We start from the raw sequence: 72,089 nt of genomic DNA, 5'->3' as shown, positions 1-72,089 counted from the left end.
ACCCATCCCTGACCATACAAAACCCAAAGTACCCATTACTACTACCTTTTCCTGAATTGCTAACTATCTTCATGCTACCCTTCACTGAACCTAAAAATCCATTACTTCTTCTTTGGGATTCAAATCCCTGAACCTCCCCAACCTCATACTACCATTTAGCACTGTACCTGAATCCTTAATGCTACCTTTCCATGAACCTAAAAAACCCTTACTTCCCAGTATTGTCACTCTTCCCTGACCCCTTAAAAACCTTTAACCTTAAAAGCCCCTAACTAACCCTTAATGCTACCAGTTCTTGAACCCTGGCAGCCCTTAATACCCCTTAACTCTACACCTCACTCACTCCTAAAAACCCCGTATTTGACACCTACCCATTCCCCATTCCCCACCTCACTGCAAATGCTCCTCATTACGTTAGAAGGGGGCGCCCCACAACCTTGCTCCCAGTGCACATCCTTTTTCACCTATAAGCATTCCATTTTTAATGTTTTTGTGGCCACAACTTTACTCATTCTACTTTTTCAGTAGCAAGCATTTTTTTAACTTTATTTTGCAGTCTATTTTTCCCCACAATATTTTCACTGCAAACCTTGCTATAATGTATTCCTTCCAAACATTTACATACCCTCTTTTATAGTTCCCCTCTATGTCTGCCATTCTGTTTCTACCTAATACAAGCCCGTCCCCTCTAGGACTCTTCCATACATATCCTTTCCCTTCCATTCTTTTTCCCTTCACCCTTCACCTATATTCCCTGATTTTCCTAACTTCCCCTTTCTACCCTTCCTTTCCTATCTTGATCCTCTCCCTTGTCTTATCTACACTACAGCACTTTTCCCTTCTGTACCTTTTAGTTACTTCTTTTTTAATTCCAGTCACTATTCACTAGTGCTATTACCAATTTAATGATACCTCCTCTCCCTTACTCTTTTTTTCTTTTTCCTTTCCCTAGGTATCTTTCTTTCCAAATCTTCCATTGCCTCATGTTTCCCTATCCCTAATTCCCAGCCCGCTAACATATTATTTTCTCCTCCATTGCCCCCTCCCAATTCATCTCTTCTACCTCTATCCAACTCACCTTTCCTCCCTTATATTCCCCTCCCTTACCATTCATTCAACTTCACTACTCATCACCCATCTTCCACCTCATTGCATCCCATTTTCACTTCTCTACTTGTCATGCCATTCACCTTCCTAGACATTCCCTATCTACCTTTGCCATTTCCCAGTAGATCATACCCTCTAGTTCCTTACCCTCCTGCGCTTCCACTCCATGTTTTTTTCCTATCTGCCCCTACCTTCCTTTCTGTTCTCTCTTCCACTACATTCCCTTCTTTCTCTACCTTCCCATAGCTGCCATATCTTTCCTAACATGACATTTCCCTTGATAACCTACTATACCATATCCTTCCCTATCCTACCATATCCAGTCACTTTTATTCTGAATATTATTCCAAGATCACATTCTTTACATTCCCCCTTCCTTCCTTTCCTAACCCAACTTAATATTTTCCCTTGTGTTACCTATACTAACACTCCTTTCCAGTCCACACCATACCATTGTTTTCTCTCTTTCATTCCAGTCACTTATATTCTATTTCCCACCATCAGTTTCCTTGTCACATACATTTTCTTCCTTTACCACTCTATTCCATTCCCACCACATTTACTTTTGGTTCCCTCCCTTCCTATATCATTCTTCCCTTCACTCTATTTACCTTTAATTCATGCTGCTTATCTATACTCCCCTAATTCTTTCCCTTTGTTTTATTTCTGTTTTCTCTTTCCATTTCATCTCCTTCCCTTTTATTATTTCGTCCATTCCCTTTCTTGCTCATCCTTCCCTTTCCATTCCTCCCTTTCCTTTCCTTTCCTTTCCTTTCCTTTCCTTTACTTTCCTTTCCTTTCCTTTCCTTCCCATTCCCTTCTGTCCTCTTTACATAACATCACTGTTTTTTCTTTACTTTTCCTTGACTAGCTTTATTTCCCAACCTGTTCCAATCTTTTATTTCCCTCCCCATTTGCCTCCTCCTTCTTTTAACTCCATTCTCCTCTGCCCCACTCCCACTCTCTCCCTTGCCCTTTGTCCCTTTACAATTAATTCCATTTAAATTACCTAGCCCTTCTTCCATATACGTCCTCCCCATGTGTACTTTCTGTATCTTTCCCCGTTCTTAACTATTCTTGATTTCTGCCTTTTCCATCTCCCACATTCCTATTTGCCCCCTTGCATCCCCTCTACTTTCCTTCCAAAACTTGATTTCACAACTCTTCCCTCCCTTCCTTAATTACTCCACTCCCCTATCCTTCCCCTTCCCTCTCCCCTTACTTGCCTTGAAACATTTCATTTTCCTATCCTTTTCAAACTTCAACTTTGCAACATTCACCTTTTTATTTCTTTCACTTGTTTATCTTATGGTACTTTCAGCTCACTTTCACTAATCTCCCATATTCCCTTCCCTACATTCCTTCTCCCATTCAGATTACTCCCTGCCCTTTACATTCCCTACTATTCCCTTTCCAGGCCTTCATTAATATTCTTTTTCTGCCCTCCCAATTTTCTTCCCTACCCCTTGTCCCCTGCCTCCCACTTCTCACCCATCCACTCTGCCACTCCTTCTCATCTTCTCTTCCTTCCCTTGATTCCACTTCTTTTCACTTCCTGACTCTTCCTGTCTTAAAACATTTGCTTCCTTTTTACTCACCTCCTTTTCAATTCCATTCTATCCCCTATCTCCTGCCTAACCATTCCATAGCCTACCTTTCTGATTTCCCTCTGTCTTTCCCTCTGGTTCCCTTCCTTCTGTGAACCTCCTCTCAATTCACTTCCCTTAATTGCAGCACCACACCCTTCCCTTCTTTACATTTTAGGTCCTGCCCTTTTATTGTGGTACTACTCATCTGTTTCCTATCCCATACTACCATAATTTTCCTTACACTTTCTTCCCCTACCCTTCTTTTTTCTTTCCTATTCCTTCCCCTAACTTCTCATTACATTTCAATCACTTTTGGCCCCCTCACTTCGCATCTCTCTCTTCTCTTCCTTCCTCCTACCAATCATTACTCTTCCTTTTGCATTCACTATGCCTTCCTATCCTCTCTCCCATCCACTTCCTATTTTTCTCCCTTCCATTTTCATGTCTCCCATTTCTTCTCCTTCCATCTCCTTTCCTCCCTTCCTATCTTCCTTTCAAAACATCCAAACCATTTGACTATGCTACATTTCTCACCTTGCCCTAGTGTTCTCCAGCCTTTTATACCATATAATTTCATGATGTTTTCTTTTCGTTCTTTACCTTATTTCCCCTACTTGTTTTATCTTACACCTCTACACCAATTCTCTACCATTCCTTTACCTTACCTTTTCCCATACTTCTATCCCCTACCATTACCTTCCATCCTACCTGCCTCTTTTATGACAGTTCCAGTTTTTTTATTTCATTCACTTTCTTTGTTTTTACCTATAATCCCATGCTACCCTACATTTTCCCTCATTCCCCTTAACTTCCCACTAGTTTTCTAACTTTCCCCTAAATTTCACTGACATTTACAATACCTTCTCAATTCTACTCCAGATTTCTTTCCTTCTCATCTCTTCACTTCCATGTGCTTTACTCATATTTCATTCTAGCCCTTCCCTTCCATTGCTTTCTTAGCCTTTGGTTTGTTCTTCTACCCCTTCTCTCCTATACCTATCCGATACCCCTTCACTCTCATGTCTTTTCCTTCACATCATCTCTTTTCCAATCCTTCGACATCCCGTTCCTTCCTTTCTGCACCCTTTTTCTTGTTTCTGTACTTTTCTTCCACTCCCCATCCCTGCACATCTCCTCTCTTTACCCTCCCCCTGCTTTCCTCCCCTTTCATTCAGTCCCCTTTGTTTTCCTTCCTTTTCACTTATTTGTCCATTTTCTTCTCTTACATACCATTCCCTTTAATCCCCTTCTACAGACTTAACCTCCGTACCCTTCTCCCAGCCTCCTGTTTGTCCCCTTTCCTTGCATTAGCTTTCTCTTTACTCCTCTACCATACCTTTCATGGCTCTCTCTTGCCCATCTGTTTCATTTACCACTTCCTATTTTTCAATGTCCTACATTGCATCTTCTATTTATGTTTACCCCTCTACTTCCCTATCCTTCCTTTGGTATCTTTCTATACTTTACTCTAGCCTACATTTCTGTTTCTTCCGATCAGTTCTATTTTGTTATATTCTCCTCCATTTTCATGTCCCTTCTTTATTTTCAATTACCTACTTTATGCTATTGTTGCAGCACATATGCTAATATGAGAATATGCTAATGATTTGCGTATACATACTAATAAGAGGAACAATATTACTAAGTGAAAATAACGTGTACTGTGCAAAATATGCCCACAGGGAGTGGTCACCATCTATGCATATAGTACTGAATAACGTGAAATGTTTAAAAGTTTTGTATTAATATATCATAATTAACAATATAATCTATGTTTTGTAATGCCATACGTTCTTAGTTTAGCCCAAAGGCCTAGTCAGGTCTGGGCCTTGCCTGCTTAAACATGGAGACGTGATGAGCTGCCGCAGACTGGAACTGGAGATAAGAACCTTGAACTGTACAGAGTTCAACAATGAGCTCTGCTAAGAGAAAACTGCAAACTCACCAGCGGACAGGAGACGATCAGAACAAATTGATACAATTATGTGTAGAGTAGGCTAAATGTACTTTCCCAGGACTTGAACAATGGAGCTACAGACTAAGAGCTGGGAGCAACAATGTCATTACCTGAAGAACCGGATGATGTTCTCATCGACCGAAGAACCAATCATGTTAATGGAACTTGACTCTCAATATAACGTAGACAAGTGGTAAAACAAAACTTATAGGTTAGAGTCATAACCCCTGATAAGGTTGACCAATGGGCAAATTGTGGGACGGACTGAGAGACCCTAATAAAAAGTCATGACATGAAGGGAAAAATCAGAACGGAGGGGCGAAAGTTGATGACGTCAGGAGACGCTGTCTGAAGTGCTGAAACTTGGGCTTGCTTCTGTGAGCCTGAGCCTTGCCGATGACTAATGACCTGGAGACAAAGTCTGACTCATTGCTGATCTATCTTGGATAGGTAGCTATAACTGACTGATTAATGAATGCTTTTCTTTCTAGGTACCAACTGCGCTGTTTTAAAACTTTTTCCTTTTCTAGATAGATTTTCCAAATTAACAATTTTTGACTAAATTGTTTTAGCATGAAGACCTACATGCTGATGCTAATCTGGAGATAGGTATGCTCACAAGGGTGACAAGGGTGACTTAGACTGACTGCCTTATATTGCTGAATCATTTGATATCTCATGAATTGCTATCGCTTTGTTTAACGTTGATTGCATATTAATAAAGTGATAAGAATTCATTGCTTATGTTGCTAATAAAGAAATTGGTAATCATGATATGGTTGAATAAGGTTTATGATTAGAGTTGTAACTAATAGGGAATAAACACAGAACTAAGGGCCATATGTGTGAAAACAGTGGCTTGCGAATCGCAAATATCAATTTTTAAGAAATCGCTATTTCCGAGTCGCAATTGGCCATGTAACAATATTGCGAATCAGAAATAGCGATTTCTTAAAAATCGCTATTTGTGATTTGCGAGGCCCATTTACTGAGTCGCAATTTTCATTTTCGCAAATTGCAATTTTTTGCGATTCGGTAAAAAATCACAAATTGCGAGAAAGTTTGAGAAAGCACACCTGGAGGAGCCTGATGTCATCACCAGCAGGAAATGAGTCATCGCAGGCAGTTTCAGGTGCCACACCCGAACCAGCATCCTGAGAGAGAGCAGCCCAGCCACACAGAGCAGCACTCAAAAGGAGCCAGCACACCTGAGCAAGGATGGATACCCCAGGCCAAGCACAGGAGAAGGGTGAAAGAAAGCACAAGCTGAAATTCAGCGAGCAGGAGCTTGAGGTGCTGACTGAGGACGTGGTCAGGAGCCATGTACGCCTTTTTGGAAAAAGCTCACTCCAGGTGCCTGAGAGTGAGAAGAGGAGACTATGGGCGGACATACAGTCAAAAATCTGCACAATTGGAGTGGCACAGCGCTCCATTGAAGAGATTAAGAAGAGGTGGTATGACCTGCGGTCCTGTGCGAAGGAGAGGGTGGCCAGGAGACTTGCGGAGGCCAGGGGCACAGGAGGCGGTCCACCCACAGAGGCACCATCCACACCATTGGAGGACCTAGTCGAGTCCACACTCCTCCCTGAAGCTGTGACTGGGGTCACAGAGTTCGACACCTTTGGCACACCAAGTACCAGCCAAGGTAACTGCAATATTGATTTGTAACCCCATATGTGTATGCACAAAAGCCCCTTAGGAATTAGCAAGTAATGTTATACAGTGTAAGACGTAGTCCAGTCCACATCTTAGAAGCAGCCCAACAATGCATTATGGGAGTGGCAGTCCACAACCCTGAACTGAAAGTAGCACACACAATGTATTTAAGTCGAGTGACACCCAGAGGAACACAACACACACAACACAGTGTAGAGAAGTACCTGTACATTTATTACCATTGTCTGACCGTAAATGTAACATACATAACTGACATGCTGCATATTGTTGCAGGTGGGACAGGCCCAGCAGCCACAGCATCAGCACAGGTAGGCGAGACAGACACCCATCTGGCTTCCGATTCAAACACCAGTGGGTCCATCAACATTGCGACTGTCCGATGCAGGCCTAGGGTACTGCCACTGCCAGAGCTCAGCATCGACTCTGATGATCAGCAGGAAGGGCCAAGTACCCCATCAGTAACAGGCAGGCGAAGCCAGATGCAGGAGGTCAGGTGTCATCAGACCACAGCACCACGCAGGATGGCGACAGATTCCTGGGCACAACAGCATGAGGCAGGTGAGGGTCCCTCCTTATTTGGTGGCCTGGAAGCTGCTATGTTGCAGCAGCAGCATCTGCAAAATAAGCGGATACTCGGATTAGATAAGAACTTGCGCAGACATACCGCAACATGGTGGGCCTGCATCGGCAACTTGACTCCCTCAATAATAACATTGTACAGCTGCGTGAGGGACAGGTGCAGGCATCACAGGACACCAGGGACCTCACAAGTGCTGTCCGTGAACTCTGCCAGGAGCTGCGCCATGAGAGGGTGAGCCAGCGCAGACAGGAGCGCAGATTTCGTAACATGTTTGGCAGCTTCTGTTGTTCGTCTAACAGGGTGGCAAATTCGACAGCACTGATTGCCTGTCGTGCAGTGGCTGCGCAAGTGGAGGCAGCACACAGCAGCAGGGACGTTGTGAATGGACTTGTGCAGATCACCAATGTGATCTAACACATTTTGGGACCAAGGTCAGCTACTCCGAGTGAGTTAGCACTGGGGGACACTGAGGACAGTTCCAGCCTCAGCAGTGTTGCTGTACCAGCAGCGGACACCAGACGGCGCAGTTCCAGGCACAGCACTGCCACTGAGGGTGGCAATAGAGGTGCCAGTGATGTAACTGGGCACCCGAGTGGTGTGCGTGGGCGCAAAAAATTACTCTAGCTGACAGTGGACTTCTGTTGACACTATGAAGTAATAGTGCATTACTCTGGTCCTTCATTTTTTTGAGTTTCTCACATAACCTGTTTTTTGTTATTACTCACATGTACATTACCTGACTTAAGGTAATAAATATTTCACTATAGGTACAGTTGTCAGAGGATTTGTGTCATTTATACTCACGTCTGAAATGGTCGTGTGTGATGTCGGCACGCCTTTGCCTTCCCTCTGCTACACTGGTCCTGTCTGCTGGATGTAGGGGTGGTATGAGATCATCATCCTCACCAGATTCAGTATCACATATTTCTACAGGTATGCCCCTGGTGGTAGCTATATTGTGCAAGATTGTACAAGTAGCCACTATTCTACATATCGTCTCTGGACTGTACTGTAGTGTCCCTCCACTTTTGTGGAGGCACCAACAGCGACTCTTCAGCAGTCCAAATGTGCGCTCCACCACATTGCGGGTTGCCCTGTGTGCTGCATTGTATCTCCGTTCAGCAGGTGTTGCAGGATTGAGGTAGGGCGTCATCATGTAGGTGCGCACTGCATAGGCACTGTCTCCTGGAAGAGACAGAGGGTATGATGAGTAACTGAGCCAGCTGACATCGGCACGCCATCAATGCGCCAGTGTACAGAGGGACAATATCTAGTAGATATCCTTCTCCAAACTCCCCAGCTAGCAGTCTTGTGTGAATCCCGCTGTGGCGAAAGATGTATGAATCATGTGTGCTCCCTGGGCACCTGGCCACAAGATCAGTAATGATGTAGGAGGCATTGCATTTGACCTGTATATTCATTGAATGTTGGTATTTCCTGTTGCGGTGCACATACTCTGTAGCTGATGGTGGACAGATTGCCACATGTGTCCCATCTATGGCAACTAGGACGTGGGGGAACTGTGCTATCTGGTAAAAATCTATTTTGGTCTGCTGTAATTCCTGTGGGGTGTGGGGCAATCTGATGTACTGTTGTAGTTTGCTCAGCATGGCGTTGATGAATGCATTGAAAAATCTGGAGAGGGTACTCTGAGACCCCTCCAGCTGCTGCTATGACCCCTTGATAGCTCCCTGAGGCGAGTAGGTGGAGGGAGCATAATACCTGCAAATCGGTGGGTATGCTGTGGGTCCTTAGTGTTCTGCACTGCAGTATGGGTTGTAGCTCAGCTATCAGATCAAGTATCATGGCTGAGTTCAACCTATACCTCTCATATATTTCCTCCTCTGTCAGGTTAAAAAGTTTAATGCGCACTGTGAAAATGCGCTCCTGTCTCCTCGTCCCTCTCCTCAAACCTGCTAAGATCCTCATCCTCCTCGCCATGACGTAGAGTGCAGCCATTGTGGAAAAGAGTCTGAGGCATTCTGGGCCTCTTTATATAGGTTGCACCTGGTTACCACCTGGTTTCAGTTCATGGTATTTTGCATGTGCAAAATGCCATTCTGCGAAAAATCGCAATTTGTGATTTTTTGATGCATCGATTTGCGACTTAGGTTTTGCGACTCACAATTTGCGCCTCTTAATTTCCTACTGGAAATACCGAATCGCAAATTGCGAGTCACAAAACCAGGTCGCAACGCAAAAAATCGCAAATGTTGCGATTTCTTATTTTTGGTCTGTGAATGCCTTTCATGCATCGCAGACCACTTTTTTGCACTCGCAAACGGCCGATTTTTGCGATTTGCACCGTTTGCGAGTGCAAAAAAGTTTCATACATCTGGCCCTCTCTTTCATATGAGTCATGGTGGTTTTTCCTGATTAGATATGTTCATGGTATTTTAAGTTGATTAGATTGAATTGTTGAAGTCTTCTTTTACTCGCTACACTTGACTAGGATACCCTATGCGATCCAAAAGATTCATCGACCTATACGCGTCCCCTTGTAAGTTTACTTACTAAGGACAAGGCGCGATAACAGTTTTTGGTAGCAGCTTGATGGTTAGTTTCCTTAGGTAATTAGTTAAGTAGCGAGTAAAGGTTATGGTGGTAATTTAAATTTGAGTATAGTTGTTTTGATTTCATGAGGTTTGAATTTTGTTTTTCTTAACTGACAATGGTAGCAAAGGTGATGTTCCCTTAAGCCCAGAAATGACTTCCCCAGATCCTGGATCCAGTGAGTAAGGTTGGGTATGTTCCTGGCATATTTGAGATAGTATGAGTGATAGAATTGCACTTGCCTAAGCTTAAGCAGATCGCAGGTGAATTGTGATGTATGTGAGATAAACAATAGGGAGTTTGCGTACTCCAGTTTAGAGTAGCAGGAGTGTGCGTACTCCTAAATGGTGTGCGAGTAGGGAAGTCGTCGAACTTCATATGTGTGTGTTGCGCTTTGTGCTAAAAAATTGTCCACGTGGTTGTTGGTGATGTACAGACCCTGCGTGGTCTAAGACTCCGGAGTATATTGACAAGTGTAGGAGACACTTGGGTATATGTTGTAATCTGCCTGGTTTAGTAGGTTGATTGGGTGTGGGCAACAAGTTTGAATGAATATAAGTTGAATAAAAGAAGCTTCAACTGAAATTTGGCGAATCCTATGTGCACCAGGACAGACGCAAAGGCCAGTTCATAGTAAGATTTGCGGGTCAAATTTTACTTGCGGACGTGAGGGACTGAGAAAGAGGCTAAGGTCCCAGAGTGCACCTTCTAGTGAAAATCTGTAAGGTCCCTGAAGCGATTGTGTCCCTTCCTGTAGTAAACCAGCAGATTCGTTTTAGTTATTAGTTGATGAAGACGCTTGTAATATTATTGCACTAGTCGAATGAATTTGAGTTGAGGAGGGTGAAGCCGCAAGACTTTGTCAACCGCTGTGTGTTAGTGTGACCTCAGTGTGTGCCACGCTGGGATAGGTTGGTTACTGAAAAGAGCCGCGACCGGATTGGCAGCCATCCGCGAGAGGCAATTGGTGGAGCAAATGGGTGAAGGGAATCTTGGGAGTAAAAGTCATTTCACTTATTGAATTGTAATACATAAAACAGGCAAAATGACATTTTTCAAGGCTTTTAGGAGTGCGATGAAGGGTGAATCTTACATTAAGGCTTCAGTGGGGGAACCAGTCCCCCCGGAGGATAGTCCAGCACATCTCGTGATGACAGAGAAAGGCATAGCCTCTTGTCTTTGGTAAAAGCAATGGAGCGCATTGACAAAGAATCAAGGAACCTTAGTATTTCCAGAGCATGGAATGTTTAATCTAAGGGTTCTAGACCAGTTGCGATTATCATTGTATGGCATGAGAGCATTACCGAGACCAGCACAGTTTGAGGCTTTAGCAGTTTGGGAGCTAGTGGCCAGACAGCAGCATGAGCTAAAGACCAATAGAAGAATAAAGAAGATAGAGAAATCACTAGCCGAAGCTAGGTGGGATTGGGAGCAAAAAAGATGGAGAATGGCAAACATGAAGGAGATTAAGATGTTCCCTGCAATCACGAAAGGAGATGATTCAGACAAGGGAGACGATAACAAGGAAAAGGAGAATGAGGAGAAAAGAAAAGGGAAAAAGTCTTATGTAGAAGATGTCAATTCTGATGTTGAAGATTACATTACGCATTTGCTGAGAGATCGACCTCCACCTATGACGACTTATGCAGGGGGTCCAGGGAATATTGCTACAGCCCCTCCTGCTACTCCTGGGACATCCCAGGGGGCTGTACAAACAGAAGGAGGACAGATACCAGGGGTAGTACAGAGTACACCAGTTACAGGAATGAGAGCGGAAGCTCAAGTGCAGGTGCCTACACCTTCTGCACCAGGAATTTACCCGAATGTACCCACTCTTGAGACTGTTTCAAATATTTTGGTGCAGAGGGACCAGGTGCATCCGCAACCAACGCTAGTTCAGACCGACTCGACTCCAATGTTACTACAGTCAGCACAGATACAGAATAAGCCGATACCTAATCAGTTAACAGGGACATCAGTGGATCTCGCACCAGTTATGAATTAGGCAATGGGAGTACCACTTACACAAAGTGCAGGTTCCAGAATAGCTCCAGATGCAATATCGCTACCGATTACTGTTGGACTGGCGGAACCCTTATATGCCCAGAAGAAATGAGAAGCAGGGGGACAAACAGAGATATCACAGAGTCTGGTAAGACGAGGAACGGGAGACTTAGTACATTCGACATCATCATCAAGTACTTGTCCGGGTGAGATTAAATCTCCTGTGGGATTTAGTCCTCTTGTGGCATTACCAGATGCAAATCAGAGTATGAGACTTTTGACACCACAAGCCATAGGGACAGGGATGCAACAGCTGTCAGCGACTAATGAGAGTAACATTTCATTACAAGGGTTAACAGCACAGCAGTTAACTAGTTGGCTGGATAGTTTAAGTTCTTCGCAAGGTGTCTCAAGGGGGGAAGAGCAACTGAATCGGGTAGGACTAAATATTGAGGCAAATGAATTGGTCGAAGGAACAATGGGATTGAATAGGTTAGAATCATATACTGAAGAAGAGCTGAGATATTTGTGTCCATGGATTACAAAGTAAGGGGGAAAAATACACCAGAAATTAGCAGAAGTAGCAGAAAAAACATGACATTGCTCTTAACCCAACAAAACATTTGAGACAAAGCTACAGATTAGGTTTTGAGGCAAAAGATTTCAAACACATGAGATCGGCAGGAATGAAAGCACATCTAAGAGACTTACTACAGAGTGCACAAATTTGGGGAGCATTAGATAATTGGGAAGGCAGATGGGCGAAAAGGAAAGATAAACTGTAACGAGACTCAGAAGAGGAAACAGAAGGAGTAGAGAAAGGAGAAGCGGTTAAAATGCTACCAATGAGGGAAATTCCAGGAGGGCAATTTGTTCATGTTCCATGGCATCGAAGTGATATATTGTCCTTCACCAATGATTATCCTAAATTGAGAGAAAAGCCAGTTGAATGGTACCAACAGACAGAGAGGTTTGTAAAACGTTCCAAATGTTTGTGAGAAGACTTGAATACCTTGTTTGAGATAGTGGTGCCAGCCGACTTATGGGTCGAATGTAAAAGAGCAGTAGACTGGCCAACAAGTGAACCTGAGAGGCATAAGATTACAGGCGCACCGTCACCTGAGGCAATGAAAAATTATTATAAGGTGATTGAGTTTCTCAAAACTAGGATTTCCCCGAAAAACATTGATTGGCAGAGAATTGACAGGACGGTTCAGGAAACCAAAGAGTCAATACATACCTATTATGAAAGATTACTAAATGCTTTCAAGGAGTACAGTGGTAAAGATGCAGTCGAACCAAAAGACATGTTGCATTTCGTGTTCAGATTTGTTGAAGGGTTCAGACCTGAAGTAGGACAGATGATTAAGAATCATTTGATTTGTTGGCAGGCAAAGCCGATTGATGAGGTGTTGCAGTATGCCAAATACTGTAGTGATGAGATTGAACTAAAGCAAAAGAAGTTGAAGGAAAAGGCAATGGTGATGCAGATTAAGGCAGCATAATCAGGAGTGCAAGGAGCTTTACTGCCACCGATGCCGCCGCAACAGAGAGCTATTGTGTTTCAGCCTTAAGCAAGTGGTAGAGGACGTGGTTTGGATGTGATGCGTGGTCCGGATCTGAGTTCAGTGGTTGTTCGGAATGACATGCAGGGGATGCAAAGGATGTTGCCATGTCACCTGTGCAGAAACGTGGGACACTGGAAGTGGGAGTGCCCGTTAATGATGCAGGAAGGAATGATTCAGCAAGGTGATGTTAGTACAGTACAAACAGTGAGAGTCCCCAGAGTGAGGGGCCAAGTCCCGAGTGTTGATGCAGGTGCCACAAGCACAATATACTCCTTTAGCACTAGTACAGCAGCAGATTTCTATGGTGCCTAGACAGCAAATGCATATACCCCAAGCCCCCATGGAGCAGCAACAGATTATGCTTACTCAACAGGTCAATGGTCAGAGATCAGACAATAGTAACAATACAGTACACTAATTCCTGTTTCACAGTTCGGATGAAATAAACAATGAATGGATGAGTGACAGTTCGGATGAAGGAGCTTGCATACTTGCTGCATCTCTAGAGGTAGATCAGAGAGGGCCATTTGTGAAGGGAAAGGTAATGGGATATAAAGGGGGTCATTACAACCCTGGCGGACGGTGTTAAAGCGGTGGTAAGTCCACAAACAGGCCGGCGAAAAAAAAAGGGAATTATGACCGTGGCGGAAACCGCCAACAAGGACAGCCACTTTAACACTCCGCCCGCCACGGCGGTACAGACAAGCAGCGCGGCGGTCACTGCCAACAGACAGGCGGAAGACAAAGTACCGCTCACAGTATTACAACAGGCCAATCCGCCACTTTTTCCGGGGCAGATTCACCGTGGATAAAAACACGGCGGAAACAGCCATTTCAATGGGAAAACGCTCACCTTAACACACTCCACGAGGAAGGAGGGCACCATGGAGCCGGAACTCCAAATACTCCCTGCGATAGTCTTCCTGCTCCTCTACGAACATCAGCAACGCCGCCGCCGAAGACAACGGTGAGTACTGCACCTACGACATAGGGGAGGGGGGAGGCAAAAGTCAGACACACACACACTCAACACCCCCACCCCCACCCTCACCCACTACAACACACAGACCAATGCATTTCCAAACATCACAGTAACAACCCCCAACCCCCCCGGAATAATGCAAAGACAAAAGGAAATTAGTTCAACCATTGTAATGTATCAAAATACAGTAAGCTAATATATACAGATAGATATCCTCATTCAAAAATGTATACATCACGACTAGTAGTGCAGGTATGCACCATTCAATGTCCGTAGACCACTGGGCCCAAAATGTATGGGCAAGGCCCACACACGATACCTGTCCAGAAACGGAGAGAACACTGCTGGGGCATCAGATCGAAATAAAACAGGCACCTCAGGGGGAAGGGAAAGGGGGGCACCTTAGCCGGATGACAGCACCACGCCAGATCCACAACGGGGCTCCATGCCCATTGATGTATCCTGGGGAGTGCAAAGCCACAGTCTCACAAGTCTTTTCAGTGGGTGGTTTGCCCACTGTACCATCCTGGGGAGTGCAAAGACACAGTCTCACAAGTCTTTGCAGTGGGTGGTTTGCCCACTGTACCATCCTGGGGAGTGCAAAGCCACAGTCTTATAAGTGGATAACAGTCTACACTGGTTCTGGAGTGGGACTGGTGCCCAGAGTGCTTCATCCTGTTAAGGACTGAGGTAGTAGATGCTGTTCTCCACAGGTTCTGGAGGGGGATTGGTGCCCAGAGTGCTTCATCCTGTTAAGGACTGAGGTAGTGGATGCTGTTCTCCACAGGTTCTGGAGGGGGACTGGTGCCCAGAGTGCTTCATCCTGTTAAGGACTGAGGTTCCGTCACTGGCCCTGGCGCATATGGGCTACCGATGCTTGATGTTGCGGTGCTTGCCCTGTTCAGCGGTGCTTGCCATGGCGGTCTTTGCCCTGTTCAGCGGTGCTTGACTTAGAAGTTTCTGACCTGTTCAGCGGTGCTTGCCCTGTTCAGCGGTGCTTGCCATGGCAGTCTTTGCCCCATTCAGCGGTGCTTGACTTAGCAGTTTCTGACCTGTTCAGCGGTGCTTGCCATGGCAGTCTTTGCCCTGTTCAGCGGTGCTTGACTTTGCTGTCTCTGACCTGTGCAGTGGTGTTTGCCATGGCGGTCCCTCATTGCCCAGCGGGGCTGTGGCTGCCGGGGTCCTCCTGGGCACTGACTCCGGCGATGGTCTTCTGACCAGTGACGATTGGACTGCCCTCCTGGGCACTGACTCTGACGGTGGCCTCCTGACCAGTGACGATTGGACTGCCCTCCTGGGCACTGACTGTGGCTGGCGGTGGCGTCCTGGGCAGCGGGGATGATGGCGGCCTTCTCCGCCGTGCTGCTCTTCCCAGACTTTGGCGCTTTCTTCTGCCCCTTTCCCACCTTGTGAGGAGTCACAGCTGACTCGACACTCCCCCGGGACCCTTGTGTGCGGCTTTGCCGGCAGGAGTCTTCCCCCTCTCCCGTCCGGCACTGTCCAACTTCTGGTGCTTCACAGGGGGGGGACTGGCTGTGCTTTGGCTCCGTGTCGCACTGGCTGCCCTGGTGGCCGGTGCACTCCATGTACCTCTAACAGGCACCACTGGTACCGGAGATTTTTTGGCTGAGGTGCTAGTACGGGACCTATGAATTGGAGGTGGGGGTGGTGGGAAAGAGGTCAACGTTGCTCAGGAAAAGTTTCTGACGAACACTGGGACGGGTAGCTGGAGGGGGTCTGGGAGTGGAGGAAGACGAGCTGGTTGTAGGAGGTGTAACTTTTGATGATTTGGGTGCAGGTGCATGTTCTGGAGGCTGTCGTGACGTGGATGGATGTTGGGTGTGTGTGTGCCCGCGTTTGTGTACTTTGGGAGGGGGCGTCACAGACACACTGGGAGAGGACACAGGGGACGTGTAAATGGTAGTGGGGGTGGTGAGTGCAGGTGAGCGGGGTGTGGTGGGTGTTCTGGTGCGAGTCCTAGTGTCTGTAGTGGTAGTGCATGCAGGTGAGAGTGTAGACGACACTGGGAGGGAGTAGGGAGATGACAAGGAGGGGGACAGTGGAGGCAGTGGATGTTGCTGTGTCTGCATGTGGGTGATGCTTGTGTGAGTGCCTGTGGGATGTGTGGTGCCTATGTTTGCCTGAGCTTCCCTTGTGTTTTGAGGTGTGTGCAGGCTGGTCTGATGGTGTGCTTGGGATAGGCAGAGGTACAGGGGATTGGGTCTGGGTGGAGGAAGTTGGAGGGGAGAGGCTAGACACAGGGACAATGGCTCCCATCAGTGCTGAGGCCAGAGATTGCAGGGTTCGATGATGGGCAGCCTGACCAGAATGAATGCCCTCCAGGGATGCATTAGTGTGTTGCACCTCCCTTTCTACACCATGGATGGCATTCACAATGGTAGACTGCCCAACAGTGAGTGACCTGAGGAGGTCAATGGCCTCCTCACTGAGGGCAGCAGAGGTGGCAGGGGCTGAGGTGCCTGGGGCGAAGGTGATGCCCACCTTCCTGGGTGAGCGGGCACGAGGCGAAGGCTGAGGGGCTGCTGGGAGGGCGGTGCTGGTAGTGGGGGTGCGGCTGTACCTGTAGAAGTGGGGGGCACAGATGTTGCCGCCACCACAAGGGAGCTCCCATCGGAGGACGAGTCCGTGTCGCTAGTTGCTGATCCGGTGACCGCCGTGAAGCTCCCCTCGCCCTCCGTCCCACTGGTGTATTCAGAGTCCGTGGTGTGGCCCTCCATGGCCATGTGGGATGCAGCCCCCTCGTGCTCCAGTGCCACTGTACCTCCGCCTGATGATGCTGATGCACAAAAGAATAGGGAGAGCACAAAAAAGGGGGGGGACGACAGAAGAAAGACAGGTTGAGTGCATGGCTTACCGCTACCGTTGGCGGACAATACAGACACAGGAGCCCCCTGCACTACGACGCGCTGTTGGGCTCTACACATGCAGTTCCTGGGATATGGCCTACATGGCTATGGTAGACATCTGCAAACATAGATGACACAGGGGCATGTTTACCTGTACTTGGCACTCTACAGAGGTGGGGTGGAGTGCCACATGGCCTGCATTACGGAGGGGCCTAGCCTACGGAACTCGCCCTGGCCTAGGGAACCCACAGCCCTCCTCCCCCACCCAGACCCCTCCACTGCGCGCAAAGTCAGCAGAATGAGAGTGTACTCACCCCCTTGTGTCTGCTGTGATGCCCTCAAGCGCCCATCCAACTCAGGGTAGGCCACCGCCAGGATCCGGAACATCAGGGGGGTCATGGTGCGACGGGCACCTCTCCCGCGTTGGGAGGCCATCCCCAGCTGAGCCTCCGCCGTCTTCTTGCTCCAGCAGTGAATGTCCTCCCATCTTTTACGGCAGTGGGTGCTCCGTCTCTGGTGGACCCCCAGGGTCCGGACGTCCTTGGCGATCTGGTGGGCACTGACCTACATGACATGTACAGGGGAAGAAGAGATGTCATTACCAACTGCACCGTCGAAGTGAGTGGCCCACATCTCTACCCTTGCCATCTGGCACATGCATTCACTGTCCTTCGTGCTCGCAGAACTCTGCCCCCTTCCTTCTTACATCCAGCCCTCTCCACCCAGCCATAGCCCATACAACTTGCACCCTATGTACTCACCTCTTGGTCTGGAGGACCGTAGAGTAGCATATACTGGGGGAGGACCCCGTCCACGAGCTTCTCCAACTCCTGTGCAGTGAAGGCAGGGGCCCTTTCCCCAGACGCACGTGCCATTGTCTCTTCCAGACCAAGGTCACAGCAGCACTTGCAGTATAGGTCCTCTCCTGTCGAAGATCAGGTATCGAGTGATTGAACAGATAGAAAATGGCGGTCAAGTCCGCTGCGGTGACGTCCGCGCCGGTGACGTCCGCGGCGGTGACGTCCACGGCGGTGACGTCCGCGGCGGTGCGTATCATCACCGCCGGCGCACTTCGTCATTGGCTCCTGGGACCCATAGGGTCCAATGTTAACCAATGCAGCATTGCGCAGCGGTCTTCAACCGCCTACCGCGACGGTGTACAACGCCAGCGCAGTTACCTCACATCCCATTGTCCCAGTTTAGAGGTCAGGCAACCGCCATTTCAGGGGCCCACATGGCTTCATTTTCAACTGCGTCACACATACCTAGGCCTGGGCTCAACACACATACAGACAACTTTTTGGATTTTGTTTCGTGTTCTGTGTAGCTGTGGGTACATACCTCTGAGTTGCTTGACTCTGTGGTCGCTGTTGTCCTTCCTAGGCACCGTCAGCTGGGACATGTGAGGAGATGGCGGAATCCTCCGGTGTACCGACCGCTGGTGGACCTGTTGACAATGGAGGAGCGACATTTAATCATCACCTACAGGTTTGACCGTGCCACAATCCAGGAACTGTGTACCCAGTTGGAGCCAGACCTTATGTCAGCAATCCGCCATCCCACAGGAATCCCCCCTCAAGTGCAGGTGCTATCAGTGCTCCATTTCCTAGCAAGTGGGTCATTTCAAACAACAGTGGCCATGGCATCAGGGTTGTCCCAGCCTATGTTTTCCAATGTGTTGTCCAGAGTGTTGTCTGCCCTGCTGAAACACACGAGGAGCTACATCATTTTCCCTCAGGTGGAGGATTTGGCTACTGTTAAAGGTGACTTCTATGCCCTTGGACATATCCCTAACATCATAGGTGCCATTGATGGGACCCATGTAGCTCTGCCCCCCCCCGACAGGAGTGAACAGGTGTACAGGAACCGGAAGAGTTTTCATTCCATGAATGTACAGATGGTATGGTTGGCAGGCCAGTTCATCTCCTAGGTAAATGCTATGTTCCCTGGCTCAGTGCATGACGCCTACATCCTGCGGAATAGCAGCATCCCTTATGGGATGGGTCAACTCCAGAGGCACCGGGTGTGGCTATTAGGGGACTCTGGTTACCCCAACCTGTCATGGCTATTGACCCCAGTGAGGAATCCCAGGACCAGGGCAGAGGAACGCTATAATGAGGCCCATGGGCGGACTAGGAGGGTGATCGAACGCACCTTTGGCCTCCTGAAGACCAGGTTCAGGTGCCTCCATCTGACAGGTGGTTCTCTATTCTACTCACCAAGAAAGGTGTGCCAGATCATCATCGCCTGCTCTATGCTTCACAATCTTGCTTTGCGACGCCAGGTGCCTTTTCTGCAGGAGGATGGTCCAGATGACAGTGTTGTGGCAGCTGTGGAGCCTGTGGACAGTGATGAGGAGGAAGCAGAGGAAGAAGACATTGACAACAGGGACTCAGTCATACAGCAATATTTCCAGTGACACACAGGTGAGTACACTTTCTTAACTACTACATTTACTTTCACACTTCTACCTTTCTCCTGTCTGTCTATTTCAAGCAGTATTTGGTAACTGAGTTGTACATTTCCATTACGGTTTCACAGGTGTGGTTACCAACGTGTGTCATCTGCTTGCATCCTTCATGGACTTATGATGTGTGACATAGGTATGTTGACATTACATTTTCTAACATGTTTTTGTCATTGTCATAGCTAATACACATTTTCAAAATCACAGACTGACTCCTGAGATTTTTGTGCTTCAAGGGTGTTTATTGAAGTGCTATTTATTGGAGGGGGTGGTAAAATGGTGATGGGTGATGGTGGAGGAATGTCCATGGCAGAGTCCAGTCTATTAGTCTCACAGGTGCATTGCCCATATGGGCATAGGAAGTGGAGCTGGGGCAGTTCCAATATGGACAGGGTTTCAAAGTGGGACAGTGGTATGACAATCAGGGTGGTCTCATTTCTTAGCGGGGGTCTTGCCATCATGCTCTGTCCTGTTCCTGGATCTCAGGGACCACTTGCGGGGTGGTTCTCCGTCTGCAGGGGGTGGGGTGCTGGTGTGGTGGTCCTGTGGCGGGGCGTCCTGTCAACTAGCGCCGGCAGAGGTGGTGGGCAGTTCATCATCCATGCTAGTGTCAGGGGCCCCTTGGAGTGCCACGGTGTCCCTCATGGTGTTCTGTATGTCCTTCAGCACCCCTACGATGGTGCCCAGGGTGGAGCTGATGGTTCTGAGTTCCTCCCTGAACCCCAAATATTGTTCCTCCTGCAGGCGTAGGGTCTCCTGAAACTTGGCCAGGACCGTAGCCATTGTCTCCTGGGAGTGGTGGTATGCTCCCATGATGGAGGAGAGGGCCTCATGGAGAATGGGTTCCCTTGGCCTGTCTGCCCCCTGTCGCACAGCAGCCCTCCCAGTTCCCCTGTGTTCCTGGGCCTCCGTCCCCTGGACCGTGTGCCCACTACCACTGCCCCCAGGTCCCTGTTGTTGTTGGGGTGGTGGGTTATCCTGGGTTCCCTGTAGTGGTGGACACACAGCTGATTGACGTGTCCTGGGTACGGAGGTAGGGGCCCGCTGGGTGGGTGTTATACTGGTGTTTCCAGAGGGTGGAAGGTAAGTGTTGGGCTGTGCCTGTGCGAGGGGAACCGACTGTCCCGAGGCCCATGATGGTCCGGGCTGGTCATCTGGATCCAGTTGGCCAGAGCTGCTGTCATCACTGTGGGCCTCTTCTGTGGGTGGGGTAGAGATGTCTGGACCCTCCTGTCTGGTGACGTTAGGTAGTGGTCCTGCAGGGGTGTAAAAGCATGATTATTGCATCTGTGTGTGTCATGGTGTGCAATGGGTGGGTGAGCGTGTACCCCAGTGCTAGCATTCCTGTGTGGGGCCTTGTGTGATGATGATTAGGGGGTGTTATGGGTATGTGCAGTGGGCATGCTTTAGTGATGGGTGTCCATGCTTTGTTGTGTCATGCAGGGCATGGTGTTGGGATGGGTGGTTTGTGTTATTAATACATTAGTGAGGAGTTGGAGTGACAGGTGGGGGTGTGTGATAGCATGCAGGTAGGGTGGGGGATATGATAGTTAAGATTTGACTTACCAGTGTCCATTCTTCCACCGACTCCGCAGAGGCCCTCTGGATGCATAATGGTCAAGACCTGCTCCTCTCATGTTGTTAGTTGTGGGGGAGGAGGTGGGGGTCCGCCGCCAGTGCGCTGTACTGCGATGTTGTGCCTGGAGACCACGGAACGCACCTTTCCCCGTAGGTCGTTCCACCTCTTCCTGACGTCGTCCCGATTTCTTGGGTGCTGTCCCACTGCGTTGATCCTGTCGACTATTCTTCGCCATAGCTCCAACTTCCTTGCAATGGAGGTGTGCTGCACCTGTGATCCAAATAGCTGTGGCTCTACCCGTACGATTTCCTCCACCATGACCCTGAGCTCCTCCTCAGAGAACCTGGGGTGTCTTTGACGTGCCATGGGGTGGTGTAGGTGATGTGTGGGATGGTGTATGTGGTGATGAGTGTGGTGATGTGTAGTGGTGTGTGGTGTTTTGTGCGTGGATGTTGTGTGGGGGATGGTGTTGTGTGCCTCTGTGTGGTGGGGTTGTCTATGCTGTGCTCTCTCTGTCGCCTTCGTCTATAATTTTTGGTCGTAGGGGTTTGTGGGTGATGTGGGTGTGTGTTTTATATTGTAGTGGGTGTGTGGGAGTGGTGTTTGTATGTGTATCAGGTGTGTGTATTTCGAATTGTCCAATGTGGCGGTGTTTTGGAGATGTGTGTGTATTTTGAGCGCGGCGGTGTGTACCGCCAATGGAATACCGCAGTTGAAAGACCGCCGCTTGGATTCGTGGATCATAATAGCATGGGCGTGTTTCTGTTGGAGTGACGGTGGAGGTTTTGTTTTCGCCAGTTTATCACTGACCTTTGTTGTGGTGGACTTGTGTGGGTGTCTGAATTTTGGCGGATTCCGAGATGTGGGTAATAATAGCTGTGGCGGAATTCCGCGGCCGCGGCGGTGTATTGGCGGTCTTCTGCACGGCGGTAAGCAGCTTTTACCGCCAATGTTGTAATGACCCCCAAAGTGTCATTCTTGGTCGACACAGGAGCTACACGCTCTACAGTAAGGAGTATAGAAGTACCAGATTTACCTCTTTCTGGAAGGACAGTGCAGGTTGTGGGAGTGGAGAATAGGCAATTAACGAATCCTATCACAGAACCAGTACAGATTGAAATTGGATATTATACCGGACTGCATAGATTTGTGGTATGCGACTCAAGTCCGTATCTTTGTTAGGCAGAGACTTATTGTACAAGACCAAATGCTCCATAAATTGTACAGATGCAGGAATAGAAGTTCAGACCAATAGTGACAATGAGGAAGAGCATGCATCAGCTATGGTTCTTAATGACGCATTTGAAGAGTACCTTTTGATTGAGATTTTTCCAATGTTTACTTTGAAGCAATTGCATACAGATCTACAGGGAACAGTGAAGGAGAAGGTTTCGGATTTGATGGGAAAAGAAGTAGGATTGATCAAGGATGTGGAGCCAATTAAAATCACTTAGAAGCCGAATGTTGAGTTTCCAAAACTTCCACAGTACAATATGCCACAGGATGTGTTGATGAAAGTGGCACAAATAATTAGGCAGGGTGTTTTGAAAGAAGTGCTGAGCAGTCCATGTAATTAACCGATAATGGGATTGAAAAAGCCCTGTGGGAAAGTGCGAATTGTGCAGGATTTGCAAAAGGTGAATGACATGGTGGTTAAGTGTTTCCCGATTGTACCCAATCCAGCAGTGATACTGTTTCAGATTCCATGTGAGGCAGAGTGGTTCACAGTAGTCGATCTGTCACAAGCTTTCTTTTCAGTACCACTTCATGAAGATAGTCAGTTTCTTTTCAGTTTCAAATTCCTAGATAAAGTCTACAGCTGGTGTAGGCTTCCACAAGGGTACACGGAGTCACCATCCTTGTTTAACCAGATTTTGAAAAGAATTTGGAGTAATTGGAATTACCTTGCCAATCGACTCTTGTACAGTACATTGATGACTTATTGATTGCATTCAGAACGAGGGAAGAGTGTAAACATGATTTTATTGTCCTACTTAATTATCTGGGGGACTTTGATCACAAGGTCTCACCTGCAAAATTACAATACTGTCAGAAGTCTGTCAAATACTTGGGTCATCAGATTGAGAAAGGGTTGTGGAGAATTTCCCAAGAGAGGATTACAATGATACTGCAGAGAAATCCACTGACTTCCCAGAAAGATGTGCGCATGTTTTTGGGAATGGTAGGATACTGTAGACAATGGATTCCAAATTTTGCTGAGATTGCCAAGCCTTTGCAACTGTTGACTCATAAGGGAGTTACAGATCCCATTACTCTAGATGAAGATCAGATGAGGGCTTTCACTGAATTGAGAGAGAGTTTGTGTGGAGCTCCAGCATTGGGAATGCCTGATTACACGAAACCTTTCACATTGTTTTGTCATGAACGTGATGCTTGTTCTTTGTCTGTCTTGACACAGGTCCATGGAAGGCTTATCGCCCAGTAGCCTATTTTTCAGCTATCTTGGACCCAGTTGTAGCAGCTTTACCAGGTTGTCTGCATGCAGTAGCCGCAGTTGGTCAAAGTCTTTCCCAATGTGAAGGGGTAATCATGGGATACCCAGTGACGGTAATGGTGCCACATTCAGTCGAAATTTTGCTGACAAGTACAAAAAAACAACATTTGATGGGGGCACGACTGACAAGGTATGAGACGAGCAAATTGGGAGCTCCAGATGTCACTTTGAAAAGATGTACAGAGTTAAATCCAACAACATTACTGCCAAGTGATACTGTTGAAGTTGAAAAAGAGGAAGACATAGAGCATGATTGTCTTGAAGTCACGGATCTCTGTACAAAACCTAGACCTGATATTAGAGATACTCGACTGGAAGAAAATGATCAAATTGTTTTTGTTGATGGTTCATGTCGTAGAGATGGGACAGGCACATTAAGAGCAGGCTATGCTGTGTGTACAATTACAGGAACACTAGAAGCATCTTGGCTTCCTGGTGTATATTCAGCACAAGTAGCAGAATTAGTGGCTCTTAGTAGAGCATGTTATGTCTCTACCAGGCTGCGAGTGACAATATACACAGACAGCCAATATGGATTTGGAAATGTGCATGATTTTGGTAAATTGTTGTCACAAAGAGGGTTCATGACCTCCAGTGGAACCCCTGTATGAAATGGTAAAAAGATAAAAGAGTTGATGTATTCAATACAGTTACCTGAAGAAATTGCTGTAGTAAAATGCAGTGCACATCAGAAAACACCAGACTACATTTCCTTGGGAAATGGGTATGCAGGTCAGGTAGCAAGATTTTGTGCCCTGAACTGTATATCGTTCAAGGATAAGTGGGAAATAATGCAAGAAGAAGAGACCAGTTGCACGAATTTTGCTCTAAAGGTAATTGAAAACTTTACAAGAAAATGCGGACAATGAAGAAAAAAAGTTGTGGACAACATTGAAGTGTATGCAGAGGTCAGATGAAATCTTGGTATCTGAGGAGGGTCAGATGGTGTTACCGAATTGTTTGTTATCTCAGATGGCTCGGTATTACCATGGTCAGGCACACATTGGAAGGGATGCCATGAATAGGTTTTTCAAGGTTGATTGGTTCAATCTGAAATTTAGACAAGCAGCTGAGGCAGTGTGCCATAGATGTGTGATTTGCCAGCAGCTGAATGTGAGAAAAGGGACAGTGGTAAATCTGAGCCACATTGGAAGAGCAGGAGGACCATTCAGCAGAATGCAATTGGATTTCATTGAAATGCCTGCATGTGGTGGACTGAAGTACGTGTTGGTGATTGTGTGTGTGTTTAGTCATTGGATTCAAGCATACCCCATACGCAGAAATGACAGTCTCACAGTTGCAAAGTTTTTGCTTAGAGAGCTGATACCAAGGTTTGGATTTCTGATCTCTTTAGAATCAGATAGGGGAACGCACTTCAATAACGAAGTGATCAAACTCCTATGTGCAGCACTGAATATTGAACAGAAGCTACATTGCAGCTATTGACCAGAAGCATCAGGATTGCTAGAACAAATTAATGGTACCCTGAAGTCAAGAATTGCCAAAATGTGCACATCCACAAATTTGAAATGGCCAGATTCATTGCCTTTAGTGTTGATGTCAATGAGAAATGTACCTGACAGGAAGACAGGGCTATCCCCACACGAGATTCTCATGGGAAGAGCAATGAGACTGCCAGCAACACCAGCCAAAACTCTTGTCAATATCACAGATGATATGGTGTTAGACTACTGCAAGGGTCTAGCTGATGTGGTTCGATCTTTCTCTCAGCAGGTACAAGCTGTTACTCTGCCACCTATCCATGATCCAGGCCACAACTTGAGAGCCGGAGATTGGGTCGTGATCAAAAAGCATGTGCGAAATACCTGCCTAGAACTGCGTTGGAGAGGTCCGTACCAAATGGTGTTGACGACTACCACAGCTGTAAAGTGTGCAGGATTGCCTAATTGGATACATGCAAGGCAAACAAAAAAGGTGGTGAGTCCCCAGGATCATGAAGAAGTGTTGTTGAGAACACCAGCAGCAGCAAAACAAGTAATTCTGCCTGAATCAGAACCAGAACAAGTTGAGCCGGAGGTGGACCCAGAACTAACGGAAGAAGGATCAATCACCCCAGTAAGAGACGGGGTGCGGAGAATCAAGAAGCACAATGTACAGGCAATGCAGAAAAAACGCTAAGAAATCCATGCACAGGAGAAGTACTAATGCAAACTAGGAGGATCGAAAACAAAGGAGACTCAGTGCCAGAGCCTGAGTGGGGAACAGTTGAAGCAGGTCAAAGCAAAGGTGACCTGACTCCTCCTGAACCCGTTGCAGGTCCATCAAGAGAAGGCACACCAGACAAGGTGAAGGAGAAAAGTCCTATCTTGAAGAGATTGCTGACAGAATGTGCAAGAAAAGGGGATAATTGGCCTGAATCCTAGATAGGCAAGAAGAAAGATTTGGTGATAAATGAAACAAAGAGGAAGAACAAGACACCACAAGAGAGTGGCAAGTCGAAAATACACAGGACCAGAGTGGGCATACGCCACAGCAAGTGATTGGCAAAACAAGTTTATGTCCTTTTGTTTTGACAGAGAAGTTCCGAATAAGTATTTTGACGCAACCTGAAAAAAAGAAAAGGATAGACTGTGTTGATTGAAATTACTTAACGGAAAAGACATTGATAGCCTGATATGACACCAAAACCCTGGAGTTGACCAGCTGCTAACCGATTTTGACAAAGGAAGAAGGGGTCTTGTCGTGCGAAGTTAAAAGTGCAAAGAAATAATTTTTTTTTTTTTTTTTGAATTTTTGATCTTTGTGTTGCATATTAATTAGGAGTTGAAAACTCTTCTTTCTGATTCTTTACAGATCATGGCTAATTTAGATAATAACGCAAGACATTAGGTAGTGTAGATATTTGAGTGTAGGTATGGCGATTGTGTGTGGAATATTGTTTGTAATAATGATAGTGGGTATGTCAATTCATGAAATGAAAGAAATGAGAGGTACATCTGTGCACGAAACTACTGCACTAACAGCTATAGAAAGGTTCAAACTAGATGAGCAATATTTGCATGATTATACTAACGCAAGGGAAGAATTGTCATCTAACATCTTTAATCGTCTATTAAGTGAGTATGTGGAAACGATGGATGCAAAAGATTGTCTTGTGTGTACACAAATACCTTCATCTGTAGAAGAAGGGGCTACTTATCATAGTCTACCTTTGACCCATGGTATAACTTTTAGTCTGTTACTAACACACTTCTATAGTCAGGAGTACATTCAATACTTTTATTCTAATTATGATTTAGTATTTGCCTTCATTCCTATAATTAGATATTTGAGTAATATAGCTAAGGATCACGATATAGTACTAGTTAGGGGATTCTTTGAGCCTACACTAATATTTGGCACAGCTTATGTGCATCGTAATAATTTGACTTGCTTATTAACTCCCATGGAAAAGAGCTTTATTAGGCATACTGACGATAAGAGAAAAGCATTAAAAGAAAAATTATAAAAAGGATTAGAGAAAAGGACCTACACAAATGTTTATGCTTACGCTGCTATTAAAACGTGAGGGAAGATAGCTTTAGATGCATTACATGTAGGGAAGCTATGTATATACAGGCCAAAATAACGCATTGACACTTTATTTGTGGGAACAAGAGAATGTAGGCATGTGTTTTTGTTTCAGAGTAAATGGACGTTCATGTTGAATGGTGCTGACCTTGTGATTCCTGGAATCTATTACATTTGTGGACTTAATGCTTATTACTGACTCCCTAATGGATGGTATGGGACATGTTATTTGGGAATAGTATTCCCTAAGATCTATCAAATAGATGATTTGAAAAAGATATCCAAAATGAATGAGTTACACCGGATGAGACAGAAAAGAGAAACAGCCTCTGCAATAGTAGGGGATATTTTTGGAGCAGTAAATACTTCAGTAGGAGTTATATTAAACGCCAACAAGATTAGAAAGTTGTCAACTATAGTAGATAATATGCTAACTAACTTTACAGGAGCTATATTATTACTAAACACTGAATTAGCTGCGGATAGAGCTATGACGCTTCAAAACAGGCTTGCTTTAGACAAAATATTGGCGAAAGACAGAGAAGTCTGCAAAATGATTAATGAGAAACATTGTTGCTCTAATATTCCTGCAAATGAGAAAGAAGTAAAAGAACTGCTTATTAACTTAACTAATGCGAGTAAGGATTTAAAAGCGTCGAAAGAACCAGGAGTTTGGGAAAAAGTGGGAAAAGGATTTGCGACACTAGGAAATTGGTTCAGTCAAATTTGGGGTTGCATATTGTGGAAAATCGTTCAAGGAATATTAATTGTGATCACTATTAAATTAGGATATGGGGGACATGCAAATTATGGCACAAAATTCTATTAAAAAGAGCTGAGAATAAACAGAGGAGGGAAGAACAGCCGAGAAGAAGAATCTATAAGGAAGATAGAAACAGAAGAAATCAAAATGTAACTGAAAGTAACTTGAAAATGCCCTTACGAGAAAGGTGTGATAACACATTTAGTCATCAGAGGAGGGACTGTTGCAGCAGATATGCTAATATGAGAATATGCTAATGATTTGCGTATACATACTAATAAGAAAAACAATATTAATAAGTGAAAATAACGTGTAATGTGCAAAATGTGCCTACGGGGAGTGGTCACCATCTGTGCTAATATTACTGAATAACGTGAAATGTTTTAAAGTTTTGTATTAATATATCATAATTAACAATATAATCCATGTTTTGTAATGCCATATGTTCTTAGTTTAGCCAAAGGCCTAGTCAGCTCTGGGCCTTGCCTGCTTAAACATGGAGACGCAATGAGCTGCCGCAGACTGGAACTGGAGAGAAGAACCTTGAACTGTACAGAGTTCAACGATGAGCTCTGCTAAGAGAAAACTGCAAACTCACCAGCGGACAGGAGACGATCAGAACAAATTGATACAATTATGTGTAGAGTAGGCTAAATGTACTTTCCCAGGACTTGAACACATGGAGCTACAGACTAAGAGCTGGGAGCAACAGTTTTGTTACCTGAAGAACCGGATGATGTTCTCATCGACAGAAGAACCAATCATGTTAATGGAACTTGACTCCCAAAATAACGTAGACAAGTGGTAAACAAAACTTATAGGTTAGAGTCATAACCCCTGATAAGGTTGACCAATGGGCAAATTGTGGGACGGACTGAGAGACCCTAATAAAAAGTCATGACATGAAGGGAAAAATCAGAATGGAGGGGAAAAAGTCGATGACGTCAGGAGACGCTGTCCGAAGTGCTGAAACTTGGGCTTGCTTCTGTGAGCCTGAGCCTTGCTGATGACTAATGACCTGGAGATGAAGCTCGTTGCTGATCCATCTTGGATAGGTAGCTATAACCTGACTGATTAATGAATGCTTTTCTTTCTAGGTACCAACTGCGCTGTTTTAAAATGTTTTCTTTTTCTAGATAGATTTTCCAAATTAATGATTTTTGACTAAATTGTTTTAGCATGAAGACCCACATGCTGATGCTAATATTGAGATAGGTAGGCTCACAAGGGTGACAAGGGTGACTTAGACTGACTGATGTATATTGCTGAATCATTCAATACCTCATGAATTGCTATCGCTTTGTTTAACGTTGATTGCAGATTAATAAAGTGACAAGAATTCATTGCTCATGTTGCTAATAAAGAAATTGGTAATCATGATATGGTTGAATAAGGTTTATGATTAGAGTTGTAACTAATAGGGAATAAACAGAACTAACTTTCATATGAGTCATGGTGGTATTTCCTGATTAGATATGTTCATGGTATTTTACGTTGATTAGATTGAATTGTTGAAGTCTTCTTTCACTCGCTACACTTGACTTGGATACCCTATGCGATCTAAAAGATTCATCGACCTATACGCGTCCCCTTGTAAGTTTGCTTACTAAGGACAAGGCGTGCTAACACTATCCTTCCATTGACTTCCACTTATCCTACCATTCCCCCATCATTCCCATCACATCTCTCCCACTTACCTTCCCCGTTCCCTTTTCCTTCCCCTTTACCTTCAACTTCCCCTTCCCCTCCCCCACCCCATTACCCTCCCCTTCCACTGCCCTTTCCCTTTCCTTTTCCTTCTCCTTTTCCCTTTTCCCGTTTGCTTTCCCTTACCCTTTCCCTTTCCATTTCAATTACCCTTTCCCTAACCCCATCCCTTCCCTTTTTATTATCTTCCTTTTGACATTCCCTTCTTGTTTCATTCCCATCTAAGGAGAGGAGGAAGGGATACCGGAAAGGCGAAGGAGAAGGGGAAGAGAAAGAGGAAGAGGAAGGGAAAGGGGAAGGAGGACGGGAATGGAAATGGGGAAGGTGAAAGGAGAAAAGGGAGAGAGGGGGAAAAGGATGAGGGGACAGGGAGAAAGGGGAAGGGCAAATGGAGGAAAAGACAAAAAAAGAAAGGAAAAAGGAAAGGGGAGGGTACAAATGAAATTAAAGAGAAGAGAAAGGAAGGAAAGGGTGCAGATGTATAAAACAGAAGGGAATACAAGGGAAGGGAACTGTAAGAGAAAAGAGGTTTGAGTGTTTAGTTGAAAGGAGAAATAGAAAAGGGGAGGTTAATGAAAGGTTATACATGGGAAAAATGTAAAGTTAGTCAAGAGAAAGTAGAAACAGTGAAGTGAATGGAAGACAGGACAAGTGTATGGAGGGGTGGGCACTGAAGTCATATCAAATTTGGGAAGGGGTTTGCAATGGAGAATAGAGAAGAGAAATGAATGACTCAGGTGGGGCTGAGGCTAAAGTGAAATAGCAGAGGTGTAGGATATTATGGCCTTCATTCTGACCCTGGCGGTTCCCTACCGCCAGGGCCAACGGGGGCGGGAGCACCGCCGACAGGCCGGCGGTGCTCCCTTGGTCATTCTGACCGCGGCGCTTTGGCCGTGGTCAGAACGGGAAAACCGGCGGTCTCCCGCCGGTTTTCCACTGACCCTTAGAATCCTCCAAGGCGGCGCAGCTCGCTGCGCCGCCGAGGGGATTCTGACCCCCCCTACCGCCATCCTGTTCATGGCGGGAAAGCCGCCATGAACAGGATGGCGGTAGGGGGGGTCGCGGGGCCCCTGGGGGCCCCTGCCGTGCCCATGCCCATGGCATGGGCACGGCAGGGGCCCCCTAACAGGGCCCAACTAGGCTTTTCAGTGTCTGCGATGCAGACACTGAAAAGCGCGACGGGTGCTGCTGCACCCGTCGCACGCCTTCCACTCCGCCGGCTCGATTCCGAGCCGGCTTCCTTGTGGAAGGCGCTTTCCCGCTGGGCCGGCGGGCGATCTGAATCAGATCGCCCGCCGGCCCAGCGGGAAAGTCAGAATACCCCTCGCGGTCAATTGACCGCGGGGCGGTATTCAGGCGGATTCCGACAGGCGGGCGGCAACCGCCGCCCGCCTAGGTCGGAATGACCACCTATGTGTGTACTATTCGAGGAGATTTGAGGTGAAGGATGTGATGTGGGTATTATTCAAGGAGATTTGAGAAGAAGATAGAGGATAGTAAAAAAGGGTTGAGAGGAAGATAGGGGAGTTGAAAAGATAAAAGACCATATGAATTGAGAGATACAAAGGGAATGGAAAACAATGTAAAGTAAGTGAAGAATGAAGGTGGAAGGAGAGAGCAGAAGTTGGGAAGGGCATGGAAGAAAAGGGAAGTAAAAGAAGAAAAGTAGAGGGATGCCTTTGGGATGTCAGGGATGTAGCAAAAGAAAGGGGCATGAGGAGAGGGAAAGGTGGAGTTATGGTAGCAAACAATATGGTAGACCATGGAAGGAGAAGGAATAGTGAGAGTAGAAGTGAAGGGGCTAGTAGGGGAGAGGTATAGGGTCTCAAAGGGGAGCTGTATGATGTAAGAGGAAAGGGTACTTAGGAAAGGGAAAAAGGGGTAGCTAGATGGGAAGAGAGGGAAGCCTAAGGGAGAAAAGAGGAGAGAGAAGTAAATGGAAGGGGAAAGTAGGAAAGGTAAGGGGGAAAAGTGAAAAAATTAAAAGGAAGAGGTAGAAAGAATGGATGTGGGATGGGAAGGGAAGTTAACAGGAAGGGAAGATGTGGTAAAGTATTAAAAACATGGGATAGGAATGAAGTGGATAGGAATAAAGGGAATGACAACTTTTTAACAATGACATTTTCGGAATGACAATGAGAAAGAACATGAAATGACAATAGATGGATAGAGAAGGAAAGAAACAGGAGATGAAGTGAATGGAATTAAAAAGAGGAAAGGGAACAAATAGGTGAGAAGAGAGGGGAATATTTGGGAAGTAAAGGTTAGGAAATTAGAGAAGAAAGAAGAGACATGAAGGGGAAAAGGTATGGAACCAAGGAATGTGAAAACGAGCAATGGGGATGGATGCAGAGGAAAAGGGAAATGGCTTAGAAGGAAAAGGGACAAATTGAGTGACAAAGGGTAGAAAAAGGTAAGGCAGGATAGGGAAGAGGAAAGGGTAGTCAGAGTAAGGAGTCAGAGTAAGGAGAAGGTAATGGACAAGATTAGAGGGAGGGAGCAGAAAAAAGGAGATGAAAGGATAGGAAAAGGAGAAGCAAACAATTTAATTTGAGCCGGTGGTTGGATGTGGACGCGCACTTGTTTTTTCTTATCAGAAGTTGACCCAGAGCAAGACAGGGAAAAACAGACATGGGGAAAGAAGGAGGAAGTGAAAGACATAAAAACCTGATAAAGGAAAAAAACAGGAACCTGCAAGAGTGATATAAACGGGGGGGGAGTTGTCTGGTGGGTTAAAGAAGCATAAAATGGAATCAATATTATGTAGCCTTAGAATTTGGCATTATAACCTTTAATAGTGCTGGCTGGGGCTTTTGAGCAAAAGTTTAGGCCCCAGCACTTATACTTTTACAAATTAAGCACTGCAGAGAAGGAATGAGGAAGAAGGAAATTAAGAAGAAGAAAGAGGAGGGAAGGGAAAATGTTGGGGAACGGAGGGTAGGAAAAGGACAAAGAGGAGAGGAGGGGTAAAGGGGAGGGAAAAGGGAAGGCGGAAGTGGAAATGGAACTGAAGGGACAAAGGGAAGAGACAAAGGGAAGAAACAATGGGAAAGAAAGGGACAAGAGGAAGAGAGGGGAGAAAGGGTCAAAGGGAAGGAAGATACAAGGGGAGAAAGGGAGGGGACAGGATTGGACAAAGGAAAATAATGAGACGGAAAGAAGGGGTGGGATGGGACAAAGGGAAGGAACTTGACAAAGGAGGGAATGGGAGAAAAGGAACGCATGATACAAAGGGAATGGATGGGATGGGAAAAAGGGGCAGGACAAAAAGAATAGATTGGATAAAGGGAAAAGATAGAACAAAGGGACAAGGCAAAGGGACGGGATGGGATAAAGGGACTAGATGGGGCAGGACAAAGGGATGGGACGGGACAAAGGGATGGGGTGGGACAAAGTGACAGGATGGGACAAAGGGACACTGTTAGGTGGGACAAAGGGACAGGGCTGGGCAAAGGGACAGGAATGGACAGAACTAAGGAAAGAGACAAGGGGAAGGGACAAAGGGAAAGGAAGCAACACAGGGATGCAGAAGGGAACAAACAAAGAGATGAGAAGGGGAAGAGGAGTGTGAAGGGGAGGGGAAGCAGAAGGAGATTGGGAAAAGGAAGGGGAAGTGGGCAGAGGAAAGGGAAGGGAAAGGGGAGGAGAAATGGAAATGGAGGGGGAAAGGGAAAGGGGAATGAGGAATGAGGAAAGGTGAAGCAGGAAGGGCAACGAGGAAAAGTGAAAGGAAAAGCAGAAGGGTAAGGGGAGAAACATGGGAAAGAGACATGGAAAGGGAAATGAATAGGGAGTTTATAAGAGAGACAGGACAGGAATATACAAGATTATAGAATTGTAGGGAAGGAAAAGTAGGGTTCAAAAAAAGGAAAGGGGAAGGGAAAGTGAATGTGGAAAAATTATTGTTAGGGAGACAAGAAATTTGAGGGAAGGAGAGAGGGTAGGGATAGGGAGAGGAAGGGAGAGGAGGGTATGAAAAAGAAAGAAAGGGGAAATAGAAAAGAAAGGGGAGGGGGAGAGGAAAACTTGGATGGGAATGAGAACATGGGAAGCAACAGGAAGGGGATAAAGTAAACTGTGAAAATGAAAATAAAAGTGAAAAAACATCAAAGATAAAGGAGAAGGAGAAGAGGTAAAAGAAGTGAAAGGGGAAGGAGAAGGATAAATATCAGAGTTGGGAAAGGACATGTATGCCTGGGAATGCAAGGCCAAATATATGGAAAAGGTAAAGGAAGGAAAGCAAAGGATGTAAACAAAGAGGGAAGGTTAGTGATGAAAAGGATTTGGAAAAGGTAGTTAGCAGGCAAAAGTAGGTAAGAACGTAATGGTAGGAAAGGGAAGGGAGGCTATAGAGTTTATGGTTTCAATACAATAAGAAGCATATATGGGGGCTGCAGGGGCGGGAATGAAAAACAGAAAAGACAATAAGTGAAAGGAAGACAAATGTATAAAGTAAGGGTTGGTAGAGGGTAGAAAAATGAAAGGTTGGAAATGCAGTTAAGGGGAGACAGTAGGGTAACAAAAAGAAGGAATGAAAACCGGGAAGGGAGGTAGAGCTGCCATGGAAGTGACTGAAAAAACACGGAAATGGCACAGGAAGATAAGGAGGGGAAAGGGATTGATAGGATGAGACATAGATGAGAGGCAACTCAATAGGAGTTGTGCAAGGAATTTCAGGGGTAATTGAACTAAGCAGAGGTGCAGGAAGAAAAGGGAACAGACAAGGAAAGGCGAGGACTGTTTAGGGAAGGAGTTGCCATTTGCAATAATGGGAGTATAAGAAGTAGACTACAGTCAGTATCATTGCAAGGGGTTGATAAGACAAATGATTTAAGAGTGAGGGCAGAAGAGAATTTTCAAGATGGATTTCAGTTGGCTATGCAGCTTGGTTTGCATTTAAGTATTCCATGTTGTTCTGTAGTTCTTATTTCATTTAGTTTATTCATTTACTTTTACCCATTTGTCCCATCCCCTCACTGCTTACTTTTTTTGGGAACTTGTCAGACCATGTAGGTTTTGACCTCTCAAGTGTCCCCAAGCTCCAAATATCAGCATTGCTTTTCCCTGGCTTTTGTTGTGATGTCTGATGTATTAATGGAGACAGTGCAACAAGCCATCATTATATCGCCATTATTTGGCAATACCATGTGTTTCTTTCCTAAGGGGGAGCAGAGCAAGGCTTTGAGAAGATCAAATTTCTGATGAGATCTAGCAATTAAGTGATTAAATCTGACCCAACCATGGACTTTAAAAGGCAATCACATGTTCACTGACACAACTGCCTCAAAAGTAGTCTCTCTCTTCTTTTCTCCGCTGTTTTTGATGCTTCTCCTTTTTAGGCTTCATTGTGATCATGTGTCCTGAGACTAGTGGCATCACATTGCCAGTGCCTGTGATGTCATTAGTGTTTCCAAAGTTCCACTTCTGTTATTTCTGTTAAAGTATGAAGGCTTTTTTCCAGTCATTGCTTAAAATACATTTTGTACTTCACATAATGTTCATCCTCACAATTGGTCTCCACGAAGCTCTAGAAATCAACAAACACATACATAAAAAAATAATATTCACTATGGACAGAGCCCCATCACTGTGTCTGACCTACCTATCCTGTCTAACAATAATACCATTTAAATGCCCCTCACATTTTCTTTTGAGAAAAGCTAATGTCACCAGTGTCTAGATTCATATAATATATGTATGATGGTTTCCAAATTATGTTTCTTTGATCCAGTGCACACATGGAGTGGGTGCTTGAGTATACCATGTGAAGATGTGTAGTGAAACCTAGCACCATGTCGGGAGCTAGAACGTCTGGCCATTGATGAGTGCACTGCACAATTTTTGTTTCCTTTGGTAGTGCAACTCCAACACAGTTCTGGACTTTTTTTTCTCCCTTTTGTCTATTACTTTTTGCACAGCTTCAAGTGAAGTTGTGATGTTGGATTCCCCCTCCTGCAGACCAACAAAAGATGGAGTATTCATTTACATGTGACCAGGGTTTTATCTTCCCATGAGATCAACAATAACATTTCAAGATAATGTTTACTTTCTAGTTTTCAACAGAAAAGTGTCCAAAGAAACATTATGCGACTATTTTAGCGATACAACCAAAGCTTTCAAATGGAGCCTTTTTGTGTGTACATGGTATTTCTATAGTATGAACCTAGTCAAAAGGCAGCAAAACACTTGACATGGTCAAAGATAAGCATACAGTCAACAAGTAATAAGCTGGGTTGCAGACGGATAATGCATTGTGATGTAGTATTCTTCAAAGAGGTGAGTCTTCAACTCCTTCCTAAATTGGAGTAGCATTGGGGTGGTCCAAGTGGACAAGGGGATATTGTTTTAGATCCTGGGTGCATGACTGGAAAATGCCTGCTGTCTTGTTCTTTCTTTTTCACACTTTTTGGTCTGAAGTCTGCTGGGGTCCTGGCTATGGGTGTGCTAAGAACCACCAGAGATGGTTAACTTGTATGCAAGATGAGCAGGAGTGCTGGTTGTGATGGCTTATTTGTAGTCTCAAGCACAAGCTGAACAGACAACAAATATTAATGAACACATGATGGTGCTTCAGATTTATTCTACAAACTTAGTTTTATTTGCAGCGCTTTTCAGCCCATTGGTAAGTATTTCCTTGCTAGGAACATAAATTAATTTGGGTCCGCTAGTCCTCCTGTCAGTGGGGAGGATTACCCAAGCTCTTTATTAGTCTTTTAGTATTCTGGTGTTGCTGTCAAAGTGGGTTAAAGATGTGTGATTAGTGCTTTCATATTTCAATAAATCTGTATATTTCTTGTTCTGATCGTTTTGCTTCTTAGTAACTAGTGCACAGATCAGCCAGACTGCCAAACTGCTACCTGCTTTTCACAACACATGAGGTTGGGCACCAACCTGTAAAATACAATAGCTTTGCTTATAAATGTATGACACTTTAAATTCTGAGATGTAGAGATGAAGGTCCAGTCCTTCATACTCCCAGGCAAGAGGGCTAAAGGCAGCAGGTCAGCTCAGCAAAGAAGGAGTCCAGCAGAGTAGCAGCTCAGCAGAGTGGTGGTCCTTGTAGCAGCACAGCAGTTCCTCTACCTGGCAGAGTGTCCACAGGTCCAGAGGTGTACTGAGTTGGTGGTGTCAGAGGCCCAGACTTATTCCCAGTTGTGCCTTTCAAGTGGGGGAGACTTCAAAGAAAGGTCTTTAAAGTGCACAGAGGTCCTCCCTTCCTCCTGTGGCTCCTGGTCCACCACAAGGGGTATGCAGCTCTTTGTGTGGGGCAGGACAGTGCCCATTCAGGTGTAAGTGTCAGCCCTTCCCTCCCATCCTATCCAGGATGGCCCATTAGTCACACCTAACTCCATCTGTATGTGGCTGTCTGGAGGCAATGACCAAACCCAGCTGTCCCCCTACCTCAGACATGTATTGGAGCGAGGCAGTAGGCGCCAAAATGGCTAAGATAAGAAAAAGGCAACTTTTTAACAATGACCTTTTCGGAACCGCAATATAAAATTCGACTTCACCATAAGTTGTGATTTTAAATTGTGAGTTCAGAGACACCAAACATGATAAACCTATCTCTTCCAGGTGGGGAATGACACTTATATGATGTAATACAGTAATCCAACTGTTATCCTATGTTAGAGGTAGACCTTGCCGTAGGGAAAAACAAATTAGGGAGTTTTTCACTACCAGGGCATGTAAAACCTAAAAGTACATGTCCTATCTTTTAAATGCATTGCTCCCTGCCCTTTGGATCATATAGGACCTACCTTCAGGGTGACTTATGTGTAGAAAAAGTGAAGTTTTAAGCCTGGCAAGAGGTTTAGTGTGCTAGGTCTCAAAGTGGCAGTGTAAACTGCACAGACAGCCTTTGCAACAGCAGGCCTAGGACATGGTTATGAGACTACTTAAGTGGGTGGCACAATCATTGCTGGAAGCCCACTACTAGCATTTAAATTACAAGCCCTGGCCACATGTAGTGCACTTTACTAGAGGCTTAGAAGTTAATTAAATATGCCAGTTAGGTATGAGCCAATGTTACTATATTTTAAGGGAGAGAGCACAAGCTCTCTAACACTGGTTAGCATTCATAAAGTGCACAGAGTCCTGTAGGCAGAAAAACCAAGGTCAAAAAAGGGATGGAGGCAGGAAACAATTTGTGGGGAAGACCACCCTAAGTTTAACACCCACCCAGTCCAGGTTCAGGAGAGAATAGCTTTATTATGAGTTTTGAAGTGTATTTGCGGTATTCCCATGCCATCATCACATTAGCTTGTGATACTTTTCTGGCAAATCTTCTTGAATTTGTCCCATGGTCATTAATGAACTATGACCCAGATTTATACTCTGTTTGTGCCGAATTTGCATCTTTTTTTTTTTTACAGAAATTCGGCACAAACCTAACACCATATTTATACTTTGGCGCTAGACCTGTCAGACATGTCATAAACCACTTACATACTCCACTGTCTTCATTTTATGCAGAGTTCTGCCATAATAATGTGTCACTTTGGCTTTGGCAATTCTTATTTGTTTCTCTTACATTGGGCAAGATGTACAAAAAGCAATTTTGCATTTCTTAAAAAGTGACTTCATAGAAATCGCTATTTAAGAAATGCAAAATGCTATCTACAAAGATACCAATTTCCTAATAGCGATTCCTATTAGGAAATCGGTATTAAGAAATACCGATTAGAGTGCTTTTTTAAAATTGCACCTGATTACCACTAACTTCAAGTCTGTGGTAATTGCATCTCCAAAATGCCTAAATCGCATTTTGGAAATGCATGGTACATCAGAATCGGAAATGCAAATAGGAAATCCCTATTTGCATTTCCTATTCTGGCAATTGCAAATTGTGATTTCTGCAGGGTAGAAATCACAATTTGGGATTCCTTAAAGGGCTTTGTACATTAGAAAAGCCCTGTTTACATTTCTTAAGGACCCGAAATACCGATTCGGACAATTACAAAAATACAAACAGACTTCCTACATCTAGCCCATAGTCAGGTGCTTGGGAGTGTTTATGGTAGAAAATGATACTTCTCTTCCCTTACCTTATTCAATGCTTACCCTTACTTCCCATGCCTTCCTCATCCTTCTTTGCATTTCCCTCCATTTCTATACCTCTCAATTTCATAACCTTTCCTAAGATTCCTTTTCCTTTTCCTTGCCTTTAATTGCTGTCTTTTCACTTCCTTGTCTTCCATCCCATTCTCTTCATACTGTTCTCTTCTGATGCCACTCCTTCCATTCCTACCATCTCCCCCCTCGCTTTCCTTTTTCACCACGCCCTCTTTCTTTCTCTACTATCCCATTTACCTCACTTCACTGCATTGCTTTTACCCTTTGCTCACCATTCCTTCCATCCTCTTCCCTTTCACTTTCCATAGCCCTCTCTTTTTCTTCCCTTTATATTTCCTACCCCCACTTTGCTTCTTTATATACATTTCACTTCCCTTCTTTTCTCTTCCACACCTGTTGTCTGTCCTCCTCTCTCTTTACTTCTCCTCTCTTTTTCTTCCTTCACATTTTTCTTCACTTCCCTTCACTTTCTCTATCCTGTTTCCATTCTCTCACCTTTCACTTAACTTCCCTTTTCTGCCCATCCCCTCCATCCCTTTTCCTATACAACCTGTACATTTACTTTCCAACACCCCTAGCCGCTCCCATGCCTTCCTGTACCCTACATTTCCCTTCCCAGTCTTCTATAACATTCATCATAGCTTTCCTTCTCTTTCTTGTCCCTCATTTCTTTACTTCTCCACTCTCCCAATCCCCTTGTGATCCAAACCTTTACATTCTTACTCTTTCCACCCTCTCTCCCCTTTCGTCTTTCCTTCCCTTCCGTACCCCTTACTTCCCTTCCATCCCCTTTGCTTCTTGTCTCTTCCATCCCATTCTGTTTAGCCTACTTCAACTTTGCTTTCCCTTTCATTTTCTTCCTCATCATTCTCTAACCATTTATTATCTTTTTTACACCACTTTCATTCCTTTCCCTTTCCTTCTTGTTTTCAGTTCTCTGCTGCCTTCACTGCCCATCCTGTTTTTTTCCTTCCCTCGCAGTCCCATTTCCTGCCCTTCCCTTACATCTTCTTGTTTTGCCTAGTCAGTAACAGCCATATTTCAAAGTCGAAATTATGAAGGGGGTTGTGAGTGGTTTGCAAAACTGAGGCTTTGCTGTCTTTTTCTACCTAGACATCTTGCCCCTCCGAGTAAAATTCAACACTAGAAGCACAAATAATTGCAGCTTTGAAATCTGCAGCACATTAAAATCCCATTGAAAAGACACACAACTAGTTGATTAGCACACTGTTTGTGTGCAGGGCATAGGGATATGTATTAGCAACAGTAACTGTTGCCTTTGTGGCGGAGCTGGAAAACCCACCTTGTAAAGGGTTCAACCCACCTTTACATGGAAAGAGTTCTTCCTTGCAAAATGTCAGTATTAAATAGAGGACTCTGACTTAAAACCTGAAACTTGAGGCATTGGGTGAAGAGTTGAATTATCCAAGTGGGACACATTGACATTTTTTTACCAGAGTTTAGGTAGCTAACGTTTGTATTGTTTGTTTTTCAGTTTCCTTTTAAATGGAATGTTTTTGTTTGTCAAAATGAGCCAAAATTAGACCACCGAGAAAACTGAAGACGAGGAAACTGTATTTTGGGGTACCAAATCACAAGCATGAGAAGCACAGTTAGTTGGATCTTGCAGATCATGAAGCATGTGTGCTCTTGCTGATGGAAAGATGTGGGAAACGGCGGTGAACTCATTGCACATAGAGATGCATAGCGATGTCACTGTAGGAGGCTGGCCTGGTTTGTAGTGGGTACCTTGGGTTCTTACTCCTTACACCAGGTCCAGTCATTCCTTGTTAGTGAATGTAGTAGTGTTCTAGCATCTTAGGCCGATAGAGGTAGCTATAGCAGAGCAGCTTAGGTTGAACCTGGAGACATGCAAAGCTCATGCAATACCACTTATAGTTATACAGTACTTATGCACAAGTAAAGACAATATTCAGTGTTATCAAAAATAAAGGTATTTATTTGGGTGACACAGTACCAAAAACATCTTAGAGACAATACTCCTTCTGGAGGTAAGTACTATACACAATATATAAACTAGACACCAAAATTAGACAAGTAAATAGTTATAGAACAATGCAAACAGTAGGAGATCCTATAGAATCCAATAGGAGAAAATAGGTCTAGGGGCAACACAAACCATTAACGAAAGAAGTGGAATGTGAATCTCGAATTCCCCCCTAGACAAGTGCCTGCAGAATTGCTGGGAGAGTAAGAATACAGTAAGGGTAAGTAAATTACCCCACCCAAGAAAAGCAGGAATAAAGTTCTGCAAGTTTCCTTAGGACACACTACACCTCGTTTGTGGGATTGTGCAGCAGCCAACCAAGTCTGCAAAGAACAACTGATGTATTATTGGACCTGAAGTCCGGCAAAGGAAGAGGACCAAGTCCAGAAGTCAAAAGAACTTCCAGGAAGGACAGGATCCCCTGCGAACCCTGAAGAGGGTGCAAAAGAAGAGTCCCCAGTTAGTCGAAGACTGCAGAAATGCACCCTAGGAAGATGCCAGTGGGTTCCTGCATGACGCAAAAGGTGTCCCATGGTGTGAAAATTGTTGCAGATGAGATTTCGTGTTGGAAGACGCCAACAAGCCTTGACTACGGCAAAAGTGTGTTTTTTATCAAAATGGCACTGGATGGACCCAGGAGGGACCTGGGGGCCTCAACTCTGTGTGAGGAGGAAGAGGGGGCTCTTAGCACTTTAGAGAGCCCTCAGGATGCCAGCCAGCACCCTAGAATCCACAGGATCTGGGTTCAAAGGAGGTGCAAAATGTGGTAGATGCAGCACAACAAAAGAAGGTCCCACGCCACCGGAGAACAACTCAGCGAGTTGAGCGTCGCAGGGTGAAGTGCTGGGGACCTGGGCCAGGCTATGCATGAAGGAATTTTGCAAAGAGTGCACAGGGGCCTCAGGAGGTGAAGAAGACACAATACACAGGGGTATCGTTGTTCTTGGGAAAGTCAAGGTCTTACCTCCTCTAAATTATGTCAACAGGACCTCAGGACAGTCTATGTCAATGATGTCCACCCTCTGTGTCCTTAGGAGCATGCTCGTTGCCATGAGAGGAGTCCAAGGGTACTGGTCGTCGCCTTGGAAGGTGCCTGCTTGGAGCAGAGGAGTGACTCTGTCACCCCACAGGAGATTTCTTCGGATCTTCTGGTGCAGGATGAAGACAGGGAGTCCCCAGAGCATGCACACCATGGAAACTGTTGCAGTTGCTGAGTTGTAGCTGAGGTTGCTGAAGAAAAGTATCTCTTGTAGACACTTTGTTGCAGTTACAGCGTTTCTTGGAGCAGGCTGTGGTTGATCCGCGGTAGAACAGTCTGAAGTTGTTGCAGAGGATTCCTGAAGGAAACTTGCAAGCAGAATCTGAAGAGAACGCACAGGAGAGACCCTAAATAGCCCTGAGAGGGGGATAGGCTACCTTATCAGGTGTGGACCTATCAGGAGGGGTCTCTGACATCACCTGCTGGCACTGGCCACTCAGAGACCTCCAGAGTGCCCCCAGACCTTGCAAAGCAAGATGGCTGAAGTCTGGGACACACAGAGGAGCTCTGGGCTGCCCCCCTGGGGTGGTGATGGACAGTGGAGTGCTCACTCCCCTTTTCTTTGTCCAGTTTCGTGCCAGAGCAGGGGAGAAGGGGTCCCTGAACTGATGTGGACTGGTTTATGCAACGAGGGCCCCATCTGTGCCCTTCAAAGCATTTCCAGAGGCTGGGGAAGGCTACACCTCCCCAGCCTGTAACACCTGTTTCCAAAGGGAGAGGGTGTTACACCCTGCTCTCAGAGGAAATGCTTTGTTCTGCCTTCCTGGGACTGGGCTGCCCAGACCCCAGGAGGGCAGAACCCTGTCCGTGAGGTGGCAGCAGCTGTAGCTGCAGTGCAAGCCTCAGAGAGCAGGTTTGGCAGTACTGGGGGTCCGTGGTGCAGCCCCCAGGATGCATGGAATTGGCTCCCCAATACCAGAATTGGAATGGGGGGACAATTCCATGATCTTAGACATGTTACATGGCCATATTCGGAGTTACCACTGTGAAGCTACATATAGGTATTGACCTATATGTAGTACACACATGTAATGGCGTCCCCGCACTCACAAAGTCTGGGGAAATGGCCCTGAACTATGTGGGGGCACCTTTCCTAGTGCAAGGGTGCCCTCACACTTAGTAACTTTGCACCTAACCTTTAGAAAGTGAAGGTTAGACATATGGGTGACTTATAAGTTACTTAAGTGCAGTGAAAATGGCTGTGAAATAGTGTGTGCACTATTTCACGCAGGCTGCAATGGAAGTCCTGTGTAAGGGTTTGTCTGAGCTCCCTATGGGTGGCAAAAGAAATGTTGCAGCCCGTATGGATCTCCTGGAACCCCAATGCCCTGGATACCTAGGTACCATATACTAGGGACTTTTAAGGGGGTCCACTACACCAATTGAAATTGGTAAATGAAGTCACTGGCTGTAGGAAAGTACCATCTTGCCTGGCATGTTACCCCCATATTTCACTGTATATATGTTGTTTTGGTCTATGTGTCACTGGGACCCTGCCAGGCAGGGCCCCAGTGCTCATAAGTATGTGCCCTTTATGTGTTCCCTGTGTGATGCCTAACTGTCTCACTGAGCCTCTGCTAACCAGAACCTCAGTGGTTATGCTCTCTGCTTTCCAAATTTGTCACTAACAGGCTAGTGACTAAATTTACCAATTCACATTGGCATACTGGCAGACTCATATAATTCCTTAGTACATGGTACTGAGGTATCCAGGGTATTGGGGTTCCAGGAGATCCCTATGGGCTGCCGCATTTCTTTTGCCACCCATAGGGAGCTCTGACAATTCTTACACAGGCCTGCCAGTGCAGCCTGAGTGAAATAACGTCCACGTTATTTCACAGCCATTTTACACTGCACTTAAGTAACTTATAAGTCACCTATATGTCTAACCTTCACCTGATGAAGGTTGGGTGCAAAGTTACTTAGTGTGTGGGCACCCTTGCACTAGCCAAGGTGCCCCCACATCGTTCAGGGCAAATTCCCCGGACTTTGTGAGTGCGGGGACACCATTACACGTGTGCACTGTACATAGGTCACTACCTATGTACAGCGTCACAATGGTAACTCCGAACATGGCCATGTAACATATCTAAGATCATGGAATTGTCACCCAATGCCATTCTGGCATTGGGGGGACAATTCCATGATCCCCCGGGTCTCTAGCACAGAACCCGGGTACTGCCAAACTGTCTTTCCGGGGTCTCCACTGCAGCTGCTGCCAATCCCTCAGACAGGTTTCTGCCCTCCTGGGGTCCAGGCAGCCCTGGCCCAGGAAGGCACAACAAAGGATTTCCTCTGAGAGAGGGTGTAACACCCTCTCCCTTTGGAAATAGGTGTGAAGACTGGGGAGGAGTAGCCTCCCCCAGCCTCTGGAAATGCTTTGATGGGCACAGATGGTGCCCATCTCTGCATAAGCCAGTCTGCACCGGTTTAGGGATCCCCCAGTCCTGCTCTGGCGCGAAACTTGACAAAGGAAAGGAGAGTGACCACTCCCCTGACCTGCACCTCCCAGGGGAGGTGCCCAGACCAGTGTGTCCCAGACCTCTGCCATCTTGGAAACAGAGGTGTCTGTGGCACACTGGACTGCTCTGAGTGGCCAGTGCCAGCAGGTGACTTCAGAGGCTCCTTCTGATAGGCTCTTACCTCTCGTTGTAGCCAATCCTCCTTCCTAGGTAGCCAAACGTCCTTTTCTGGCTATTTAGGGTTTCTGCTTTGGGGATCTCACCAGAGAACGAATGCAGGAGCTCACCAGAGTTCCTCTGCATCTCCCTCTTCACCTTCTGCCAAAGGATCGACCGCTGACTGCTCAGGACGCCTGCAAAACCGCAACAAAGTAGCAAGACGACTACTAGCAACCTTGTATCGCTTCATCCTGCCGGCTTTCTCAACTGTTTCCAGGTGGTGCATGCTCTGGGGGTAGCCTGCCTCCTTTCTGCACCAGGAGCTCTGAATAAATCTCCCGTGGGTCAATGGAATCTTCCCCCTGCAACCGCAGGCAACAAAAGACTGCATCACCGGTCCTCTGGGTCCCCTCTCAGCATGACGAGCATGGTCCTTGGAACTCAGCAACTCTGTCCAAGTGACTCCCACAGTCCAGTGACTCTTCAGTCCAAGTTTGGTGGAGGTAAGTCCTTGCCTCCCCACGCTAGACTGCATTGCTGGGTACTGCGTGATTTGCAGCTGCTCCGGCTCCTGTGCACTCTTCCAGGATTTCCTTTGTGCACAGCCAAGCCTGGGTCCCCGGCACTCTAACCTGCAGTGCACAACCTTCTGAGTTGTCCTCTGGCGTCGTGGGACTCCCTTTTGTGACTTCGCATGGACTCCAGTTCACTCTTTTTCCAAGTGCCTGTTCAGGTACTTCTGTGGATGCTGCCTGCTTCTGTGAGGGCTCCCTGACTTGATGGGTGCCCCCTCTGTCTCCTCATCCAAGTGGCGACATCCTGGTCCCTCCTGGGCCACAGCAGCATCCAAAAACCCTAACTGCAACCCTTGCAGCTAGCAAGGCTTGTTTATGGTCTTTCTGGGTGGGAATACCTCTGCAAGCTTCTTCATGACGTGTGACATCCATCCTCCAAAGCGGAAGTTCCTAGTCTTCTTCGTTCTTGCAGAACACCAAGCTTCTTCCAACAGGTGGCAGTTTCCTTGCACCCTTAGCTGGCATTTCTTGGGCTCCTGCCCACTCTCGACACTGTCGTGACTCTTGGACTTGGTCCCCTTATCTTACAGGTACTCAGGCCCGGAAATCCACTGTTGTTGCATTGCTGGTGTTTGTTCTTCTTGCAGAATCCCCCTATCACAACTTCTGTGCTCTCTAGGGGTAGTAGGTGTACTTTACACCTATCTTTCAGGGTCTTGGGGTGGGCTATTTTTCTAACCCTCACTGTTTTCTTACAGTCCCTGCGACCCTCTACAAGCTCACATAGGTTTGGGGTCCATTCGTGGTTCGCATTCTACTTTTAGAGTATATGGTTTGTGTTTCCCCTATACCTATGTGCTCCTATTGCAATCTACTGTAACTTTACATTGCTTGCATTACTTCCTTTTGCTATTATCTGCATAATTTTGGTTTGTGTACATATATCTTGTGTATATATCTTATCCTGATACTGAGGGTACTCACTGAGATACTTTTGGCATATTGTCATAAAAATAAAGTACCTTTATTTTTAGTATATCTGTGTATTGTGTTTTCTGATGATATTGTGCATATGACACCAGTGGTATAGTAGGACCCTAACATGTCTCCTGATTCAGCCTAAGCTACTTTGCCATAGCTACCTTCTATCAGCCTAAGCTGCTAGAAACACCTCTTCTACACTAATAAGGGATAACTGGACCTGGCACAAGGTGTAAGTACCTCTGGTACCCACTACACGCCAGGCCAGCCTCCTACATTGGGTGTGCAGCGGTGGGATAAGTACTTGTAACTACTTACCACTTTGTCATTGTGTACTTTTCATAAGAGAATAATATACAAAACAAGTTCAGTGCATGTACACCTAACTAAAAAGTTTTGCTTTTCTCCTCTTACACTTTCTACTAAGTGCTGAAAAGTACTGTAAAACTTCTAAAAAGTTTCTAAAAGTTTGAAAACGTTTTGTTTTCTCTGTTCTTTAAAAAGTTCTGAAACTTTTTCTTTCTTCCCACTGTCTCTAAACCTTCTTCTATCATGTCTGATGTAGGGGCTGCTCTTAAAATGGTCAATACTACCTATGACAATACCTATGACAATTTAAATTTCAAGAGCCTAAGTAGTCTCTGCTTAGATAGAGGTTTAGTGATAGGAATGAACCCTACAAGAGAGTTTCTATATAACATGCTCATTGTGAATGATGAGTCCCTAGCAGGCACTTCAAATGATAAGTTAATAGATAGCTCCCATTCTGACTCAGGGGAACTCCTTGAGGGAGGCGGGGAGGGTTCTGTTCCAAATCTGCCCCTTAGCAGACCACCTAGTAATGCTGGTAGTAATAGGAGCTCCCATCATAGTAGGGATGTTTTTATTCCTGGAGGCCAGGTTGTTAGAATCCAAGCAGTTAGGGACAGATCTCCCTCTGTTGTTTCCAATTTATCCTCTGTGTCCAAGCATTCCCAACCCACCCACCCTGAAGACAACATGTTAGAAAGGGAACTCAAAAAGTTGAGAGTGGAAGAGACCAGACTGACGCTTAAACAGCAACAGCTGGCTCTAGACAGGGAATCCCTAGACCTGGAGAAGGAGAGACAGAGATTTGGGGTTGGACCCCATGGTGGCAGCAATAGCAGTGTTCCTGATAGTAATCCTGTTAGAGAGCATGAGTCCAGGAATCTGCACAGATAGTTCCCCCTTACAAGGAGGGGGATGACATCAACAAGTGGTTTGCTGCACTTAAGAGGGCCTGTATGGTACAGGGGGTCCCTCAAAGGCAGTGGGCTGCTATATTGTGGCTATCTTTCAATGGAAACGGTAGGGATAGGCTCCTTACTGTTAGAGAAAGTGATGCTAACAATTTTTCGGTTTTGAAGGATGCACTCTTGGATGGATTTGGCTTAACCACTGAACAATACAGGATTAAGTTCAGAGACACCAGAAAAGAGTCCTCACAAGACTGGATAGACTTTGTTGACTGTTCAGTGAAGGCCTTAGAAGGGTGGTTACATGGCAGTAAAGTTTCTGACTATGAAAGCCTGTATAATCTTATTCTGAGAGAGCATATTCTGAATAACTGTGTGTCTGACTTGTTACACCAATATCTAGTGGACTCAGATCTGACTTCTCCCAAGAATTGGGAAAGAAGGCAGACAAATGGGTCAGAACAAGAGTGAACAGAAAAGGTCATAAAGGGGGTGACAAGGATGGCAAGAAGAAGGATGGTAAGTCTTCTGACAAGGGTGGGGACAAAAGTAAAAATGAGTTTTCATCAGGCCCACAAAAATCCTCTGGTGGGGGTGGTGGGTCCAAATCCTCTTCAAATCAGGTTAAAAAGCCTTGGTGTTATTTGTGTAAAGTCAAAGGCCATTGGACAACTGATGCCAGTTGTCCAAAGAAAAACACCAAACCTCCCACTACCACAACCCCTACTGTGAATTCTAGTGCCCCTAGTAATAGCAGTGGTGGTGGGAGCAAGCCTACTAATAGCCAATCCAAGGGAGTAGCTGGGCTCACTTTTGGTAATTTAGTTGGGGTTGGTCTTGTTAGGGAGACCACAGAGGCTGTGTTAGTCTCTGAAGGTGCCATTGATTTGGCCACCTTAGTTGCTTGTCCCCTTAATATGGATAAGTACAAGCAGCTTCCCCTAATAAATGGTGTTGAGGTTCAGGACTACAGGGACACAGGTGCCAGTGTTACCATGGTAATAGAGAAACTGGTACACCCTGAACAACACCTACTTGGTCAGCAGTACCAAGTGACAGATGCTCATAACAACACTCTTAGCCACCTCATGGCTGTTGTGAATCTCAACTGGGGGGGGAGGGGGGAGTTACTGGTCCAAAGAAAGTTGTGGTTGCTTCAGATTTACCTGTAGACTGTCTACTAGGAAATGATTTAGAGGCATCAGCTTGGGCAGAAGTGGAGTTAGAGGCTCATGCAGCAATGCTGGGCATTCCTGGGCATATTTTTGCTTTGACAAGGGCTCAGGCCAAAAAGCAAAAAGGACAGGGTAACTTGGATCCTGGAACAATGGACCAAGTGCTCCCTAAAGCTAGGGGTAGCAAGGGTAAATCCCTACCCACTATCCCTCCCTCTACAGATGATTCTCCTTCTGAGGAAGAAGAATTTCCTCCCTGTGCAGAACCTTCACCAGATGAGCTGGCAGCAGACACTGCTGAGCTTTTGGGTGGAGGGGGGCCTGCCAGGGAAGAGCTGAGTGTGGCACAGCAATCCTGTCCCTCATTAGAGGGTCTCAGACAGCAATCTGTCAAGCAGCAAAATGGGGATGTCAGTGACTCACATAGAGTTTACTGGGAGGACAACCTCTTGTACACAGAGGCAAGGGACCCAAAACCTGGAGCAGCCAGGAGATTGGTCATTCCCCAAAGACCAAAATTACAGAGTGTTGTAGTACAATTTCCTTAGAATTTACAGGTGCAAGCAAATTTGGCACAACAGCTTACAACACAATCAATGATTGCTGATTCATTTCCACAGTTTGCAGCTACTCTAGGGTGTACTGCAGGGACCTAGTCAGACATAACAACGATGCCTGAGAGGGAAGGAAGATTGGATTTTTGGTACAGTTCTTAAGGTACACTAAAGTGCACAATCTATGGAAGGCATAGTAAATAGTCATCACGTTTCCTTCCTAGTTGATACTGTTGGTACCTGATCCACAGTCAGACTAGTAAAAGTACCTAAACTACCCCTTTTGGGAAAAGAAGTCCAAGTTAAAAGCATTGCAAATAAACAAGTGATTCTTCCAATTTTACCTTCAGTTCCAGTGAAGAGAGGTCCAGTCACAAATAAGCATAAATTTATAATTAGTTAAACAAAATCTGTGAACCTGATGGGTAGACATTTACTTTGTAAATGTAATTGTGTATTGTATTTACACTAAAGGTGTCTACATTCAGACAAATTTCCCAGATATAGAGTTTAAATTGAAATCAGAGTCAGCTAACATCAAGGCTTTTCCTCTTGTCACAGGAAAGGACATACCTCAAGAGTTAAACCAGGCTTTCAAACAGGAGGTATGGGATTGACAAATAAAGAGCTAATCCAGTGCACACTACATTAAAACATGGAGCAGTCTATCCACAAATACCACTGTACAGAATATCTCATGAAGCTAAGGAACGGGTCATCCCAGTGACTAAAAAAACAATTCTTAAGAGAATTTTGAGGAGTCCATGTAACACCCTTATGATCGGGATTCACAAGACCAATGGAAAGTGGAGAATAGTACAAGGGTTTGAGACAAATAAAAAATTTATAGTGGTCCAGTGTTGTCCAGTAGCCCCAGATCCAGCAGTGATATTGTTTCAAATTCCAGAAGATGTAGAGTGGTTCACAGAGTTTAGGTTTGGCACTCTTTTCCATTCCTTTTCATGAGAAAAGCCAGTATATTTGTGCCTTTAACCCCTTCGCTGCCGGGCCTTTTCCCCCTCCTGTGCCAGGCCTTTTTTCGGCTATTTGGGGCAGTTCGCGCTTAGGCCTTCATGACTTTTTGTCCACATAAGCTAGCCAAGCCAAATTTGCGTCCTTTTTTTCCAACATCCTAGGGATTCTAGAGGTACCCAGACTTTGTGGGTTCCCCTGAAGGAGGCCAAGAAATTAGCCAAAATACAGTGACAATTACGTTTTGTTTTTTTAAAAAATGGGAAAAAGGGGCTGCAGAAGAAGGCTTGTGGTTTTTCCCTGAAACTGGCATCAACAAAGAGTTTGCGGTGCTAAAATCACCAGCATCCCAGCTTTCCGGAACAGGCAGACTTGAATCAGAAAACCCAATTTTTCAACACAATTTTGGCATTTTACTGGGACATACCGCATTTTTATGATTTTTTGTGCTTTCAGCCTCCTTCCAGTCAGTGACAGAAATGGGCATGAAACCAATGCGGGATCCCAGAAAGCTAAACATTTCTGAGAAAAAGACAACATTCTGAATTCAGCAAGGGGTAATTTGTGTAGATCCTACAAGGGTTTCCTACAGAATTTAACAATTGAAAAAAAACAAATGAAATTGGGGTAAAAAAACAGCAGTTTTTCTCTATGTTTTACTCTGTAACTTTTTCCTGCAATGTCAGATTTTTGAAAGCAGTATACCGTTACGTCTGCTGGACTCTTCTGGTTGCGGGGATATATAGGGCTTGTAGGTTCATCAAGAACCCTAGGTACCCAGAGCCAATAAATGAGCTGCGCCCTGCAGTGGGTTTTCATTCTATACCGGGTATACAGCAATTCATTTGCTGAAATATAAAGAGAGAAAAATAGCTATCAAAAAACCCTTTGTATTTCCAAAATGGGCACAAGATAAGGTGTTGAGGAGCAGTGGTTATTAGCACATCTCTGAATTCCGGGGTGCCCATACTAGCATGTGAATTACAGGGCATTTCTCAAATAGATGTCTTTTTACACACTCTCTTATATTTGGAAGGAAAAAATGTATAGAAAGACAAGGGGCAATAACAGTTGTTTCACTATTCTATGTTCCCCCAAGTATCCCGATAAAAATGATACCTCACTTGTGTGGGTAGGCCTAGCGCCACCGACAGGAAATGCCCCAAAACACAGCGTGGACACATCCCATTTTTTGACAGAAAACAGAGGTGTTTTTTTGCAAAGTGCTTACCTGTAAATTTTGGCCTCTAGCTCAGCCGGCACCTAGGGAAACCTACCAAACCTGTGCGTTTATTAAAACTAGAGACCTAGGGGAATCCAAGATGGGGTGACTTGTGGGGCTCTGACCAGGTTCTGTTACCCAGAATCCTTTGCAAACCTCAAAATATGGCTAAAAAAACACATTTTCCTCACATTTCGGTGACAGAAAGTTCTGGAATCTGAGAGGAGCCATGAATTTCCTTCCACCCAGCGTTCCCCTAAGTCTCCCGATAAAAATGATACCTCACTTGTGTGGGTAGGCCTAGCGCCCGCAAAAGGAAATGCCTCAAAACACAACATGGACACATCACATTTTTTGACAGAAAACAGAGGTGTTTTTTGCAAAGTGCCTACCTGTAGATTTTGGCCTCTAGCTCAGCCGGAACCTAGGGAAACCTACCAAACCTGTGCATTTTTGAAAACTAGAGACCTTGGGGAATCCAAGATGGGGTGACTTGTGGGGCTCTGACCAGGTTCTGTTACCCAGAATCCTTTGCAAACCTCAAAATTTGGCTAAATAAACACATTTTCCTCACATTTCGGTGATAGAAAGTTCTGGAACTTGAGAGGAGCCACAAATTTCCTTCGACCCAGCGTTCCCCTAAGTCTCCCGATAAAAATGGAACCTCACTTGCGTGGGTAGGCCTAGCGCCCGCGACAGGAAATGCCCCAAAACACAACGCGGATACATCCCATTTTTTGACAGAAAACAGAGGTGTTTTTTGCAAAGTGCCTACCTGTAGATTTTGGCCTCTAGCTCAGCCGACACCTAGGGAAACCTACCAAACCTGTGCATGTTTGAAAACTAGAGACCTAGGGGAATCCAAGATGGGGTGACTTGTGGGGCTCTGACCAGGTTCTGTTACCCAGAATCCTTTGCAAACCTCAAAATTTGGTTAAAAAAACACGTTTTCCTCACATTTCGGTGACAGAAAGTTCTGGAATCTGAGAGGAGCCACAAATTTCCTTCCACCCAGCGTTCCCCCAAGTCTCCCGATAAAAATGATACCTCACTTGTGTGTGTAGGCCTAGCGCCCGCGACAGGAAATGCCCCAAAACACAACGTGGACACATCACATTTTTTGACAGAAAACAGAGGTGTTTTTTGCAAAGTGCCTACCTGTAGATTTTGGCCTCTCGCTCATCCGGCACCTAGGGAAACCTACCAAACCTGTGCATTTTTGAAAACTAGAGACCTGGGGAATCCAAGATGGGGTGACTTGTGGGGCTCTGACCAGGTTCTATTACCCAGAATCCTTTGCAAACCTCGAAATTTGGCTAAAAAACACATTTTCCTCACATTTCGGTGACAGAAAGTTCTGGAATCTGAGAGGAGACACAAATTTCTTTCCACCCAGCGTTCCCCCAAGTCTCCCGATAAAAATTATACCTCACTTGTGTGGGTAGGCCTAGCGCCCATGAAAGGTAATGGCCCAAAACACAACGTTGACACATCACATTTTTTCACAAAAAACAGAGGTGTTTTTTACAAAGTGCCTACCTGTGGATTTTGGCCTCTAGCTCAGCCTGCTCCAGGGGGGGCAGAAATTGCCTAAAATAAATATGCCCCCCCAAACCTCCCGGGGACCGACCCTTGCCTACGGGGTTGCTCCCCCTGCGTGACATTGGCGCAAAAAAAAAGTTCCCCGGTGCCTAGTTGTTTCTGCCCCCCTGGGGGCAGATTGACCTAAAATCGTCCGATCTGCCCCCAGGGGCAGAAATGGTCTAAATAAAATTTGCCCCCCAGGGGAGCGACCCTTGCCTAATGGGTCGCTCCCCATCTCTAAAAAAACAAACCAACAAAAAGAAAAAAAAAATACATTTGCCCTGGCGCCTAGAGGTTTCTGCCCCCCCTCGGGGCAGATTGGCCTAATAACAATAGGCCGATCTGCCCCCAGGGGGGGCAGAAACGGCCTAAAATAAATTTGCCCTCCCACCCCCCTGCCCCCCCCCCCGGGAGGGACCCTTGCCTACGAGGTCGCTCCCCTTGCGTGACATTGGCGCAACAAAAAAAAATCCCCGGTGCCTAGTGGTTTCTGCCACACTTGGGGGCAGAGTGACCTAAAATCAACCGATCTGCCCCCAAGGGAGGCAGAAATGGTCTAAATACAATTTGCCCTCCAGGGGAGCGACCCTTGCCTAATGGGTCGCTCTCCATCTCTAAAAAAACAAACAAACAAAAAAAAACACACAAAAAAAATTTGCCCTGGCGTCTAGAGGTTTCTGCCCCCCCGGGGGCAGATCGGCCTAATAACAATAGGCCGATTTTGTCCCCCCAACCCCGCCCAGGAGCAACCCTTGCCTACAGGGTCGCTCCCCTTGTGTGACATTGGCGCAAAAAAAAAAATCCCCGGTGCCTAGTGGTTTCTGACCCCCTTGGGGGCAGATTGACCTAAGGAAATGGCCTAAATACAATTTGCCCCCCAGGGGAGCGACCCTTGCCTAATGGGTCGCTCCCCATCTGTAAAAAAAAAAACAAACAAAAAAAAACACACAAAAAAAATTTGCCCTGGCGCCTAGAGGTTTCTGTCCCCGGGGGGGCAGAAACGGCCTAAAATAAATTTGTCCCCCCAACCCCACCCGGGAGCGACCCTTGCCTACAGGGTCGCTCCCCTTGTGTGACATTGGCGCAAAAAAAAATAATCCCCGGTGCCTAGTGGTTTCTGCTACCCTTGGGGGCAGATTGACCTAAGGAAATGGTCTAATTTGCCCCCCAGGGGAGCGACCCCTGCCTAATGGGTCGCTCCCCATCTCTAAAAAAACAAACATACAAAAAAAAAAACACACAAAAAAATGTAGCCCTGGTGCCTAGAGGTTTCTGCCCCCGGGGGCAGATCGGCCTAATAACAATAGGCCGATCTGCCCCCGGGGGGGCAGAAATGGCCTAAAATAAATTTGCCCCGTACCCCCACAAACCCCCGGGAACGATCTTTGCTATCGGGGTCCCTCCCCTTGTGTGACATTGGAGCAAAAAAAAAGATCTCTGGTGCCTAGTGGTTTCTGTCCCTTTGGGGGGCAGATTGACCCAAAATCGGCCGATCTGCCCCCAAAGGCGGCAGAAATGGCCTAAATACAATTTGCCCCTCCAGGGGAGCGACCCTTGCCTAAGGGGTCGCTCACCATCTGTAAAACAACAACAAACAAAAAAATCCCCGGTGCCTAGTGGTTTCTGACCCCCTTGTGGGCAGATCGGCCTAATTAAAATAGGCTGATCTGCCTCCCAGGGGGGCAGAAATGGCCTAAAATAAATTTGCCCCACAGGGGAACGACCCTTGCCTAAGGGGTCACTCCCCGTGCGTGAAATTCACGAAGAAAAAAAAACCTCCCTGGTGTCTAGTGGTTTCTGTCCCCCTTGGGGGCAGATTGGCATTATAAAAATAGGCCAATCTGCCCAGAAATGGCCTATATGTAATTTGCCCCCTAGGGGAGCGACCCTTGCCTAAGGGGTCGCTCCCCACCTCTAAAAAAAAAAAAAAAAAAAAAAAAATTAAAAAAATTATCCCTGGTGCCTAGAGGTTTCTGCCCCCCCTGGGGGCAGATCGGCCTAATAATAAAAAAGGCCTTAAAAAAAATGCCCCCCCGGGAGCGACTCTTGCCCAAGGGGTCGCTCCCTTATGCCAATTTCTGTTTTCACAAGAAATCCCTGGTGTCTAGTGGGCGTTTCAATAGCCGGATTGCTTTACAATCCGGCTTTTGAAATGCTGAGAGAGACTTCAAAGGCAAGGAAATACATTTCCTTCCCTTTGAAGCCTCCCCGGGCCTCCTCCATGTTCCCCCAAGACTCCCGATAAAAATTATACCTCACTTGTGTGGGTAGGCCTAGCGCCCACGAAAGGTAATGGCCCAAAACACAACGTTGACACATCACATTTTTTCACAAAAAACAGAGGTGTTTTTTACAAAGTGCCTACCTGTGGATTTTGGCCTCTAGCTCAGCCTGCTCCAGGGGGGGCAGAAATTGCCTATAATAAATATGCCCCCCCAAACCTCCCGGGGAGCGACCCTTGCCTACGGGGTTGCTCCCCCTGCGTGACATTGGCGCAAAAAAAAAGTTCCCCGGTGCCTAGTTGTTTCTGCCCCCCTGGAGAAAGCCCTCTGTGACAATCAGCGCGTGATGTGCGCTGACGTCACAGGGGGGTTGGGGGTAGGGGGTGGAAGGGGAAGGGATTCCCCTTCCATCCACGACCGGGGGGTGTGGGTGAGGGGGCCCATGGGGGAGCGCTAGTACTCCCCCCGGTTCCCGGGTGCAGGATGAGGTGATCTCGTCCAAGGCACCCGGGAACCGGTGCCTTGGACGAGATCACCTCGTCCAAGGCGCAGAACCGGTTAACAAAAAAAAACAAAGCAATAGTGTGGAGACGATTACCTCAAAGATATACAGATTCACCATTCATTTTTCCAGATATTGTCAAGAAAGATCTAGAGACACTGAAATTACCCTGTAATTGCATTACTGGTTCAATAAATTAGTGTTCTCCTGCTTGCTGCCAAAAATTAGAGACATTTGCAAATTGTACACCTTTACATTGTTAGTTAATTTGGCTGATGGGGACACAAGACCTCACTGACAAAATTACGGTGCTCTGAGACAGAGGTTACTTATATGGGACAAAAGGGTCAGAAAGGAGTTAGAAAGGTGTTAAAGGAGAGCATGTCTGCTATTCTATGAATACGTCTACCCTAAACACAGAGAGACATGAGGGTGTTCTTGGGAACAGTAGTCTAGTGCCATCGGTGAATTGCCAATTCATCCCTAATTGCTAAACCATTGCAGAGGCTCACATATAGTGGCATAACTGATCCAGTGCCTTGGAAGGAAGAAAGCATGGAAGCCTTCCTGGAACTGAGACACACATTGCAAACAGCACCCTCTGTAGGAATGTTGGATGACGCGAAAGAGTACTTTTTGCATTGTTACAAAAGAGAAGGGTGTCCACTTTCTGTTCTAACTCTGCAGCATGGAAGTGAAAAAAGACCTGTTGCATATTTTTCTGGAAGTCTAGATCAAGTCGTCATTGCTCTTACTGGATATTTGAATTCAATTTCTGCTTCTGCTGTAGCTATCACTCAAAGTGATTTTGTAGTCTTGGGTCACACGTTAATTGTGTTTGTGCCACAGCCAGTGATGACATTTTGACCAAAAAGCAAGACCCGGCATCCAACGAATGCAATAATAACTAAGTATGAGCTAATAATTCTCTCAGCCTAAAACGTGTCAATCAGAAGATGTGGTACTCTGAATCTTACTGCACAGCTGCTTCTTCTAAAAGTAGAGAATGATATTGACAAAGATGATTGTTTAGAAGTAACAGAATTTTGCATATAACAAAAAAACTGATGTACAGAATATGCTAGTGATTCAAGCTAACTCTGGTCTATTTGCTGATGGTTTCCCTTGAAGAGATATTGAAGGACATTTGTGTGCAGCTCTTCCTGCGTGAACATTGACAAACATTGTTGAGGCATCAAATTATTGCAATGTATTTTCTGTCCAGGTTTCTGAGCTGATTGCTCTTACTAGAGCCTGCTTGTGCACAGAGAGGTCCAATTTACAATAACAGCCAGTATTCTTTTGGAGTTCTGCATGATTGAGGTCAGTTGTGGCCACAGCATAGTTTTATATTTTCTGCTGGGACACTAGTTCAAAATGAACAGCAAATTATTGATTTGTTGTATTCTTTAAGGTTGCCATCTAAAATTGAAGGTATGAAATGTTCAGCACATCTATGTGGAAATGATGATTTCACTAAATTAAATAATTACACGTTATTGCACAGCACTGGGTTGTGCATTGCCAACATGGGCACTTGTTCTTACTTGTATGTTAATACAAATATTGGGTGAGTTGAGGGAAGTACAAGTACAATGTCAGATAAAAAATGAAAGAGGGAAATCCAGGAGATGTTGAGAGAAAGGTGGTAACATGGGGCAGATTTAAGAAAGGTGGCACTGCACCCAATGCAGTGCCACTTTTCTTGTGCCTCTTAGTGCCCCCTACCACCACCATGTGTGCACCATATTTAAAATACATTCCACCATGGCCCAGGGTAGGGGGCAATTGCATCAACATTTTTGATGCTACTGATGTTCTGTTCAGGGTCAGCACTAAAATGTTGGTGCTAACTCTGAACAATACACAGGGACCATTATAAATAATGGTGTTACCCCGTTTGATGCCATCTCTGAGCAGGCATTAAAACTTCTGAAAAAATGGTGCAAAGAAATATTTTTGAATTATTTGTGCCTTTGTTTTGGCCTCCATAGCAGGGGAACGCCCCCCCTCCTTGCATACATCATGCCAGGTGCAGGTATAATGTGACGCAAGGGGTTACAAAGTGGTGCAATGCATGCATTGCACCACTATGTAAATCTGAGCAGCGATTTTGGCCTCGTTGAGCCACATTAGCATAAAAAGTACACTAATGTGATGCAAGGAGGCGCTAGGCCCTCTGAAATCTGGGCCTATGTTTCTGACACATGCAGCATATTACAGGCAACACCTGCCACAGGTTTTCCACTTTATTATTTGTGAGCTGTTTTTCAGGAGAAGCTTGCCTTAGTATCCTAATATGGGCCTGAAGGATGAGGAGGGTGATACTTGACTAAACTTTAGCTGATGCAGGCTGGCGTTTGATAGATTGGAGGGCAACTGTTGGTGTTTGGCTATACACTTAAGAAGAATTAAAACAGTTCCTGCTACTGGCTGTGAATCTGGCCTGCAGAGCCTTATAAGTAGGGTGGTATAAACAGTTGTAAGCTTGAGACTGAAAATGTATTTCATGAAGTAGCGCTCGCTGTTAAGCAGGTGTAATGGTCTTAAGGCTCCTATTATGTTTAGCAACAGGATCTTTAAAAGCCTCCACCTGAAAGAGCTGGTAAAAATAAAAAAGACAGGGATGAGAAAGCTTTGCATAAAGAGGGAAATTGACAGAACGTTGAAACTCTTAGCCTACAATGACATCATCATCATCATCATTAGCTTTATTTCGGTAAATATAAATACAATAAAAGCACATCACATAAAAAAGGAACGGCAAGCTACATGATAAACAATTTAAGTCATAAAAGATTAAAAAGGAGAGAAAAAAGAAGAGAGAAATATTTACACATAAGCAGTTCCCTACTGGAAAATCGCACCTTATAGTTATACGTAAAAACACATTGTGGGTAAAAGAATAAAATACAAGCCTGGCCCATATCAGATAAAAAGGACGTTTCTATTTAAAAAGTATCTAAGAACAAAACGAGATAAAAACAACAGGTAGGGAATACGTCTGAACCAATAAAAGTAATATGTGCATACAATGATAAGTCCATCAATTGTTGCTTGCCACATTCATTGTTAAATTTCCCTCTGCTTTTTTAAGCGTGTTCAGTCTGATACGCCAGATTGAATCTAAATATTTTGACAAACAACAAACCACTAAAACCGATGAATCAGATTTAAAAAATCTCAAAGCTAGCGAGCAGTTTTTAAAACCCTTACTTCTGCACAGAGTAATAATCCAACGGGCTCTTTGTTTGGAGTATGCGGGGCATTGGAAGAGAATATGAGTTACTGATTCTTCTCTGGCACAGCCCATCGGACACATCTTAGAAGAACAACTAAAATTAGACCATTCATATGTGAGGGAACGCAAAGGAAGGGAGCCCACCCTGAATCTGATGTATAATGAACGAGCAAACGGAGAAGATACTATGTCCATATATTGAGCAAATTCATAATGGCATTTAAAATATAGAAAGTTTTCCGTCATGGATGATGGCGAGACAACGGACAATTGGGAAAGTTGAGCGTGGAGCCAGAAAGCATCCTTTAGTGTCTGGGTTGCGTTCTTAGGGATAGATAATGGTTCCTTCCAATAGGACCCCAAACCAAGAAGCGAGAGGGTCCTTTCTACATATGCACACCACTTGATTTTGGAGCTAGTGTTGTTGGCCATCAAGTTAACTAGCGCACATCTATAATGGACGAGAGAATCTGTTGACCATAAGCGAATCCAGTACAACAGGGGCTTGAGTGCAACAATCTGGCTGATAGAAGGGAGATTTAGGTCCATGTGTATTGGGAGCAGTGGGGTACTGGAAGGAACTCTTAGCAGTGACCTTAAAAAAGAGTTCTCCACTTTTATCAAATCATCTAGGCAACAGTGGCCCCACAGTTCAGCTCCATAAATTGCTCCCCCTCTTGCTTGTAGTTTATAAATTTCTACTGCGGGCATCATGGCAAAGCTAGGAGATCTAGCTGCAAATCTTGCAATGCCACTCGCTCGCTGTTGCAATCGTAAAGTTGCCTTCTGGATGTGGCGCTGCCACTTGTGCGAGTCTTCTAATTTCAGGCCTAAATAATCAAAGTCGCTGACTCTTTCCAGCGCGGCACCCTCTAAATAAATAGGTCGTCTCATTCTGCCTTTCCTATCGCCAAACACCATACAATGACATAGCAGGGTAATTTATGGTATCAAGGCTCAGCCAACTAAAACTCAGGGCAATTACAAATAAAGATTATGGAGCATCTGAAGGAGAACTGATTTGAGGCAGATGAGACAAGGAGATTTTGCATTGGGAGTATCTGGAGACAAGTCCTGATCCAGTTGAATGAGTGTTAATTAATGTGGAGTGTTGGATTCTCCTTACAGTTGTGTTAATAGTGGGCACTGAGTTTTGCAACCTTCAGGCCACATTTGTGCTTGATTTGTATTGCGCTGTATTCTACTGTATTGGCTATTGATTTTAGGTTATCACTATGGATGCACGATGAGTGGTTTGTGCGTCTAAATGACCTCTCTCTAGGCAGTGGTAGTTGTTGTGATATAGTGTGTCATTTGTAGTCTTATCAAAATTCATGCTAAATTGTCATGGCTATTGTCCTTCATAGGAACTGGATGAGTAAATGTGCATGTGATCATAGCAATGTTTGTGTAGTGGGCTGCACTGGTGTTGCTGTTCTGTAGCCGAGCCTGATATTGGGAAGAAAGTAAGTGGAATAAAGCATTAGGCTGGTTCAGAAAAGATGGAGACCCTGAACAGTCTATGCAAAAAAATAGACAGAAAGCAGGATACTATATGAAAGGTTACATTTGCTACCTAATTTTGCTGGGAGCTAGTTAAGTATTAGCCCCTTGAATAGCCAGAGACTGCTTCACCCCCATAGGATTAGAACCTGTAACATGCAGCTTTATACATTAGTAGGCCTCTGCAGTAGGCGAGTCAAACATTAAAATATCGAGGACTGAAACACAAACCATGTGGACTTCAAATTGCACAAGTCTCTGGAGCAGCATATTAAGTCTATGAAGTACCCTGTTAATCTGCTATTATCAGGATTGTGACCTGCTGGTTATACATAGATCTCTTTGGCAGACTTCTAATATATTGGTAGATCTGATCAAAATATGTTCACATTCACTTGAAGAGGCAGTAATGTATTATATCATGTGATCACTTGGCTCACTGACATAATTTCAATAAAAAATATTGATTTGCAATAATATCAGAAAATATTTATTGTTTACAAAAATATTGTTTTTCTATACAAATATAGATCATCAAACTAGCACTCTTAAAATTATCTATATCCTCTTATATTGACAATGAAAATATTGGTAACAAAAATATTGTAACATTAAAATTAAAATATAAATAGTAATAAATAATGAAGACAAAAATAGCAACAGGATTAGTATTGGGAAATATCATGATGTAAAAACATAAAGATAACATTATTTAACCTAAAAAAATAAAATCAACGATTTAATTGATCACAAAAATCTGAGTACATTATATCAATCTCACATTATTAAATTAAAAAATAACCAAAAAATACACTTAAAATATCAAGATAGTATGAAAACTATATATTTACAACAATCAATATCATTTAAACCTTTAAAAAATATTTTGCAATATTTAAATACATAATTCACTTAATTTAGAAACAACTACACCATTATTACAAAATAAACACTAATTAGCACTCACAAATTAGCATTCACCAAAAAAGGAAATAACTGAACAAAACTTCAAACTAAAATCCTACTAACCAAATAAATCACACATCAAATAAAATACGCCAATATCATTATACAATTAAATAAATAAACAATATAAAAGAGACACAAAATATACCTACTTACTACTCCAAAAACGACAAAAGCTACAAGAAGGCAATACTCCGACGGATCTTCCAGACAAGACAACAATACAGAAGTGGAAAGACCATACAACTACCTACCAAACTATGTAAAATGTTTATTCAAACTAACTTATAAACTAACTTACAATTCAATGAATTTCTAAAGAGTAAAATAGCAAATAATTAACTACTTTTATATTTTTAATTATAGATATAGATACTGAAAATAAATTACTACAGAGTTGAGAAATTACTAATCTGCAGAAAAATAGCATAAATTACATGTAAGCATACACTTAATGAAAAGGTAAGTCATTTAAAACCTTTAATAAACAGAAATAACCCTAAAATGGTAATTAGCTAAACTCCTTGAGACTCCATTAACTGTCTAAAATACAAACATATGTTTAAAATAAAACTAACTGGATGTTTTTTCACCAACAGGGGATGCACATGAATTATGTTACAAGAACCCTAACAGAAAGCTTGAAGATAAAAACTGCAATTTCCAGCAAGAATACTTATATAAGTATAAAATAGAAAAGGAAAAACAAAATATTGCTTGTCATTATAAAATGTATTGTATATTTTTCAACATGGAATATTTAATATTATTCCGACATAATGACAGAAAGATCAAGATACATCATACCACAGAAAGGAAAACAGTTATACTCTCACCCCACTGCACTTACTGCGAAGAATGTACAAGCACATAAACTACCAATAGAAAATGTAGCATTATTCTAATGCTTGCTATGGGAGGGCCACTACAAAAGATTACGTTATTATTAATGTAAGGGAACAGAATCATCTCCCTAAATGATACAGAAATCGAAATAAGGCATGCACTACAAGATTTAATGATGCAAGCTATCTCCCAAGAACCCACAACTAAAATATTAAAAGATGTACTTCCCCAAGTCCCTGACCACATAAGAGGCCAGTTACCACCTATACCCACCTAGAAGCACTTAGTAGCAAGAACTCAAAAAAGTCACCAGCTATATGCCTCCTGCTCCTAAAAGATATTAAGATATCCATAATCCTGAATGCTTAACCATCGCACATAGTGAGAAACCCTTTCACTTACATGACAACCTTAACAATGAAAAATATATCATAATATTTTCTACCACAAACAACTTACTAAAACTAAGGGCTGGATTACGAGTTTGGTGGTCCATGGACTGCCATGGTAGGGGTATGACCGCCGTCGGGATGGAGATCGTACCACCGTATTACAATGCATGTGGTTCAGTAGACCAAAGACTGCTGCAGTTCTGCCAGAACCACCAGACAGCACAGACTGCCACAGTGGTGAAACAGACCAATGAGGCCACCAGAGCCAGTGTTTCCACCAGACAGATTAAGGTGTTGACCTCCGCCAATGTGTTGGTCCAAACACTATGTCCCAGCTGGCAGAAAAAGGAGATATTAAAGGCAGGAACTCACCTGCAGGCAGCGTCACACATCCTGTGCTGCCATGGAGCCGATCACCATTGCCCTGGCACTGCTGCTGCTCATAGATGAAGTAAAACATCCACAGTGCCGTTGGCGCAACCAACTGTAAGATCACACACCTACCCGTGTTCTGAAGCTCAACAACAGTTCAATGCACGAACATCCACTTGATATGTGGGTTATGCTATGTAAACCAAGTACACTTTTTTGTGTCCCTGGTCGGAGTCGTTCACATCGAATGACCCATACACAGCCACATGAGGCCCCTTTGGCAGGTCATTGACACTGCACCACCACACTATACAAAAACACATGTCTGCTCATCCCAATTTCAGGGACAGTGAAGTGTACAGAACATTGTGTCAGACAACAGCAACACCACATTAACCGCTTCTGTGCTGGGGAGGTGATGGTTACAGACGTACTACTGTTGTTAGGCCGATCTCCCCCCGGGGGGGAGAGTCCACTAGGCACCAGGGATCATTTTTTTGTGGGTTTTTTTTGTGTTTCTTTTTTTTGGGGGGGGGGGAGCGACCCCTTAGGCAAGGGTTGCTCCCTAGGGGGCAAATTATATTTAGGCCATTTCTGCCCCCCCCCCGCCCCCTTGGGGGCAAATCGGCCGATTTTTGTTAGGCCAATTTGCCCACAAGGAGGGCAGAAACCACTAGGCACCGGGGATCTTTTTTTTGCTCAAAGTTCACACAAGGGGAGCGACCCCTTAGGCAAGGGTCGCTCCCGGGGGGAGGGAATTTATTGTATGTCATTTCTGCCCCCCGGCGGGCAGATCGGCCTATTGTTATTAGGCTGATCTGCACCCAGGGGGGCAGAAACCTCTAGGCGCCAGGGATAAATCTTTTTAGTTTTCTTTTTTTGTTTTTTTTTGTTTTTTAGAGGTGGGGAGCGACCCCTTAGGCAAGGGTCGCTCCCCTGGGGGGCAAATTGTATTTAGACCATTTCTGCCCACCCTGGTGGGGCAGAGACCACTAGGCACTGGGGATCTTTTTTTTTTTGTGCCAATTTCACTCAAGGGAAGCGACCCCTTAGGCAAGGGTCGCTCCCCGGGGGAGGGGGAGCAAATTTATGTTAGGCCATTTCTGCAGCCCCTGGGGGCAGATCGGCCTATTGTTATTAGGCCAATCTGCCCCCAGGGGTGGCACAAACCTCTAGGAACCAGGGATAATTTTTTTGTTTTTTTTGTTTTTTATAGGTGGGGAGCGACCCCTTAGTCAAGGGTCGCTCCCCTGGGGGGCAAATTGTATTTAGACCATTTCTGCCCCCCTTGGGGGCAAATCGGCTGATTTTTGTTAGGCCAATCTGCCCTTAAGGGGGATAGAAACCTCTTAGGCACCAGGGATTGGTGTGTGTGCATGCGTGTGTTTTCTTTATGAGGGCAGCCCCTTGGGTAGGGTCGCTCCCGATGGGGGCACATGAGCCTATTTTTGGAAGGACCATCTGCCCCCAAGGGGGGGCAGAAAGCCCACCAGAGACCAGGGACGTTTTTTTTTCATACCCCCACCCTAAATAAATGGGGCCAAAGTTGTTCTGCCCACCAGTGGGCAGATGGGACTATTACCCCTGATCCACACCCCGGGAGGAAGAAAGTCTACTAGATGCCAGGGAAATTAAAAAGAAAAAATAATAATATTGGGGTTGTGGCTACCAACTAGTATGGGCCTGGTTATGCCCCCACCCCAACTGAAGGGGGTAACAGTCTTTCAGCTCTCCCCCCGCTCTAAAACATCTTATCCCACAGCAAGCAAGAAGACATTTGATTTTTGGTTTTGGTTTTATATTTGGGCCCTGAGTGCTTGGCTAACTCTCAAAATCATCCCACTTGGAATGGTGAGGGCTACACTTTATGGACTTTGGGACGCTGCCATATAGAAAAATCCACAAGACCTAGTCACATCTGAAAACTAAACATCTGGGTGATTCCAGGGTGGTGTGTTTCACAGGCACCCGCACCATTTTTGTACCCACAATGCCCTGCAAACCTCCAACTTTGCTGGAAATCACACATTTTTCCCACATTTTTGTGATGGAACCTTCCAGAATATGCAGGAATCCACAAAATTCCTACCACCCAGCATTGTCTCATCGATACCGATAACAATTCTGCTGCACTTGTCAGCATAAAAATGTTTTTTTGCAAGCTGCCCTTTTGCACCTCCTTTAGTTCCCCCTCAATATCGACATGTTTTTGTCTCTTCCCTTCCACAAGCACTTGGCCCACCTACACAAATGAGGTATCATTTTTACCGGGAGACTGAGGGGAACATTGGTGGTATGAAATTTGTCCCAGTGCGGTGATCCCACACAGAAATGTGGGAAAAATTTGATTGTTTAGCTAAATGTGAGGTTTGCTGATGATTCTGGGTAAGAAAACATTGGGGGATCCACGCAAGTCACAGTTCACTGGGCTCCCTCGGGTGTCTAGTTTTCAGAAATGTCTGGGTTTGGTAGGTTTCCCTAGAAGGCTGCTGAGTCGATGACCAAAAGCACAGGTGCCCCCCCCCCACAAAAACAGGTAGTTTTGTATTTGATAATTTTGATGTGTCCAGATAGTGTTTTGGGGCTTTTCCTGTCGCGGGTGCTAGGCCTACACCCACAAGTGAGGTACCATTTCTATCAGGAGACTTGGGGGAATGCTTGGTGAAAGCAAATTTGAGACTCCTCTCTGAATTCAGAACTTTCTGTCACTGAAATGAGAGGAAAAAGTGTTTTTTTGGCAAACTATTGAGGTTTGCAAAGGATTCTGGGTAACAGAACCTGGTCAGAGCCCCACAAGTCACCCCATCGTGGATTCCCCTAGGTGTCTAGTTTTCGAAACTGCGCAGGTTTGGTAGGTTTCCCTAGGTGCCGGCTGAGCTAGAGGCCAAAATCCACAGCTAGGCACTTTGCAAAAAACAGCTCTGTTTTCTTTGTGAAAATGTGATGTGTCCACGTTGTGTTTTGGGGCTTTTCCTGTCGTGGGCCATAGGCCTAACCCCACAAGTGAGGTACCATTTTTATCGGGAGACTTGGGGGAACGCTGCGTGGAAGGAAATTAGTGGCTCCTCTCTGATTACAGAAGTTTCTGTCACCGAAATGAGAGGTACAAGTGTTTTTTTGGCCACATTTTGAGGTTTGCAAAGGATTCTGGGTAACAGAACCTGGTCAGAGCTCCACAAGTCACCCCATCTTGGATTCCACTAGGTGTCTAGATTTCAAGACTGCACAGGTTTGCTAGGTTTCCCTAGGTGCCGGCTGAGTTAGAGGCCAAAATCCACAGCTAGCCACTTTGCAAAAAACAGCTCTGTTTTCTTTGTGAAAATGTGATGTGTCCAAGTGAGGTTTTGGGGCAGTTCCTGTTGCGGGCGCTAGGCCTACCCATGCAAGTGAGGTACCATTTTTATTGGGAGACATGGGGGAACACAGAATAGTAAAACAAGTGTTATTGCCCCTTGTCTTTCTCTACATTTTTTCCTTCCAAATGTAAGACAGTGTGTAAAAAATACGTCTATTTGAGAAATGCCCTGTAATTCACATGCTAGTATGGGCACCCCGGAATTCAGAGATGTACAAATAACCACTGCTTCTCAACACCTTCTCTTGTGGCCATTTTGGAAAATGCAAAGGTTTTCTTGTTACCTATTTTTCACTTGTTATATTTCAGCAAATGAATTGCTGTAAACCCGGTATAGAATGAAAACCCATTGCAAGGTGCAGCTAATTTATTGGCTCTAGGCACCTAGGGTTCTTGATGAACCTACAAGCCCTATATATCCCCGCAACCGGAAGAGTCCAGCTGATGTAACGGTATATTGCTTTAAAAAATCTGACATCGCAGGAAAAAGTTACAGAGTAAAACGTGGAGAAAAATTGATGTTTTTTTCATCTCAATTTCAATATTCTTTTATTTCAGCTGTTATTTTCTGTAGGAAACACTTGTAGGATCTACACAAATGACCCCTTGCTGCATTCATAATTTTGTCTACTTCTCAGATATGTTTAGCTTTCTGGCATCCAGCATAGGTTTCTCACACATTTAGATCACTAACTAGAAGGAGGCTGAAAGCACAAAAAATAGTAAAAATGGGGTATGTCCCAGTAAAAGGTCAAAATTGTGTTGCAAAATGGGGTTTTCTAATTCAAGACTGCCTGTTCCTGAAAGCTGGGAAAATGATGATTTTACCGCCACAAATCCTTTGTTGATGCCATTTTCAGGGGAAAAAAACGGGAGCCTTCTTCTGCAGCCTCTTTTTTTCCCATTTGTTTTAAAAAAATGAAATGTTTGCTGTATTTTGGCTAATTTCTTGGTCTCCTTCAGGGGAACTCACAAAGTCTGTTTACCTCTAGAATCCCTAGGATGTTGGAAAAAAAGGATGCAAATTTGGCGTGGGGAGCCTATGTGAACAAAACGTTACGAGGGCCTAAGCGCGAACTGCCCCAAATAGCCAAAAAAAGGCTCAGCACAGGAGGCGAAAGGCCTGCCAGCGAAGGGGTTAACATCACACATAATTAAACTGACACCCTCACATTGCTCACATGTCATGAACTGTCATAAGAATGAAGACACATTTGTATGGATTTGTCAATGAACCCAAACACGCCTTCCATGAAACATCCCTGCAATGGACCCACACATATCACCCACATTGCAATACAATGGAAACTCAACCGGATGCACATTATTTTGTGGGACAATTATCCAAAGCTCCCAATAAAAAACAATACCTGCACAATAGGGATAGGGGAATCAGGGGCACTCCATGAAGGATGCTGCCCTGGGACACATTTCACTTGTTGTACATGTCCCTAAAACACCATTTGCACAGGAACTGGGCCTTCCTGTATCTCAGGGATAAACAATAGTATAACCAAGTGGCATGCCAGCCTGCAAAATGTGTAAGTGCAAGTCTAGAAAGCAAATACAACAGCAGCATCATGGGTCACATATGTAGATGAAGTAGCTGGAAGGTACCCACATCAAAATGGACAAACGATCTGTCAAATGTAAAGGAAGGTAGCACAATTGAATACCCTCCATGTGTGGAGAAACAAAACTCCAGCATGCACACACAAGACAAATGTCCAATCTACATCGGGGGACAAATCTAACACAGTACATGCTGACATTGGCCAAGCCAAGATGAAATACTTACCATATCAAACAAAACACAATGCAATGATACCCCAACTGGATTACCACCCACATATCCATCCTGTGAACATATACCCTTGTCCTGGGTGACATCAGCATGGTAGGCATACAACAAAAAATACTCAGGAACAACAAAAAGGTAGAAAAGTAAAGACAGGACAAATGTGTACCCCAAAAACAACACTTTAGGTTTATTAAGATAAAACTATGAATATCAAAGGTCATTCGATGGTCCATAGGTAAGTCCATGCACAGTACCCTGCACCAGCTTGACTCCGATCACTACCAGAGAAGCTCCAAAGGAAGGGGCATCAAGTGGGCATGTAGGCACCTCAGGGATCATTCTTGGATGGAGCGGTGTCAGGGTAGGGTCGGATTTGGGATGGTTGGGTTTGGGAGGGGTGGTCTTCTTCTTAGGATGGGTGGTCTTCTCCTTTGGAGGTGTGGGCTTCTTCCAGGTGGGAGGGGTGTGGGTGCTTGTAGTGGGGAGGTGTGACAGAGGAGGAATTGGATGTGGAAGGGATGGGTTGGTATGTGGGTGGGTTCTCTTGGTTTTAGGAGGGGGTGGTGATCACATGGGTAAAGGCAAGGTCAAAAAGGAGACTTTCCTTGGGAAAACGGGTAGAATCTGCAGAAAGTATTGGGGTTTGGGAGGTTGAGGACGTGTTTGGGTGGTTCTGTTGCAGGGCTGTGAGGTAGAGGTGCTGGGTGATATAGGAGTGGTGGCTATGTTTGTGGGTATTGGTCTGGTGGCTGGGGGAATGGTAGATGTGGCAGTATTTATGGGTATTAAGGTGATATCTGGAGGTATGGTGGATGTGGTGGCTGTGTTTTTGTGTGTTGGGGAGGTGTCTTGAGCTATGGTGGATATGGTGGTTGTGTCTGTGGGTGTTGTGGTGGTGTCTGGGGGTATGGAGCTGGGGTGTGTGGGTGTTGGGGTGGTATCTGGGGGTATGATGGGTGAGGCGGATGGGCCAGTGGGTGTTGGGGTGGTATCTCTGGGTATGGTGCTTGTGATGTGTGTTGTGAGAGTGGAGGTTCTGTCTGTGGAAATGGTGGGAGTTGTGATGTGTGTTTGTGACTATTGAGTACTCGTGTGTCAGTGATTCTTGTGGTGCTTGTGCTTATGTGTGCTGCTTGTGTGTGTTGAGTGAAGTCGGCGGGTACAGATGAGTCTATGTGCTTGTTACAGGTAGGAGAATAGGGAATTTGGATGGGGAAGAGGTCAGTGGTGGGGGAGGAATGTGGGGGGTGGATAGCTGCCATCAGTGAGGAGGCCAGAGCCTGAAAAGATCTCTGTAGTCAAACATGGCACTATGAATGTCTTCCAGGTTCTCAACCATCTGTTGAAGCTGGCTGCCCTGCACCTGGGTGGCATTCAGAATGGTAGTCTGACTCACAGAGATACTCCTCAGGAGGTCAATAGCCTCTTCCCTCAGGGCAGCAGGGGTAACAGGGTCAGGGAGTGAGGTGCCTGCGGTGAAGGAGACACCTACCCTCTTGGGAGACTAGGCACGGCCAACTGGGTGGGGAGCAACAGGAAGAGTGGAGGTGGATCTGGGGGTGGCAGACAAGTATGGAAGAGGAACAGATCCTGATGGGTCAGCCACCAATAGAGAGTGGCCACTGGGGGAAGAATCTGAAGATGATGACATTGATCCTGTGTCCTCCATAACACTCCCCTCACCCTCCGGGCCACTGGGTCCCTTTGTGTCTGTTGTCTCATGACTGGAGGTACCGTGGCTGCTTCCCCATTCGGTTCTGCCCTATTTCCTCTGCTTGCCTGGGATGATGCTGAAATTACAATGGTAATTAGGGTCATGGCATGGTCCTGATGACACTTGAACAACAGCTGTGATTAGCAAACATTACCATGACATACAGTAGCCCCCAGCCGCAAGCTTCAGCAAAGTGGCTCCAACATTTGAAACACCATATGTATCCATGCTACATGAACTATCAACAGTTCCCCTCAGGAAATTCTGAATCTCAGACAACTCCAATTGCATGAGTGAAGTTGTGCTATCACAGTACCCATTGAACAAGTAGGAAACCTTATTACCTTCAATGGTTTGCCTCATGTAGCATTGCTCAGTTACCTGTTGTCATGCAATAGTAGGGCAATGCCAAATTCATTTACACTGATCCCACACAAGGTCCTGCATCCAGCTAGTCTTCTTATACCCAATGTCACATCATGAAGAAATGATGGCCAAATAATCCAGCCATGTTGCTGACAGAAGTACAGTAGCTGGAAGAAGGTGACATGGAAACATCCATGTCACAATGGAAACAAATCAACAATGGTCACTTCACTATGTGTACATTGTCTAGTTGGACTCATGGAGGTTGTACTGATGTTGCTCAGATAGATAACACATCTTGCATGAAAATGTACACTGAGACAAGGTGGGCAAAATGTCAGGGAGATTTGTCTACAAGATCCATACCACAATGAATCAACTGGCCCCAGGGAGAAAACCTCGCTTGATTGGTGCTCCTGACAATACCATACTCTGATTGCATCAGTAAAAGCCAATTGTCCTTGAATGTTGTAGAAGCCTAGGGATTCTCAAGTACTTTTAGGCCCTTAACATGTTGTTCAATGGGAAGTCATACCACTGTCTCTTTTTGACATGCAAGCACAGATTCCCTTGGATGAATGGTTCTACACAATCACATATGATTCCCACATTACTGCAAGTCCCTCCCTTGTGCCTGTCAACACTTGGGTAACAAGCCTTCCCCATTTAACACATGTAAAGCACTTTGCTACGTGATTCTACATCAAGGGCATGGAAATGCACATTGTGGGTAAAAGCTGGAGTTCTACCTGTCCTTCTTTGCTACTGCAGTTGTACATGCCAAATTAACAAGCATTTACAATGCAATAGGTCTCGCATTTTCTTGAGTAGGAGCTATTAGCATTGTAATTCATAACTGGACTTTTCTTGTCATATAAATTAGTCAACCCTGTCTGATAATTTCATCTTTTCCTGCCATGTTTTGGTGGTCACTGGCAGTTACTGACATCAGAAATCACAAGCCTTTGAGGAGAGGCAATGGAAAATAAGGCTGGAAAAGTATTTTATTTTTATTTTAACAGAATTAAGTCTTGCAAGCTTTCTTGCCTCGCATTTCAACAAAGCTCTAATGAAGTTAACAATAGCAGAGCAGAATGGGAAGATTTAAGGCCCCAATAAAGGAGATAAACTATGTCCTGTGGGCAATGTTGTGAGTGCTGGCAGGGAGGGTCCCTGGAGGAGAGACTCCAGATGCAAGGCTAAGCAAGTTTCACATCATTGCTTCTAGGTTTAGCTACATTATACCAGAAAGAGCATATTGTGGCTTTCGTAAGCAGTGAGCTAAACGACCGGGTGTTTCTTTTGTAAAATAAGCTTATTTTAGGGGCCAGAGGTGAGGACAACACTGGAATAAAGCCAAAACAAATGTCAGTGACATGGGAGGAGGTGGGAGGAACCGAACAGTGCAATAAAACCCAGGCAGCTACCAGCCTAAAACACCCAAAGTAAAAAGGGAGCACCAATGAAATGGCAAAGTAGTCCGTCACAGTAACAGATAAATAAACCAAAGTGGAATACTGCAGTAGTTGGTCACTGCTATGAAACAGAAAAAGGAGGGAGAAAAAGGCAGAACTGACCACTAGCGAGCAAGACTTGTTTAAAGGACATTGCAACCAACAAATGAAATTGCTTTTAGCCATAAGAAGTATACTAAAAGTTGAATGCTTACACTCGATCTAAAAAGGACAATTATTATATATTGTTGTCAGGATACTTCAATTCGATTTCCTCAGAAGCAGAAGATAACTCCTCAGTCCCGACCCGAGCTACTCACAACGAATATTAATCCTTCGTGCTGAGTACCCCGGAGGGGGAAAGGGGAATGGAATGGTAGAGAGACTGCCACAGAGGTGATGAACGCCAGTACTCAGTCTGCCTCTTCACATCTAAGATGGATACAGCACCTGCAAGAGTCACAGTCGCAATTACTAGGGACATACAACATCAGTTTTTCACTTTCTACTCTCAACACTTAATTCTCTTTAATTCTATTATTTCTTCACTCACCCTGAGTTCTCTGTAGCCTTGCTTCTCTCTATAAATGATAGCTCTTCTTAAAAAATGCTTATTACTGATTCTGGAAGAACTTCTCAACCTTTGTTAGAGATTGGTTTTATGTTGCTATATATATATATATATATAGTTGGTGATAATGCGTTCTTCAAATCAGCTGATGTTATTTAATTTCTCCTGTCTTATTGTGACTTCTGTCAATACTTGTATTTGTAAAGGCTTGTTTATTAAAGTTTGTTTCTCCTTTCTTACTTCAACATTTGTTGATAACTTGTATTTGTAAATGCTTGTTTATTACAGTTAGTTTCTCCTTCCTTACTTAGACATCTGTCGATAACTTGTAGTTGTAAATGCTTGTTTATTTAAGTTCGTTTCTCTTTTAAACTC

Source organism: Pleurodeles waltl, chromosome 8, assembly GCF_031143425.1.
Source record: "Pleurodeles waltl isolate 20211129_DDA chromosome 8, aPleWal1.hap1.20221129, whole genome shotgun sequence".
Lineage (NCBI taxonomy): Eukaryota > Metazoa > Chordata > Amphibia > Caudata > Salamandridae > Pleurodeles > Pleurodeles waltl.
Note: the sequence above shows the minus strand (reverse complement) of the source record.